The sequence below is a fragment of the Choloepus didactylus genome, chromosome 19 (assembly GCF_015220235.1).
Source record: "Choloepus didactylus isolate mChoDid1 chromosome 19, mChoDid1.pri, whole genome shotgun sequence".
Lineage (NCBI taxonomy): Eukaryota > Metazoa > Chordata > Mammalia > Pilosa > Megalonychidae > Choloepus > Choloepus didactylus.
The window spans coordinates 42,219,053-42,280,335 of record NC_051325.1 but is presented as its reverse complement, the minus strand read 5'-3'; the positions used below and the strand labels follow the sequence as shown (position 1 = coordinate 42,280,335).

At 44.0% G+C, this 61,283-nt stretch overlaps 1 protein-coding gene across 1 annotated transcript; it reads left to right on the top strand.

Moving 5' to 3' along the window:
• The first annotated feature begins 5,259 nt into the window (after positions 1-5,259).
• Positions 5,260-36,590, top strand: LOC119516101 (lipopolysaccharide-binding protein-like). The gene is made up of 15 exons (XM_037812287.1): positions 5,260-5,512; positions 6,176-6,290; positions 6,837-6,965; positions 7,372-7,527; positions 9,500-9,563; positions 12,076-12,139; positions 13,145-13,236; positions 14,725-14,901; positions 16,055-16,264; positions 17,115-17,285; positions 22,608-22,675; positions 33,449-33,494; positions 34,376-34,439; positions 35,317-35,393; positions 36,189-36,590. Exons 1-15 carry the CDS (start codon positions 5,359-5,361, stop codon positions 36,219-36,221), a joined length of 1,620 nt encoding a protein of 539 aa, XP_037668215.1. The 5' UTR covers positions 5,260-5,358; the 3' UTR covers positions 36,222-36,590.
• Positions 36,591-61,283: the final 24,693 nt, after the last annotated feature.

Genomic DNA, 61,283 nt, shown 5'->3' with positions numbered 1-61,283 from the left:
ATGGAAACCTGAATGGCTGTGTAGTTCAGGGAATGGAGTTGACTGGGAGGCCGCCCCATTGTCTTGAGGGGCCAGGAAACTTAAACCTCGGTCAAACCTCCGTCCTGGGTTTCGGCACCAAATGTTAGGTTCAGAGCCATTCAAGAATCCACACAAATGCAGCAAGTCATGGTTTAAGTAGAGAATTTAAGGTTTATTAGAGGAAGAAAGCAGAAGAAAGCAGGTGGGAGCCATCGGAAAAGAAAGAAAGGAAAAAATGGCTCCGGCCCTCTATCTGAGAGCAGCATTTTTAAAGGAAAAACCCATGTGGGGAGGGAAGGGTGTTGGGGGAGAAGGGTCCTGCTGAGTCTGTTCTGGGCCTCGATTGGGTGGGTGTCTGTCAACTTCTAGGCTGATAGGTTGTTAGGATTCTAGCCCATTATTCTTCTCAGAAAAGCAGCTACATTATCAATCTAGGGAGAGCAGGCTTTTTCAGTTGTTTGTCCTACAGAAATATCTGATCTTGCTTTTACCCGCCTTTTGGGGTTGGGGTGCCACTGTGTCTGAAACAGCCTTAAACAGCCTTCATTCTTTAGTTTATGGGGCACCTGTTTTCTGTGAGATAACCTGCGGGGCCTCTGGGTTAGAAACTCCTTCTACATGTTAGTTCCTTTCTTTCTGGGATCTAACAGTTCCCCCTTTCATCTGCTTGGCAAATAGAGTGAGGGGTGATCACCTTAATCTATGCCAGTCAGACTCAAATTTTTCCTAAATTCTTTCCCCAATTCTTTTATTTCTCCATTATTCCAATAAACAAAGGTTTCCATAGAATTTTTCAGGGATAAGGAATAGATACTTCTGTCCACTATTAAGGCTTAGCCGGAGTTACAAAGAATAAAGACATAATGTAGGAGTCCCAAAAGAGAAGTCTGTTGCTTTTTTGACTCCGGGGGATTGTGGGAGGTGAAGGAGAGCAGAGAAGCAGGTAACAAAGGGATAATTGGGTCCAAATTTCCCTTCTCTATACTTTGGCTTGGAATAGGGCAGGTGGATTAGTGGGAACATTGAGGACAAGGCTCTGGAATGAGATCACCTCTTGGGCTGTCCCTGCCCCCATCCTATAGTGTAGCCATGGCAACTGGACTGCTTGGTATCATTGGGCAGGGGGAAGCCTTGGAATTTGACACCCTCAAGCTTCCTTGGGATCCTGAGTGTCTAATCAGACCCAGAGGTGGCTGAGGGTCTGATTGGAGAGCTTGCTAGAAGAGGCCACAATACTAGGGTGAGGTAACTGGCCTGTCCTTGTTTCAAAGCCAGCATGTGCCACAGTGAATTGCTGGCACTTGGCAAATGTTTATTGAATAAATAAGTTGGGCTGTATCTTCTTTTGTGTGTGTCATATGAGTGTCCCCAGTTCTCCAGACATCAGCAGTCTCCCTTCCCTTGAATATCCACAGACTATCAACCACTGCCCTGTAGGAAATCCATTTGAATCCCAAGTAAATGCTGATGTATTCCAGTAAATCCACCCTGCTGCCTGTTTTGCTCTGAATAGCTCAGCTGCACCAGGCTTTGGGGTTGGCTATGGCCACTTCTTAATCTCTTCTCCCAGCTGCTATTCTTTTTCTAGGCCATTTTGCTCCAGACATCCTTAAGATCAGCTAGGACTGGCTCCTGCAGACTCCAAACTCAGTCCTGGGTTTGATTCTGACTTGGAAAGAAGTCAGGACCACAACCTGAGATGGCCATCAGCATGTCCTCTAGCTCCTCCAGGCAGGTTTCCTCTCATGTGTTCAGCTGGGAGAATGTGACAATTTTCTGGAAGCTAATAATCTTCCATTTTCTTTGATGATCTATCAAGGAGCCTCACAACCCAGCTGGGGCATTAAGGATGAGTCCCCAAGGCTTCTGGGAAGGTGTTGCTGGTCTATGGAGGATAAAAAACGAGAGAGGACAGGGAGGGAGGGAAATTGGTGGGAAGAAAAAGAAGGAAAGAGGAAAAAATATTACAACTTAACTCAACTTTAGAATTCTCATTTCTAAAAAGTTCATTGGCGATGCTGACACTGCTGATTAGGGAACTACACTTCGAAAACAATCAACCTCAATGAAAACCAGCTTGGAGACAGTGCACCCCAACCTGACACACTGTTCTGCTGTTCACAAGGGGTAGGCAATTCTGCTACCTACAAAGAATCTTTTCAGCCAGCAGCCAAGTACATCTGTTTGTTCATACAATAGCATGACGTCCAACAAATCCCTAAGGAAGCTAATGAGCAATGAGGATCTAGTTCTCGGTTGTCTGTCAAGATAGACATCCATGCTTGTTAGTGAGCTTGTTCCCTCTGCCAGGCTCTGTGGCCAGAATAAAGCACTTTGTCATGTAGCTGGTAAGGGCCTTCCTTCATGGTATTGGGCCAGAAAGCCTAACCAAGGCATGTTTTCTTGAATAGCACATATTTACATCCCATTAAATAGGGAGGGCAGTAGATGGTCTTTCTACTCTCAGAATCCCATTTACTTCCACCTTGATGATGTGGAGGACAGAAGGGGATGCCTACATTGTGCAAAGGCTGGGATGTGACGGCCGCTGCTCCCGTTCACCCATTTTATCAGTATTTGGTCAGCCATGACCACAGTCTGACCCTAAACGGAATGCTGTAAGTGGGACCAGGGGACATTGATGCAGTGCATCTCGGACCTGTTTCACGGCTAGGCCTGTATACTGAATCAGGCAGGGTGTACGGTGAGGGCTCAAGAAATATTAGCTGTGTTTATTATGCGTATAATTTTAAAAATATCCTAATCATAGTCTGGGATAGAATTCACAGCCTCCTTCTGGGAGGAAATTAGCATTCCTGATAAATGCTTAAGCAATCTGCTGATAAACTTTTACAAGATTAAGACCTCTTAATCAGCTGCCCCATCACTCAACTGGTTAGCAGACATTTTTTGTCTTCTATCCAGTTTAATAATGAGTATCCAACCATTCTCTTTTTCTGTGAAATGTCTAACAAGAGAAAACTGTTGTCTTGGTTTTGTGGCAAGCTTGAAATAAAATTTTGGCACATCCTTATGACTAATTCATCTGAAAAAAAAATTGAAACAGCCATTATGGTGATAGGACATTAAAAAAAGAGCTAACATCAATTAAGGGCTTGCTCTTGCTGGGTGCTATATGAAAGACTGCATAGCTCCGCTCACAGATTCTTCATCAGGAATTGGGTTGGAAGAGTTCCATTTTACTTAGAAGATGCTCAGAGAGGTGAAGTGACTTGCTCAAGATCACACAACCAGTAAGCAGCAGACTGGGGTTTTGAACCCAGATCTGCCTGAGTCCTGAACTGGATCTAGCAACATCTACACTCTTCTGCCTCTGCCAAAGGAATTGTTTGAGGAGATGGAGAGTGGGAGAGTCCCTGAGAGAGGGACAGGTATAGCGTTGTGAGGGTGCAGAGGAGGGAGAGGGTCCTCCTGTGTGGGGGCTTGAGAAGAAGCCGTGGAGGAAGAGCTGGCCCTGGGAAGAGGGGCTGGGGGAGGCACACATGAAAACAGTGAAGGGCATGCCTGGAGAAGCCCCTGGATGGTCAGAGGCAGAGCCAAGAAGCCAAGCGTGTTTAGAGGAGGTCGCGGATGCTAGAGCTGCAGCATTGGTCCCCGATCCTTTTAATAGGGAGAATTCTACTTTCTCCTTGAGTGTTGTGGACCCTATGAGCTGCTAGTTGGACTTCCATGACTTGGGATTCAGAGAGCACATCCCAGTTCCATCACTTACTAGCTGTGTGACCTTGGGCAAGTCACTTCACCTCTCTGGGGTCAAGGTTTCCTCATATGAAAAATGCAAGTAATTTGAAACCCTCATGTATTGCTGGTGGGAAAGTACAATGGTGAAGCCACTGGAAAACAGTGGCAGTTCCTCAAAAATTTCAGCATAGAATTGCCATATGACCCAGCAATTCCACTCCTAGGTATTTATACAAAAGAACTGAAAATGGGTCCTCAACCAAATGTTTGTATGGAAATGTTCATAGTCGTCCTATTAACAATAGCCCAAAACTGGAAACAATACAAATGTCTATCAATAGATAAATGGATACACAAATTGTGGTATATCAATACAATGGAATAGTATTCAGCCATAAAATGAAATGAAATATTGATACATGCGGCAACATGTGTGAAACTTGAAAACATGCTAAGTGAGAGAAGCCAGACACAAAGGCGCCATGCCTGGAATTGACAAATCCACAGAACCAGAAAGTAGATTAGCAGTTTTTGGGTTGAGATGGGGGGAATGGCAGGTGGTTAAAGAATTCAAGAGAAAAATTTAAAACATGATAAAATAAAAGAAAAAGATTGTTCTGGCTATTGCGTGGAAACTACTCAGCAATAAAAGGGAATGAAGCACTGATAACACACAACAATGTGGATGACTCTCAAAAACAGAATGCTGCATGAAAGAAGCCAGTCACAAAAGAATACATACTGTATGATTCCACTTAAAAGAAGTGATAGAACAGACAGAAGAATCTATGATAACAAAAAGCAGATCAGTGGTTGTCTGGAGCAGATGTCTAGGGAGAGTGGCTGTGAAGAGGCACAAGAGTACTTTTTTGGGGTGACAGAAATGTTCTTTATCTTGATTACAGGGTAGTTACACAGGTGAATACATGTGCCAAGATTCATTGAACTGTACACTTGTAATGTGTACATTTCACTGCACATAATTTATACCTGAATAAAGTTGAGTAAAAACAGATGTAGACAAGAGAAAATGTGAAAGTGTCTGGAGCCTAGAGTTGTGGAATACATCCACTGTATTTGTGTCCAGACTTGAGATGGTCTTGCAAGGCGACTAAAGAAGGGGGAAACATTCTGGGCAGGGGAAGAGGGGCAGACAAATATGGGAATTCGTGTGACGTAAGAGGAGGATAGCGGATTCCTGCAGAGCTAGAGTGCAGGGCTCAGGCAGGCTGGGGTAGTGGCAGATCTGGCTGGAGGGGTCCACTGTAGGCAAGGCGGGCGGCCTGTGCTGCCAGGCTGAGTGACCGGATTTCGGAGTCAGATAAGGGGGGACGAATGGAGGGTGTCCAGGTAGAGAGAGGACTTGGAGGTGAGGGAAGCTCCTCTGGCCTCCCTGGAGAGGAGAGCTTGGAGGAGGAAGAGATTAGAGGCCTGGCACCAGTTCTGCTATACTCAGGCCAGAAATAAACCTCAAACAGTTTCACAAATCACTTTCTCCCCATCACGAGTTGCTGGAAACTGGGCTGCCCCAAAGCCTCCAAAGTGTGTCCCTCCCAGCTGGACCAGTTCCTCATCTGACCCCTGGTGTTGTAAGCACCCCAGCCTCTGCTCTCACCTACAGAGAGATTCAGACTGATGTTCCCCAGGAAAGAGCTGAGGATCAGGGTGATGTCCAGACTCTACCGTGTGGTGATGGCTCTCTTGCTGCTTGCAGAGGTCTCCAGCTTTGGAGAAGAAACTTCTAATCCTGGGATTGTGGCCAGGATCACCAGAGAAGGCCTAGAATATGGTAAGGGGGCTTGGTTGTTCCTTCTGGTGCCCCTGTTGCCCAGCAGACTGGAGTGGTAACAAGGACAAGGGCTCCATGATTGGGGTTCTGCCTCTGCCTGGCTTAGAAACCTTGGGTGTGTCACTCTCTGGGCTTCTGTTTCCCCCTGTGGAGAATGGGAAGGTAAGGATGGGGCTAGATCAGCATGTTTCCCATTCGAATTGCTGGGACCCATGTTAATATACAGATTCTTGGAATCCATCCCTAAACTGACTGGAATTTGGTCTGAATATCTGTATTGTTAACATATGGCCTAGGCAATACTGAAAAACCCTAGTGTTTGACCAAAACTGCAGTAAGTGATTCTTCAAAAGCCTTGTCATTGCTTGCAAAATCCTGTTGAATAAATTAATAACAATGATTGCCATTTATTTAGCACTTTGAGTTCATGAACTAATTTAATTCCTCAGGCTCAAGTTGGAGCCATTATTATCCCCATTTTATGGATAAGGAATCTGAGGCTCTGAGTTGTTAGGAAACTTGCTTGAGATTACAACTAGAGTAAGTGGCAAATCCAGGATTCAATCCCAGTCCATATGATTCCAAAGCCTGTTCACCCGACTGTTATGCTAAGCTGCATTCCCCTAAATGAGCTAACTCAAAGTACCTTCTCTTTATTGCCAGCCCACCGTCATGGAGTTGCCACCCTGAAGAATGAGCGTTCCAACATCAAGTTGCCTGATTTTTCAGGACTATTCTCTTTCAGTTGGCTTGGAGAAGTGAGCTATGACTTCCACAGGTGAGGTCTCTGTTCTCCAGCACAGGGACAAGGAGGAAGGATGGGGGCCTAGGGTTGTGAAGGAGTGTGATCAAGAGTTGGGATGGGGTCATCTCTCTAAAGACAGAGGCATCACGGTCAGCTTGTCTGGGGCTTCTGGAAAGTGCTATATATTTGCTGGATCAGCAGGACAGAAGGGATACCCTTAGAAACCATTTGCCAGTACATTGGTCCTGCAGAGACTCTAGTCCTGGATTTTTGCTCTCCCAGGATCACCGGATACTCTCCCAGGGTCAAGCGAGCGGGGTGGACAGGAGGAGCTACAGGGGCAGAGGTGACAAAGGAGAGAGGAAAGTCCTTGGTCTTGGAAGGTTGGGGTAGACCTGAAGGAGGTAGAGCCTGAGCAGACCTTGAAGGAAGTGGATGAGATGATCTGATTGTCCTTTGTGGTTTAGATCAATAAATTTGAAAGCAGAGTGAGAAATTGCAGGGAACTCCATGAACTCATTCAGCGGACTGATGTGCCCCTGGTTTGCCTGGAGTTGACAGTCAGCCTTCCTTCCCCAGCCTGAAGATCCATCACTTTGTGGTCCAGCACTCAGAATTGGAACTACTCCCGCAGCGGGGTGTGGGAGCTTTTCTGTTCAATGACTACGTGTCTCTCAGTGGGATGTGGAAGGTGAAAAAGGCTTTCATGTGAGTAGTACTTGTGTTAGAACATCTGTCAGCCTTGGGCAAGAGCGTGTCCTCCCACCCTCCACTTCCATTCCTGGGTTCTCAAAGTCCAGTGTATTATGGTAAGTGGGTCTGACTATCTCTAACACTTTCATCACCTGTAAACGGAGTTAATAATAGCTTACTTCAATAGATGCATTATGGATTAAATAAAATAACTGAAATAAGGCATTCAATAGTGTACCTGAAACACAGAGAGTACTCAAACATTGGCTGCTTCTACTGTGATAAACTGAGGCTCAGGGAGGATACACAGATAGCTAGTGGGGACTTCGGAGTCAGACCTGGGTTGGGGTGTTCTTTTGGATCCTCTTCCTGGGGCTGCCCCTGATTATACAGCCCTTTGCTTCTCATTTCTCCCAACCAGGTCTCTGGCGGGCTCCTTTGATTTGAGTGTCGATGGCATTATCATGTCGGTTTCTTTGAACTTGGGCAAGGACCACTTTGGACGACCCACTGCCTCTGTGGGCCACTGCAGCAGCTCCATTGGCCGGGTCAGCATTGATATTTCTGGAAACCTAAGGTAAGTGTACATTTGTGGAGATTTTCAGAACTGCCTCAGCGTCCAGCCAAGCCAGATGCACCTGATAAGGCATAAGAGTGAGATTTTAGGTCCTTCCAAGTAGGTGATGTCAGTGGAATGGAGAGAAGGAACGTGTCCAGGCATGTTTAGGAGTTTGGGTTGGATTGAGGAACAAGAGGAGGAAGGAGTCCAAGAAGCCTTTATGTAGTCCTTGACCCATGGAAAATCTCTTACTGCTTCAAGCTTTTGAACTTGCCTCAGTACAATGGGTGTAGGAGAGGCCAGATCAACACTCCATCCAAGCTTTGGTCTCTATGGCAACAGCCAGGGAGCAACCATCTGTTTGAGACTGGGAGCTGGGCACCAGGCACCAAGGTCCAGCCAGGATGTGGGTCTTAGGCTTGCTCAGGGGACAGTCCTGATGCTTTCTGCAGAATCCCAGGAAATGCTTATGTCTGGTTCTGTCACATTAATTTCTTCAGCACAAAATTAGGGAAGGAATCATAAGCATAGAAAAATCCAATTAACTTACGAGCTGAAAATCAAAAAAAAATCCCAACCTTAAGCATGTGTCTAATCAAATTTCAAAAGCAAACCTACATAGCTGAGCATTCAGTCAGCACTGAATGGTAAAGAAGACTTCATGGGAGAAAAAATTTTTCAACAAAAATAATTCAACCGACTTAGTGCCCTTATTTCCCCACAACCTCTAACCCTCCCCACAGGCGGGAAGGCCCATTCTGGGTCATGTTCCCGTGGAGTGGTGGCTGAAGTGGGTTAGTCTCACATCAAAAACTCCGTGAGGTTAGAAGGCAAGGCTGCCGTGTCACCGCTGTCCCCTCAGTGCCTGTCACATAGCAGCATGCTCTATGCTGTATCAGCTCCCTAGCTTTTTTCACTTAATGACGTATTTAAAAGTAATTCCACATCAAAACACAGGACCTTCCTTTTCAAAATACTCCACTATATGAAGACATTACAATATATACAAGAAGCCCTCCGTTCATGGACTTTTAGTTTAGTTTTTATTTTTCTAGTCTCTTTTCTCTAGTCTTCTGAGCGTACAAATAATGCTACAAAGGCTAACCCTGTGTGTAACATCATTTTGTAGTTGGATGAATGTATTGCAGGTTACGTGTTTTGAATGGAATTGCTGTCAGAGAGCATATGCATTTTGTATTTTTATCTATATATCAATGAATTGCCCTCCAAGAAGGTTTGAGGTCAAAACTTTGCCCCTTCCCAAGATTTTTGACCTCTAAATTTATCCATGTCCTTTAAATTACAAATAGGAAAGTACTATTTAGATGAGATGTTTAAGCATTAAGGGACTTGATTGGCTCACATGACTATTAAGTCCATGGTTGGATACAAAGCTATCACTGGATCCACCAGTGTCACCAGGAATCTCTCTATCTTTTGGTTCTGCCTTTTATCTCTGTTAGCTTTATTCTCAGGTAGGGACCCCCATCCCTAGAGTGGCAAAGATGGTCTCCAGGAGCCCAGGCTGAAAATCTCAGCAAAAGAGGAAAGTGGTTCCCAACAGCTACAGAAAACACCCTGAGAAAAGCTGTGTTGATCACATGCCCATCCCTAGACCCATCAATTGGGATGATGGTTGGCTGGGCTATGGTCTGGTACCCACCCTTAGACCTAGGGGGACGGGTGGGGTGGCCTCACTTAACCATGAGAACTGAAAATGGGGAAGGAGTGGGTTTCCAAAGAAGGAAGGAAAAGGATGCTAGAGAAGTGAAATCCAGATATACAAAGAAAAGGCCCCTTCCTCAACTAGCCTACTCCCACTTACATTTCTGATTTGGAGAATACCATGACTCACCCTCCAGGGATTAAATTCAGCAGGCTGGGTCCCTTCTTAGAGGATGGGGAAAGGACAGATCCATGGCCAGCCCTCCTCACCTGAAATAAGTTAATCATTAAGTGTAACTTTACCCCCTTTGCTTTTTTTCTCTAGCTGGATGCTGAACCTCTTCCAAGAAAGAATTGAAAAGAACTTGAAAAATATGTTGGAACAAAAGGTAAACAAATAGATAAGCAGATTTGAAGTTAGCACACCATTGGCATCTACATGATTGATGTTTAGAAACAGCCTTTTCTTTTAAGTACATTGCCATTTGAATGTGCTTAGCAAAACCTTCTCATTTGTGGTGCAAAACAAATTTCAAGGCATTCCCAAGTTCCTATAGGCTAAATTAGCATTTGGAATCGATGGAATGTTACTTGACTATGTAATAGCAGATAAAATTGGAGAGATATGGAGTAGAAATGAGTTTGGATCCCACCCTCACAGCATTCACAAAAGTAAACTCCAGATGGTCTAAGGATTTAAATGACAAAACAAATCTTAAAAACTTTATGGAGAAAATTTAGTATATCTTGCATACCTTGAGCATAGGAAAATATTTCTTGAATAGGACATGCTAAACAAAAATGCTAACCACACTGCGAATGGCAGTGGAGACGGCCCTCAGTGTCACTCACCTCAGGAAAAGCCTTGAGGGTGGAGGAAAAGGGGGTCCTCATCCATTTCTCTTATATCTCTGGGCAAGGTGATGTGCCGCTGAGGCCTGTCTCCTCTTCAGCACAGTGAGACAACGGCCCTGACCTTGAAGTGTAGGTGAGGACCAGTTAGATAACTGCACTGAGTACCTGGTGCACAGGGTCTGCTCAGAACAGTCACCATTATCGCAGTTTCAGAGCCATTTCTCAGGTGGGTTTTGCCCCCCTGGAATCTTCCTGCCAAGATCACAAGCCCCACAGTCAGTTTGAAACTCTGTTTCAATCCCAGCTCTGCCACTGTGCTGGCTGTGCAGCTTTGGGTGACTGGCTTACCTCTCTGAGTCGCAGGATTCTCATCTGCAAAATAAGAATAATCATAGCACCCCCCTCGCGGCTGATGTGAGGACTGAATGATGTCACATCCATGGACGCTCACTAGTGCCTGGCACAGAGTAGGAGCCGGGTGAATGGGGCGAGGTTATTTTAATTGCCATCTGTGATCATCAATACCCCTGTGGGGCAGGCTGAGGCCAGGGGTGGGTTGTGGTCTCTGCCCTACAAATACAGGAGTGGGGGGTCACAGAAATCTGCATTCCATGGAACTGGGGGTGGGGAAGCCTGACCCTGAAGGGACAGTTCCAGGGGGTGTGGTCATTGGTTTCAGGCTCCACGGGATGATGGACAAAGCTCTCACTGGCTGTGCAGGAGAGGAGCCCTGGCCGTGGGATTTGGGTGTGGACGGGTGCTGGCCCCAGGGAGGACACACACTCCAAGCCCGGGGGCCCTGGCTGCCTGGACAGCGCTGGCCTCACGTGGCTCCAGGAGAGTCCGGTCAGTGCCTGTGACAGAGGGGCTCCTGCCTGCCTGGAGTGTGGACTAAGGCAGTGGATCCCAAAGTGGGGAAACTTCCCTCAAAATGAGGTTTGATATTAAGTGATGTGAAACCTTGGTATTAAATTATGCAGAAAACAGAATAAACAAGTGATTCCCTTAGCAGTCCTCTTTCTCCTCCTCCTTATGTCAAGGGAAAGTCTGAGTTTGAGACTAATGTGTCCTGAGCACTTCCCTTTGTAACAGAAAGCTGGCGGTAACTATCCAGGCAACAGCATCTAGCGACACATCCTCAGCGTTTCCTCAATTCCCCTGTTATATCCTGTGCATGTCAAGGGATACCAGTTCCCCATTGGCGAGAGTGTATAAAGTTTCCCAGATTTTCTTAAACCCATGTAATTGTTAGAGGCTGTTGGTGTAAAGTGAATATGGACTAAATAACTACAGGAGTGAAGCGGGAAAAGCAGAATCCTGAGGGTGGTGTAGGAATAGGTGAAGTTGGGAAACCACAGGACTAGGGGCTTCCGGGACCTCACCCACCCGGAACCCCAGGCCCCACCCAGGAGGAAGCTGGCGGCAGGCTGAGGAGTGGGCTTCCCGGGCTGACCTCGGGGCTGACCTCCCGCCTGGCTTTGCTTCGGGGCCCTCTGGTGGCCTCAGTCAGTACTGCCCGCAGACCAGGCCATACTCCTCGTCAGGCCCCTCTTCCTCCCTGGTGGCCTTGGCCAGGTAATGGCCGTGATCTCAGGCCTCTCTGAGCAGGAAAAGGAGGCAAAGGGGCTGGGGAATGGGCTGGTGGAGCCTAGAGTCAGGAGCTGCCTCCTGCCCCGGAAGCCCCTCCACGTTCTCCCCTCTGCTCTCTAAGAAACACCTATACGTGCTGTACCATGTGCCACGTTACCTGCTGAGACACAGAACTGAGGACCATGAGAAGAGCAGACCCGAGGGCAGTGTTGCCTGTACCAGCATCTGCTTTGAACGTGTGTGCCCCAAATTCTGGGGACTTAAGCTAGGCCTACCTGTGTGAGGCCAGCCCTGACGCGCCAGTGACCAGGTTCCCTTCCCCCTTCTCTCCACCCCTCCACACAGGCCTACAGGGCAGGGCTATGACCCACAGGGTCTGCAGGTGGGAGTGGGGAAAGGGGTGCCTTGCCAAGGAAAGAGAAGGAGCTCACCTGTGTTCTCACCCACTTTTGACAGATCTGCAACGTGGTCAGGAAGGCAGTAACCTCACGCCTGCAGCCCTATCTTCAGACTCTGCCAGGTTTGGAGCCCCTCACTTCCCTGCATGTCATCAAATGCCATGGTGCCCAGTATCCCAGGACCATCTTGCCTCCAGGGTCCTGGGAACCTTCCCCATCAGATATCTCTCCATCCTACAGAGTTGGAAATGGGGCAGCCACCTCCTTGGAGTCTGCTCTATGGGGGTGGTGGAGGTAGGGTTGTAGATGAGGGGATGAGAGGTTGCGATTCTGAAACCTGCCAGGAGAATGAGAAGGTGGGCTGAGGATTACAAAACATGATGGAATCTAGAGTTGGCCATGGTCTGGTTGCTTTGACCAAACCAGCATGCTCGGAACTCCCCGTGTAGGGTTAGGAGACCTCCCAAGCCTGCCCTCTGGCTGCCACCAAAACTTTTCCATCTTTACATCAGGTCAGGTCAGCCTGCCTTCTTGCTACTCATCAAAGGCCCTTCTGCTTCTCAGAATACTCAGCCCAACTGGGGGCAACAAGGCCTTGTATGGTCCAGTCTGATCCCCCACCCTGCCTTTGGCTTCATCTTGCATCCCTCCTTCACTTGTCCTTTGTGCTCCAGCCATGCTGGCACCTAGTAGTTCCTTTAAGATGCCATGCTCCATGTCCTCCAGGATCTCATAGCATGCTATTCTCTCTGCCAGGAATTCCCTTCCCCTACATCTACCCTCTTCACCCAGTTAACATCTATTCCTCCTTCAGTGGTTGGCCCAAGCAACACCTCCTCCAGGAAGCCTTCCATAACTACCTGTCTAGGTCAGGTACCCCCCGTCCAATCCTCTGTTGCATTGCTGCTCAATAATATTTCAGTAATTGAATGAATGCATGAATGAATAAACGAATGGAGCAATCTCTCTCCATGACCGAAGGCACCATTGATCAACCCCAGCCCCATTTTTATTCTCCAAAGACTCTAATCCATGTGAATGGAGCTCCCTGTAATTGTGCAGTGCACAACCTGTCCAACTGTGTTAAGCTATCCTGTTCATAACCCTGCATCTTTCCTGTTCCGCAGTCACCTGGATGATTGATGAGGTTGCTGGCATTGACTACAGGCTGGTAGGAGCCCCCTTAGTATCCTCCCAAAGCCTGGACATGCTCTTTAAGGTGAGAGACAGTGGGGAAAGGGCTTTGGAGCTGACGGCTGGCAGGAAATCAGCTCTGGCTCACGGAGTTAACTTCTCTCCTTCCTCTTCAGTTCATCTGCCTGTCAGTCCACATCCCTGACCCATGCCCTCAGTGGGCAGACCTGGTACTAGGCAATGTCAAGCAAAACCTATGACTGGGTCTCTCATCCAACATGGTAAATCTGTCTGGAGACCAGAAGTCCCAAGTTCAAATCCTGGCACCACCAATTTTGTGCCGTGGGACCTTGGGAGAGTTACCTAACTTCTCTGAGCCTCTGTTAAATTGGAATAATAATCATAAGCTTACCTCATAAGGTTGGGAATGAAGTGAAATGATGTGCATAAAGAGCTCGGCAGCGGCCTGGCACGTGTTAAATGTGGAAGGTGGCACTGTTGGTGCTGCTCCCCTCACCCCTTGTTGTAGGCTAATCCCCAGAACCTGGGACTATGTGACCTTATATGGCAAAAGGGACTTTGCATGTGAGGGCAACATAAGGATCCTGAGGCGGAGAGATGATCCTGTATTACCTGGAGGGCCCCTGTAATCACAGGAGTCCTTAGAAGAGGGAGGCAGGAGATCAGAGGGACAGAAGACAGTGAGATGACAGAAGCCAGAGCAGGAAGGGAGCAAGTGAGTGGAGTCAGGAAAGGGCCACGAGCCAAGGGGTGCAGGTGGCCTCTAGAAGCTGGGAAAGGCAAGAAAGCAGAATCTTGGGTAGAGTCACCAGAAAGGAATGGAGCTCTGCCAGCACCTTGATTTTAGAATTCTGGCATCTGGAACTGTAAGAGAATAAACATGTGTTGTTTAAGCCATTAAGTTTGTGGTAATTTATTACAGCAGCAGAAGGAAACTAATACACCCCTCTTCATTCCTGTCATCTCCACAGCTCCCCTGTGTGCTGAGCCAGGCCTCAGAGTCACCCTCACACACTCCGCAATTTTATTTCACCTTTGCTTATGTGCTTCTTATTATGTGCCAGATACCATTCTAAGTGTGTGTACAAATATTGATGCATTTAAATTTCATGCCACCCCTGTGAAGTAGGAACTATTAGCATCGTCCCCATTTTACAGGTGAGGAAGTTGAGGCAGAAGAAAGCTGGTGACTTGCCCCAGGTCACACCGCTGGTCAGATCCAGGATTCAAACCCAGGCCTTTGAGCCACAGAGCCCCTTCTGTGCCACCAGGCTATGCTTCCTTTGCCACTTCCTGGGGTCTGTGGGAACACAGGACTCACTTCCCCACCCCAAAGGGAAGATGTGATAACAGGGATTCCAGGCACTTGTATGCCCCAGATGGTACAGGGAGGGAGGGAATCTTGCAGCCTGGCCCCACATTCTGGAGAGGAGCTGCCTCCCAGGTCACTACCCCAGGCCCAGAGGCCTCTCCCCAGGAGGCTTTGGGTGCTTCTGCCTGATGCTCCCTCTAGCAGGAACCTTGCCTGACTGATATGTCCTTCTGTCTCCAGGGTGAATTCTTTAACCGAAGACAGCGCTCCCCCATCCCCTTTGAGGCCCCAGCCATCATGCTCCCCCAGAAACATGACCGCATGATCTACTTTGCGGTCTCTGAGTATGTCTTCAACACAGCCAGCTGGGTTTACTGCCAGAATAAGCGCATGAACTTCATCATCCGAAATGAGCATGTGAGTAGGCGTGGGGTGGAGCTGGGGACCTTGGGAGAAAGCTGCAGTGGGACTGCAGACCTGCAGTGGCTGCCGGAGGGAGCAGAAAGCATGTGGAATTTGGAGGCTGCCAAACATAGTTTCAAATTCAAGTTGTACCTCAGTTTCCTCATCTGTGCATGTGGATCCTACTAGTGCCTAGTCCCCTGGGATTACATGAGCTATTGTCAATAATGAGCTTGGTGTCTGACACATAATACATACAGCTACTTTTAGGAGTATTTTTAAAAGTAAGGCAGACTGTGGTGTGTCATATCAGGTCCTCTGAGAAACAGATGCCAAGAGCATTAGTCTTGCAAGGGATTGATTAGGGAAACGGCTGTGAAGCGAGAGAGGAAGATCAAGTTGAGGGGCAGATCTCAGGCCTTGGTGCAGGTCTGACACCTGTGAAGAGAGAGAGGGAAGGAAGGAGGATGGGCTGGGAGGACCCTCAGGCTGCACAGCTCTGAGAAAGTCTCAGCCAAGCTGATGGGGACAAGCAGAGCCCAGACTTCTTATGACAGGAGACCCAAGCCGGGCAGAAATTGTCAGCTCTGCAGGTCCTGCCTCGCTCAGCCACGGGCTGAGAGCTGCCTGGGGGAGTGTGGCCTACATGTGAATGGTGAGCAGGTCTGACATTAGGCAGCTGGGGCATCACCTCAGTGCCCTCCTTGTAGCTGATCCCCATGAAGGGCAATCTGAGCAGTGCCCCTCCACGGCCACCATGCAGGGTAACTGTATAGGAGCAGGCCAGGCAAAGAGGGCAGGTGCGGAAAGAGAGGTCAAGGAAGGGGAATGTGGATGGGTATAGACAGGGTTTGCCTGGCAGAAGGGTCAGCAAGTGATGGGGGGGTGGAGAATGGACCCCATGGGAGACGGCTAGAAAAGCTGGTTGGAAAGTGGGGGCATACTGGGAAGGACATCACATGCCAGAATGTGGTGTTTATAGACTCCATCTGGCCCTTTGAGGGAGAGCCCCCCAGAAATAGCAAATAACAATAATGGACATTTATTAAGCATTTACTATGTGCCGGGCACTGTCCTTAGCACATTGGTATTTATATACATAATATATTACCTCCTCTAATCCTCAAACACCTGAGAGCTAAATGCTATTCTTGTCTCTGTTTTACAGTTAATGAACCTAACAAAGCTGTCCAACCATCAGTCGGCTAAAAAATGGCGGAAGCAGCACTCGAACCCAAGCTGTCTGTCTCAGGCAAACGCACCTCTAACTACTACCCTGTCCTGCTTCTCAAACAGCTTCCTGCTTCTGTTGCTGCAGTTTCCCCTGAACTCTCCAATGAGCCTGCACACCAGCTCATTCCGGGTCCTGATTCCTAAGGTGAGTCCTCTCTCTCCTCATCACGAGGGAGAAGACAAGCTCTTAGCCCAATCTGGAGACTGGATTTGGACACCAGTGTGCTGTGCTATTAGAACAATGGGTAAAAATAAAAATTCTGAAACTAAATTTTGTTCACATTCCCATTGTTCTCTGACTTCTTTTGGCACAAAGACACGGGATCTGGATTCAGACCGCCTGGGTTTGAATCCTGAATAAGCTATTATCTAGCTTATCGCTATCAATCTCACTGGCCCTCAGTTTCCTTGTTGCCAAATGGGACAATCGTACTATCCCATTGGTCTGCTGGAGAAGCAAGTGGGACATTAAAGCCTTAACCAGTGCAAATGTACAAGGGTCCCTCCAGGGCACAAAAGGGAGCACCCTGAGCAGGCTAATAATTGGGAGCCAAGGCAACAAGTATTGATATTTGTTTGATATTTATTAGAAGCATCGTTGAAAATTGGTGGGGCTGGAGTGGAGCAGAACATTCAGGCTTCTCTCTCCTGACCCAGGCAATTCAGCTCTGGCCCCAAACTTGCTCACCAGTCAACACTAGCTGGCCTCATAGAGGGCAGTCTGGTGACCACCTGTTGCTATTTGAGCATGCCCTTTTGGGATGTCTCACTACCCCAGATATTTTCTCAGAGTCTCCTCTTCCAAGCATAACAGTGCTGTCTTGCAAAAAAATTCTAGAAAATTAGTTACTTTCATTCTGTGATATTTCTAGTGCTGATTTAGGGCCTTTAGAGATGGGAGCCTTGGGTACTGTCCACCTGGCTTTCCCCAATACAGCTTATGGCCCCTCTGGTTGTCTCCTGCCCTCCCCTGATTCTCTGCCTTCTCTCTCCAGCTGGCCAGGTTGTACCCCAATATGGAAATGGAGCTTGAGGTATCACCCGAATCTGCGCCCTTCTTGATACTCACCCCTGGAAATGTGACCATAATGGCAGTAGTGGATATACAGGCTTTCGCTCTCCTGCCAAAATCCTCTGACCGCATGCCACTCTTCCAACTCAGGGGGGTAAGTCTGGTCCTGGCCAGGGCAGCAAAGGGTCAGCATGTCGTGGGAGTAAGCCCCTCCCTCAGTGTGGTGATGTTGGCCTCAGCTGAAAGGTCAGGGACTACATGCTGATAGAGGCTGGGAGCTATTTATTTCTACCATTGGCATCAGTAGGGATGGTTCATCAACTCATACACTGTCAAGATTGCAAGAAACCTTAAAAGTCTTTCATTCCACCTGAGATGAAGATTTTACTTTTATCACTCAATTATGTTTGTTGTAAAAATTTTAAAGCATAACCTTACTTACATTGCTATAAAGGAAAATCATTAAATTACCTTTTTAAAGAGGGTGTAAAATTTCAAGAAGTCTTAAGATGGCAATGTTAGGTTGGAGTTGTTCAGGAATCCACACAACGCAGCAAGTCAAAGTTTAAGTATAAAGTTTAAGATTTATTAGAGAAAGAAAGCAGGTGGGAGCCAGTGAAAAGAAAGAAAGAAAGATAATGGCTCCTTCTCTGTATCTGAGAGCGGCATTTTTTAACAAAAAAAAAAGGAACCCACGTTGGGAAGGGTGTCTGCTGTGATGTTCTGTGCCTCAACTGGGTAAGTGCTTATCAAGTTTTGGGCTGATTGGTTGCTAGAATTCTGAGACAATATTCTTTTTAGGAAAGCAGCTGCGTTACCTAGCTAGGGAGAGCAGGCCTTTTTGGTTGTTCATCTTATGGACGTATCTGATCTTGCCTCACCTGCCTTTGAGGCATCACTGTGGCTGGAACAGCCTTGAACAGCTCTAAACAGCCTTCATTCTTTAGTTTATGGGGCACCTGTTTTCTGTGAGATAAGCTGTGGGGTCCCTGGGTTAGAAATTCCTTCTACATGTTAGTTTCTTCTTCTGGGATCTAACAGGCAATATTCCCCCAAATTGATCTATACATTACATGCAAATCCCTAAAAAAATTCCAGGTGACTTTTTTGAATGATTTAACAAGATGATCCTAAAATTCATAGGGAAATGCAGGGTTCCTGGAATAGCTGAAACAATCCTCAAACAGAAAAGCAAAGTTGGAGGACTAACCCTTTTCTATTTCAAAACTTTCTACAAAGCCACAGTAATCAAGACAGTGTGATATTGGCACAAAGATAGACATATGGGTCAGTGAAATAGAACTGAGAGTCCAGAAATAAACTCTCACATGTATGTTCAGTTGCTTTTTGACAAAAGTGCCAATAAGTTGTGCTGGGGCAACTAGAAAGCCACATGCAATAGAATGAAATTGGATCCTTTCTGTTCACCACATAAAAAATTAACTCCAAATGGACCACAGACCTCAATCTAAGAGTTAGACCTGCAAAACTTTTAGAAGAAAGCAGTGCAATAAATCTTCATGACCATGGATTATATATGTCACCAGTAGCCCAAGCAACAACAACAAAAAAAGAATTGATAACTTGGCCTTCACCAACAGTGTAAACTTTTGTATTTTAAAAGATACCTCAAGAAAGTGAGAAAACAACCCATTTAATATCTGATAAGGGATCATAAAGATGTTAGAATTATCTGAAAAATGTTTCAAAGTATCCATTATAAAAATGTTCCATGATCAATTACAAACATGCTTGAAGCAAATGAATAATTATAAAGTCTCCCCCCCCCCCCAAAAAAAATAGAAGCTGTAAGGAAGCACTAAAAGGAATAATAAAAAACTCAGTGGATGGATTCCACAGTAGAAAGGAAAGGACAGAGGAAAGAATCAGTGAACTAGAAGATAGGACAATGGAAATTACTCAACATGAGCAACAGAGAAAAACAGGGAGGGGAAAAAGGAACAGCCTCAGAGACCTGTGGGACTATAACAAAAGAGCTAATATCATTGTCATCAGAGTCTCAGAGGAGAAGAGAAAGGGCACAGGGCTGAAAAAAGTACTCAGCATATAATGGCTGAAAACTTCCCACATTTGGTAATGGGCATAAATCTACAGATTCAAGAACTGAGTGAGCTGCAAATAGGATAAGACCAATGAAAGCAATGCAAAGACACATCACAATTACATTTCTGAAAAACAAGGACAAAGAAAGAAAAAATCTTGAGAGCAGCTGGAGAAAAACGACACTTTACCCATAGAGGAAAAACAATTCCAGTGGCAGCAGCTTTCTCAGAAACTGCAGAGGCCTGAAGAAAATGGCACAATATTTTTCAAGTGCTGAAAGAAAAGATCTATCAGCTCAAAATCCAGTACCCAGTGAAAATATCCTCCAGAATGATGGGGATATTGAGACATACTCAGAGAAGAAAAACTAAGAAAATTTGTCATCAGTAGATGTATCTTAAAAGAATGGCTAATGGATGTTCTCTAAATAGAAAGGAAATGATAAATGAAGGAACTTTGGAATAGCAGGAAAAAAAGAAAGAACATGTTAAGCAAAACTATGGTAAATACACTAGGTTTCTCTTCTCCTCTAGAGTTTTCTAAATTATGTTTCATTTTTTTTTGAAGCAAAAATCGTAACACTGTCTTACATGGTTTTAAATGTATACAGAGGAAATATTTAAAACAATTATTTTATAAATGAGGAGGGTAAAGGTACATAATGGGAGATAGGATGATGACCCCAGTAGACTGGTTGGGCTTATATAATATAATACCTAGAGCAAACACTAAAAAAGTTACACTAAGAGATATACTAAAAAAACACTATAGACAAATCAAAATGGAGTTCTAAAAAATGTTCAAGTAACTCACAGGAAGTTAGGGAAAAAACAGACAGGACAAACAGAAGACAAATATGAATTGGTAAACCTGAGGCTTAACATAACAATAATTGCACCAAATGTAAATGGTCTCAAAACACCAGTTAAAAGACAGAGATTGGCAGAGTGGAGTAAAAAATGTTACTGTGCCTACAAGAAGCTCATATCAAATGTAACATATGGGTAGGTTAAAAGTAAAAGAACAAAAAAAGATATATCATGCAAACATTAATCAAAGGAAAGGAGTTGCTATATTAATATCAGATAAAGTAGACTACAAAGCACATATAATTACTAGAGGCAGAGAGGGACCTTATATAATGATAAAAGGATCAGTCCACATATTACTAAATCTAAATATGTATGCATGAAAACAACAGAGCTGCAAAATATATGAAGCAAACACTGAAAAAACTTTAAGAGGAAGTAGATAAATTCACTATACTGGGAGACTTCAACACCTCTCTCTCAACAATTTATAGAGCTAGACAGAAAGTCAGCAAGATTTAAAAGAACTGAACAACACAACCAACAGGATCTAATGGACATTCATAGGACACCCCATCCACAGCAGCAGAAGATACACTGTTTTCAAGTGCCTGAAGAGTATATATCAAGATAGACTATATTCTGGACCATAAAAATCCTCAATAAAGTTAAGGACTTGAAATCATACAGAGTTTGTTCCCTGACCATAATGGAATAAAACTGGAAATGAATAACAAAAAGATAACAGGAAAAGCTCCAAACACTTGTAAACTAAAAAACATATTTTTAAATAATCCATCACTCAAAGGGGAAATCTCAAGAGAAATTAAAAAATACATAGAACAGAATGAAAAGGAAAGTATGACATATTAAAATACGTAGGACACAGCAAAAGAAGTGCTGAGAGGAAAAATTATAGCACCAAAATGCATATATTAAAAAGAGAAAAGTTCTCAAATCAATAATCTAAGCTACCAGCTCAAGAACTAGAAAACCCAAAACTGTGTCAACTGGGGAATAGATAAACAAAACATGGTATATCCATACAATGGAATATAATTCAGCAATAAAAAGGAATGAAATACAGATACATGCTTCAACATGGATGAACCTTTAAAACATTATGCTTAGTGAAAGAAGCCAGTTATGAAAAGCCACATATTGTATGAAATGGCCATAATAAGCAAATTAATAGAGATAGGAAGTAGATTCATGGTTGCCTAGGGCTGGGGGTTTGGGGAGAATGGGGATGAATGCTAATAGATTCAGGGTTTCTTTTAGGGTGGACGAAATACTCCGAAATTGATTGTGGTGATGATTGAACAACTCTGAATATATCAAAAACTTTGTACAATGAATGGTTGAATTATATGGTACATAAATTATAGCTTGATAAAGCTATATTAAAAAAGCAAAAAAATATAAAGACCTCAAAATACCTAGTCATTATCAGCCGTATGTAGTTAGGGTAGGCTAACTGCTTTAATAAATCACCTCCAAGTTTTAATAATCTTTCCCTTTAGAAGTTTATTTCTTACTCACATAAAGTCCAATCTAGTGTTCCTGATTGGCAGATGGCCTTCCACATGGTCATTTAGGGACATAGTCTCCTTCATTCTGTACCTCCTACCTCCTGTAGGGCTTTGGAATCTCGTCCATACAGCCAATAGATTGGAAAATGACTTTAGGCTCACACATGTGTTTCATGGACCATGACTGGAAATGGCGCACATCACTTATGCCCACATTCCATTGACCAGAACCAAGTCACATGACAACACCTAACTGCAAGGGAGGCTGGGAAATGTAGTCCCACTGGGTGCCCGGTGAATAAAGGAAATGGGTCTTAATAAGCACACTGCAGTCTGCCATAGAACCTTCCTCATCTATCCTCAGTTTTTCTTGGTCACTGCTCAAATCAATCCTGAACTTGTCCAGCATTGAGCAGAAGCCAGTCTTCTGACCTTTGGATGGGACACAATAGTGTTCCCTTTTACCTTCTGCCAGTCTCTGTGGCATAATTTAGTTTTGAAGTGGAGTTGTTCAGTGATGCTGCCACAAACACTCTCCCAGGTGTTACAAGTAAGTTCTTGCCTACTGGAAAGAGGAAATGGGCTCAGGTAGAACATCTGATTATCATAGTTGGTACAGGGTTATGAGGAGCCTCCAGAGGTTGCCTCGTTCAACTCCACCCATTGATAGACCTGCCATCACCCTCAAAGACAATTATCAGTTGGTGGAGTCTTTAAATTCCCCCAGGGCTCCAGAGTCTCTCTGAATCTCCTTGGTAATGGCTGCTCCAAAGCTTATTCATGCTAATAGGCAGAAGGTATATCTATACAAATGCTCTGTATTTTCAGTTTGACCTTATTTCCCTTCTTGATGCATCCATCAAGATGGAGATTTCTGAAACCTTGGCTCCACCTTTCTTAAAGTCAGCTGTGCAGTCACTCATGTCCTGTGCCCAGTCCATTATCTTTGGGTAGTTGCTTTCAAATTTCCCACATCTGGCTGTGCTTTCCATTTCTGGAAATTTGTCTCTGGAGCCAACAGGATATCTGAATTGCCGGAGGCACCTGAGTCATCTTCTTTTGCTTTCCTAGAGAACCAACATCTCCATCACCATTGATGTGAGCTCCAGCAGAATCTTTGGTTCTATGACCACAGGAAGGTAAGATGCCATGGGAGAGGCAGGAGTGAGGGTAGATGGGAACATCCCAACAGTGGCTCAAGCATCGGGATGGACCTTGGAAACCAAGATCCCTACCGGAACCAGCTCATCCTGTAATCTGAGCAACCCTCTGGGAAAGGCATGTTGACAGCACCTCAGAATCCGGGAAAAGTCTCCAGGTATCAGAGGTCTATCACTTTGGGCTCTTCACTTCCCACACTCAGGCATCAGTGGAGGGACTGGAATTTCAACAGAGGAGGCACTTGGGGGAGATACCCAGGCTGGGGGAGTTGGCATTGAAGCCATGTTTGCAAAGACTGCATATAAGATGGAGAAGCACTGTCAGTTGTACAAATCAAAACCTGGAGAGGTTAAGGGAAACCCCAGGCCACTCCTTACTGACTCCACTGCCCAAATACCCAATCAATAAGCAGGTATTTATTTAATCAGTAAGTCGATGGGGGAAAGAGTTTGGGCTTTGGAGCAAGACTGTCCCGCATTTGAATCCCAGCCATCCTCTGCACTTGATTTTGCCCTTGCCCAAGTTTCTTTGTCTTAACTTTAGTTCCCCCATTTGTGAAATGGATGAGTACGGTCCCTAACTAAAAAACAATGATTGCTGGGGGTAATAAAGCAATCAATGTCTGTAAAGAGCTTGACACATGGCTTGACACATGGTAAGTGCCCAGAGTACTAGCGGCTATTGCTGCGCTCCTACAGGCTTAGAGGCCCTGTGTTGCGCACTGTGGGTGTGTGGTGGGGGAAGGATGTAAAGGGTTCAGAGATTCATCGTCCTCAAGAAACTCACAGTTGGGGAGCAGAGGCTATGTCCTTACCCTGGGGACCAGCGATGTCTTTGCTGAGCCCTCCCTGCCACCTTGTCTCATCCCCTCTGCTTCTGACTCCCGCTGAGATACATACACAAGGGGTTCATCAGATGGACTAATTCCTGGCCTCTGGGTGAGAAGCCTGCTGGCTGATAGAACGCCCTGATCCCATTAAAATGAAGATCTCTTTTGTCTTTTTTTTTTTTTTTTAATCTTCATTTTATTGAGATATATTCATATACCACGCAGTCATACAAAACAAATCGTACTTTCGATTGTTCACAGTACCATTACATAGTTGTACATTCATCACCTAAATCAATCCCTGACACCTTCATTAGCACACACACAAAAATAACAAGAATAATAATTAGAGTGAAAAAGAGCAATTGAAGTAAAAAAGAACACTGGGTACCTTTGTCTGTTTGTTTCCTTCCCCTATTTTTCTACTCATCCATCCATAAACTAGACAAAGTGGAGTGTGGTCCTTATGGCTTTCCCAATCCCATTGTCACCCCTCATAAGCTACATTTTTATACAACTGTCTTCGAGATTCATGGGTTCTGGGTTGTAGTTTGATAGTTTCAGGTATCCACCACCAGCTACCCCAATTCTTTAGAACCTAAAAAGGGTTGTCTAAAGTGTGCGTAAGAGTGCCCACCAGAGTGACCTCTCGGCTCCTTTTGGAATCTCTCTGCTACTGAAGCTTATTTCATTTCCTTTCACATTCCCCTTTTGGTCAAGAAGATGTTCTCTGTCCCACGATGCCAGGTCTACATTCCTCCCCGGGAGTCATATTCCACGTTGCCAGGGAGATTCACTCCCCTGGGTGTCTGATCCCACGTAGGGGGGAGGGCAGTGATTTCACCTGCCAAGTTGGCTTAGCTAGAGAGAGAGGGTCACATCTGAGCAACAAAGAGGCATTCAGGAGACTCTTAGGCACAAATATAGGGAGGTCTAGCCTCTCCTTTGCAGCAACCGTCTTCCCAAGGGTAAAACTTATGGTAGAGGGCTCAACCCATCAAAACACCAGTCCCCTATGTCTGTGGTGATGTTAGCAACCATCGAGGTGGGGTAGGCGAATACCCCTGCATTCTCCACAGGCTCCTCAAGGGGGCACTACATCTTTTTTTCCTTGTTTTTCTTTTTTTTTTTTTAACTTTCCCTTCTTTTTTAAATCAACTGTATGAAAAAAAAAGTTAAAAAGAAAACAAACATACAATAAAAGAACATTTCAAAGAGACCATAACAAGGGAGTAAGAAAAAGACAACTAACCTAAGATAACTGCTTAACTTCCAACATGTTCCTACTTTACCCCAAGAAAGTTACCTAATATAACAACATTTCTGTGAACTTGTTCCTACTATATCTATCAGAAATTAACAGACCATAGTCATTCCTGGGCATCCCCAGAACGTTAAATAGCTTATCTGTTCTTCTTGGATTATTGTTCCCCCTTCCTTAATTGCTCTCTACTGCTAGTTCCCCTACATTCTACATTATAAACCATTTGTTTTACATTTTTCAAAGTTCACATTAGTGGTAGCATATAATATTTCTCTTTTTGTGCCTGGCTTATTTCGCTCACCATTATGTCTTCAAGGTTCATCCATGTTGTCATATGTTTCACCAGATCGTTCCTTCTTACTGCCGCGTAGTACTCCATCGTGTGTATATACCACATTTTATTTATCCACTCATCTGTTGAAGGACATTTGGGTTGTTTCCATCTCTTGGCAATTGTGAATAATGCTGCTATGAACATTGGCGTGCAGATATCTGTTCGTGTCACTGCTTTCCGACCTTCTGGGTATATACCGAGAAGTGCAATCGCTGGATTGAATGGTAACTCTATATCTAGTTTTCTAAGGAACTGCCAGACTGACTTCCAGAGTGGCTGAACCATTATACAGTCCCACCAACAATGAATAAGAGTTCCAATTTCTCCACATCCCCTCCAGCATTTGTAGTTTCCTGTTTGTTTAATGGCAGCCATTCTAATCGGTGTTAGATGGTATCTCATTGTGGTCTTAATTTGCATCTCTCTAATAGCTAGTGAAGCTGAACATTTTTTCATGTGTTTCTTGGCCATTTGTATTTCCTCTTCAGAGAACTGTCTTTTCATATCTTTTGCCCATTTTATAATTGGGCTATCTGTACTATTGTCATTGAGTTGTATGATTTCTTTATATATGCAAGATATCAGTCTTTTGTCAGATACATGGTTTCCAAAAATTTTTTCCCATTGAGTTGGCTGCCTCTTTACCTTTTTGAGAAACTCCTTTGAGGTGCAGAAACTTCTAAGCTTGAGGAGTTCCCATTTATCTATTTTTTCTTTTGTTGCTTGTGCTTTGGGTGTAAAGTCTAGGAAGTGGCCGCCTAATACAAGGTCTTGAAGATGTTTTCCTACATTATCTTCTAGGAGTTTTATGGTACTTTCTTTTATATTGAGATCTTTGGTCCATTTTGAGTTAATTTTTGTGTAGGGGGTGAGGTAGGGGTCCTCTTTCATTCTTTTGGATATGGATATCCAACTCTCCCAGCCCCATTTGTTGAAAAGACCATTATGACTCAGTTCAGTGACTTTGGGGGCCTTATCAAAGATCAGTCGGCCATAGATCTGAGGGTCTATCTCTGAATTCTCAATTCGATTCCATTGATCTATATGTCTATCTTTGTGCCAGTACCATGCTGTTTTGGCAACTGTGGCTTTATAATAAGCTTCAAAGTCAGGGAGTGTAAGTCCTCCCACTTCGTTTTTCTTTTTTAGAGTGTCTTTAGCAATTCGAGGCATCTTACCTTTCCAAATAAATTTGATAACTAGCTTTTCCAAGTCTGCAAAGTAGGTTGTTGGAATTTTGATTGGGATTGCATTGAATCTGTAGATGAGTTTGGGTAGAATTGACATCTTAATGACATTTAGTCTTCCTATCCATGAACATGGAATATTTTTCCATCTTTTAAGGTCCCCTTCTATTTCTTTTAGTAGAGTTATGTAGTTTTCTTTGTATAGGTCTTTTACATCTTTGGTTAAGTTTATTCCTAGGTACTTGATTTTTTTAGTTGCTATTGAAAATGGTATCTTTTTCTTGAGTGTCTCTTCAGTTTGTTCATTTCTAGCATATAGAAACATTACTGACTTATGTGCATTAATCTTGTATCCTGCTACTTTGCTAAATTTGTTTATTAGCTCTAGTAGCTGTATCGTCGATTTCTCAGGGTTTTCTAGATATAAGATCATATCATCTGCAAACAATGACAGTTTTACTTCTTCTTTTCCAATTTGGATGCCTTTTATTTCTTTGTCTTGCGGATTGCCCTGGCTAGCACTTCCAGCACAATGTTGAATAACAGTGGTGACAGCGGGCATCCTTGTCTTGTTCCTGATCTTAGAGGGAAGGCTTTCAGTCTCTCACCATTGAGTACTATGCTGGCTGTGGGTTTTTCATATATGCTCTTTATCATGTTGAGGAAGTTTCCTTCAATTCCTACCTTTTGAAGTGTTTTTATCAAAAAGGGATGTTGGATTTTGTCAAATGCTTTTTCAGCATCTATTGAGATGATCAATTGATTTTTCCCTTTTGACTTGTTAATGTGTTGTAATACATTGATTGATTTTCTTATGTTGAAACATCCTTGCATGCCTGGAATGAACCCCACTTGGTCATGGTGTATGATTTTTTTTAATGTGTCTTTGGATTCGATTTGCAAGTATTTTGTTGAGGATTTTTGCATCTATATTCATTAGGGAGATTGGCCGGTAGTTTTCCTTTTTTGTAGCATCTTTGCCTGGTTTTGGTATTAGATTGATGTTAGCTTCATAAAATGAGTTAGGTAGTGTTCCATTTTCTTCAATGTTTTGAAAGAGTTTGAGTAAGATTGGTGTCAGTTCTTTCTGGAAAGTTTGGTAGAATTCCCCTGTGAAGCCATCTGGCCCTGGGCATTTATTTGTGGGAAGATTTTTGATGACTGATTGGATCTCTTTGCTTGTGATGGGTTGGTTGAGGTCTTCTATTTCTTCTCTGGTCAGTCTAGGTTGTTCATATGTTTCCAGGAAATTGTCCAATTCCTCTACATTATCCAGTTTGTTGCCATACAGTTGTTCATAATATCCTCTTATAATTTTTTTAATTTCTTCAGGATCTGCAGTTATGTCACCTTTTTCATTCATTATTTTGTTTATATGGGTCTTCTCTCTTTTTGATTTTGTCAGTCTAGCTAGGGGCTTGTCAATCTTGTTGATCTTCTCAAAGAACCAACTTTTGGTGATATTTATCCTCTCTATTGTTTTTTTGTTCTCTATGTCATTTATTTCTGCTTTAATCCTTGTTATTTCTTTTCTTCTACTTGGTTTAGGATTGGTTTGCTGTTCATTTTCTGGCTTCTTCAGTTGATCCATTAGTTCTCTGATTTTGGCTCTTTCTTCCTTTTTAATATATGCGTTTAGTGCTATAAATTTCCCCCTTAGCACTGCTTTTGCTGCATCCCATAGGTTTTGGTATGTTGTGTTCTCATTTTCATTCGTCTCTATATATTTAGCAATTTCTCTTTCTATTTCTTCTTTAACCCACTGATTGTTTAGGAGTGTGTTGTTTAACCTCCAGGCATTTGTGAATTTTCTAAGTCTCTGATGGTTATTGACTTCTAATTGTATTCCATTGTGGTCAGAGAATGTGCTTTGAATAATTTCAATCTTTTTAAATTTATTGAGGCTTGTTTTATGTCCCAGCATATGATCTATTCTGGAGAAAGTTCCGTGAGCACTAGAAAAGTATGTGTATCCTGGTGATTTGGGATGTAATGTCCTGTAGATGTCTGTTAAATCTAATTCATTTATCAGATTGTTTAGGTTTTCAATTTCCTTATTGGTCTTCTGTCTGGTTGATCTATCTATAGGAGAGAGTGATGTGTTGAAGTCTCCCACAATTATTGTGGAAACATCAATTGCTTCCTTTAGTTTTGCCAGTGTTTCTCTCATGTATTTTGTGGCACCTTGGTTGGGTGCATAGACATTTACGATTGTTATTTCTTCTTGTTGAATTGCCCCTTTTATTAGTATTTAGTGGCCTTCTTTGTCTCTCAAAACATCCCTGCATTTGAAGTCTATTTTATCTGAGATTAATATTGCTACACCTGCTTTCTTTTGGCTGTAGCTTGCATGAAATACTTTTTTCCATCCTTTCACTTTCAGTTTCTTTGTGTCCCTGTGTCTAAGATGAGTCTCTTGTATGCAACATATTGATGGTTCATTTTTTTTGATCCATTCTGCGAATCTGTATCTTTTAATTGGGGAGTTTAATCCATTTACATTCAACGTTATAACTGTGAAGGCATTTCTTGAATCAGCCATCTTATCCTTTGGTTTATGTTTGTCATATTTTTCCCCTCTCTCTATTAATATCCTTTATTGTATCCATACCGAATCTCTTTAGTACTGAACCTTTCTCCAAGTTTCTCTGTCCTTTCTTTATTTCTCTGTCTGTAGGGATCCCTTTAGTATCTCCAGTAGGGCAGGTCTCTTGTTAGCAAATTCTCTCAGCATTTCTTTGTCTGTGAAAAATTTAAGCTCTCTCTCAAATTTGAAGGAGAGTTTTGCTGGATAAAGTATTTTTGGCTGGAAATTTTTCTCACTCAGAATTTTAAATATATCGTGCCACTGCCTTCTCGCCTCCATGGTGGCCGCTGAGTAGTCACTACTTAGTCTTATGCTGTTTCCTTTGTATGTGGTGAATTGCTTTTCTCTTGCTGCTTTCAGAACTTGCTCCTTCTCTTCTGTGTTTGACAGTGTGATCAGTATATGTCTTGGAGTGAGTTTATTTGGATTTATTCTATTTGGAGTTCGCTGAGCATTTATGATTTGTGTATTTATGTTGTTTAGAAGATTTGGGAAGTTTTCCCCAACAATTTCTTTGAATACTCTTCCTAGACCTTTACCCTTTTCTTCCCCTTCTGAGACACCAATGAGTCTTATATTCGGACGTTTCATATTATCTATCATATCCCTGAGGTCCATTTCGATTTTTTCAATTTTTTTCCCCATTCTTTCTTTTATGCTTTCATTTTCCTTTCTGTCATCTTCCAGGTCACTGATTCGTTGTTCAACTTCCTCTAGTCTTGTACTATGAGTGTCCAGAATCTTTTTAATTTGGTCAACAGTTTCTTTAATTTCCATAAGATCATCCATTTTTTTATTTAGTCTTGCAATGTCTTCTTTATGCTCTTCTAGGGTCTTCTTGATTTCCTTTGTATCCCGTACTATGGTCTCATTGTTCATCTTTAGTTCTTTGAGTAGCTGCTCTAGGTGCTGTGTCTCTTCTGATCTTTTGATTTGGGTGCTTGGGCTTGGGTTATCCATATCGTCTGTTTTCTTCATATGCTTTATAATTTTCTGTTGTTTTTGGCCTCGTGGCATTTGCTGAACTTGATAGGGTTCTTTTAGGATTTGTAGACCAATTGAAGTCCTTATCTCTAATTTATCAGATCTACAGCTTCGTGGAGTACACTTTCTCTAACTAACCAGCGGGTGGCGTCCACGAGCCACCTGTTCTCCACAAGCCAGTTCTCCCCTGCTTAGCCTTTTTGGTGAGTGAGGGAGTGAGTCTTGTGGGGTCCAATTGGTGTACCAAGCTTGCATGTGTAGTTGGTGTTGCCTGCCCTGTATATGGGGTGTGTTTCTGGGCAGTCAGGGAGGGGGAGTGGCCCTAACAATCAAATCTCCCTGGTGATCCTAGAATTTTAAAGCTGCTGCAATAGTCTAATCCTTCAGTTCAGTCCTGCCACAGTTTGTCTCTGCCACTGACCCACAAGTCCGTGGTATTGGCGTATGGCTCCTGAGACTTGCAAGTGGGCCCCTCTTCCAGGCTGTGCACCCCGGGTCCTCTGTTGAGGGATGACTGTGCTATGTCACAGGTGAGTGCCCCCCAGGGCAGTTCTGGGCTGCTGGGCTGTGTAGGGAGGCTCCGAGTCTGCTGAAATGATGGCTGAATGGGGCTTTGTTAATTCACACTGCTCCACCTTCCCAACTCTGGGACAATCAGCTGAGGTTGCAGGGAAGGCTAATGTCCACGCCCAGTTTTGTGGTGTGTGCCTGTTATTTGAAGCGCTTTGGTCACACTGGGTTGTCTGGGGCGCAATGTCTTCTTTATGCTCTTCTAGGGTCTTCTTGATCTCCTTTGTATCCCGTACTATGGTCTCATTGTTCATCTTTAGTTCTTTGAGTAGCTGCTCTAGGTGCTGTGTCTCTTCTAATCTTTTGATTTGGGTGCTTGGGTTGGGTTATCCATATCGTCTGGTTTTTTCATATGCTTTATAATTTTCTGTTGTCTTTGGCCTCTTGGCATTTGCTGAACTTGATAGGGTTCTTTTAGGATTTGTAGACCAATTGAAGTCCTTATCTCTAATTTATCAGATCTAAAGCTTCGTGGAGTACACTTTCTCTAACTAACCAGCAGGTGGAGTCCACGAGCCACCTGTTCTCCACAAGCCAGTTCTCCCCTGCTTAGTCTTTTTGGTGAGTGGGGGAGTGAGTCTTGTGGGGTCCAATTGGTGTACCAAGCTTGCATGTGTAGTTGGTGTTGCCTGCCCTGTATATGGGGCGTGTTTCTGGGCAGTCAAGGAGGGGGGGGTGGCTCTAACAATCAAATCTCCCTGGTGATCCTAGAGTTTTAAAGCTGCTGCAATAGTCTAATCCTTCAGTTCAGTCCTGCCACAGTTTGTCTCTGCCACTGACCCACAAGTCCTTGGTATTGGCGTATGGCTCCTGAGACTTGCAAGTGGGCCCCTCTTCCAGGCCGTCCACCCCGGGTCCTCTGTTGAGGGATGACTGTGCTATGTCACAGGTGAGTGCTGTCTCCTCAGGGCGGTTCTGGGCTGCTGGGCTGTGTATGGAGGCTCCGAGTCTGCTGAAATGATGGCTGAATGGGGCTTTGTTAATTCACACTGCTCCACCTTCCCAACTCTGGGACAATCAGCTGAGGGTGCAGGGAAGGCTAATGTCCACACCCAGTTTTGTGGTGTGTGCCTGTTATTTGAAGTGCTTCCGTCACACTGGGTTGTCTGGGGCAGCTCTGGGCTGTGGGGCTGGCGATGGGCAGGAGTGTTTCCTGTCCACCAGAATGATGGCTGTGAGTGGACACCCCCCTTTTCTTGGGAAGTTGTGGTGTTTAGTGAATTTTCTCAGCCACTGGATTATTGCCTTTTGTCTCAGAGCTCTCTTAGTTCTGCTCTTGTCTTGACCTGCCCAAATTGCAAGTCTTTGAAGCTTTCTGTATTGGGCTTCTTAGAGTAATTGTTTTAGAAAAAGAAAAAAGGGTTAAAGAAAAAGGGCCCTCCTCAGAGATCTAATGAGTTATTGAAATGCTAAGAGACAAAGCAATTAGGGCCATTAAGGAAAGGTCCACAGGCAGAGATATCAGCTTTTCTTTGGGATTTGCATATGAGCCTCAGGGCCTGAGCTCTGCCCTTCCCCTTTCTATGTTCACCAGAACTCCAAAAATCCTCCGCTTTTATTTTGGAGTTTTTCGTGTTGTTTTTTTCTATACCTGTCTCCTCTCTGCTGGGCTGGCTGCTCTCAGATTCTCTGGTGTCTGGTCCCAGTCTATCTATGGTTGGAGTTTGGATCAGTAGAATGAGTTTCTGATAAGGGCTGCCACTGCAGTTCTCCCTTCTCCTTCCCGGAGCTGACAGCCCCTCCTCCCACGGGACTGAGCCTGGCAGGGAGGGGTGTGGGTCCCCTGGCCACAAAAACTTACAGATTTCGCTGATCTCAGCAGTTCGACGTTTTCATGAGTGTTGTATGAAGTATGCCCAAAGTCAGATTGCTCTGTGGTGTCCAGTCCACGCAGTTCCTGGCTTTCTACCTACTTTCCTGGAGGAGTAACTAAAACATACAGCTCACCAGTCTGCCATCTTGCCCAGCCTCCCTGCTTTGTGTTTAAAAAGACAAGATAATGGTTTGCATTTGGGGCAGTGTGGAGGACTGACAGGGAGCTGTTTTGGGACAGATGGATTCCTGGAGGACTCTGGAGTCTGAATTTATGCATAAACCTGGTTTGGGGTCTCTGCAGTGTTGGGGAGGACAGCCAAGGGCTTAGACTGGGGGGAGACATAAAGTGATGAGACCTTTGATGAGGATTTGAGAGGATCTTATGCAATGACTTCACCAAGGAAACATGCAAACTAGTGTCCCTGAAGAGCAGGAAACAAAGAGATCTGTCCAAGGTAATCCGAAGTTCCTGAACAAGGGAACCCGGGCAGCAGGCCAGAAGAAAGCCTGTCAGGAGGGGGATCAGTGGGCAAACTGGGGTTCAGCTTCTATAGCGACAGCGATCCAGGTACCCTGAGGAGCTCCGCCTTCCTTCACCCCAGGGGGCGCCAAGTGCTTCCCGCATCATTTGTAAGGCCTCCTTTCTGTTTTTGTTGTCTATTTCCAAATTACAAATATGATACATCGTCATTGCAAAAGAAGAAATTTGGAAAGTACAAAAGTGTGAAAAAGTAAACTAAATCACCCATAAATTTGCCACCTAGAGACTACCTTTTTTTAAAATACATTTTTTACTGTGAAATTTAACATATATACAGAACAGTGGTAACTTTTGAAGTACAATTTAACAAGTGAGTCTACCTTTCTTAACAGTTTTATGTGTTTCATACAGTCTTTTAAAAATGTTTTTTACATAATTGGAGTCAGTGCATGCATTTTTATGTTTCACTTTTCCACATAATACAACACAATTTTTTCTTCAAAGTATTAAAAATGCTCAGTAAACATTATTTTTAAAATGCTACTTCTTAAAGTCTTAAACCCACAAGCCACAGATTGCAGAGAACCTTTGGGTTCCCAGCCCCCAGAAATGACCTTGACCCCAAGCAGCACAGGGTTTACAGTGAGAAAGTACCAGCCATGGCAGGGCGTGACCTGTGATTCTCTTTTTCTCTACACAGTACGCTGAAACTGGAACTGAAACAATCCAATGTCGGTGTCTTCAATGTGAGTTATTTTTCTCAGGATTTCTTGAGTGTGTTCTCCAAGCAGGTCTTCATGGGCTCTAGGAGAAGCAGCCAGGTCCCAGAAAGAGACGCACTGCAGTCTCAGAGGAAACAGGACACCCACATCTGAGCGTTAACTATACACAAGGGTCTCTGTCTGGGGGAGCAAATGGGTGACTGGACATGGCCATTAAGGCCATGATTTGAGAAGTAAGCTCAACCTGGGCTCTTATACCACCTCTGCCACTTTCTTGCTGTGTGACCTTGGGAAAGTCACTTAGCCTCTCTGAGCCTCAGTTTCCTAGTCTGTGAAATGGGAATAATAATAGTATCTATCTCAAATGGGTGTTAAATATGAGTAAAAAAGACACCTTCACAAAGTATGTCACACCTAGTAAGCCCTCAGTGGAGATTCACCATTTTAACAGTGGTGCCTGGGTGCACTCTCCCTCGTGCAAACCCCTAGGGGTTTCAAAATGGAGAATTTTTGATATGTTACATGATGCATGCAACATATGTTGTCTAACACTCCTTGCAGAACCCAGTGCAGCATTCTGTAATCTAACTTCTGCAATAAAATTTATGAATATTCACATAAAGTGGAATAAAGAAACAACAAATAGCCTTGTGACAGTTCCTGTCAGGTTTGCCACAAAATGGGCCTCATGCATTTATGGAAAACTAATTATTAGAGATTTTGAGGTTTTGGGATTGTAAATAAGGGGCTTTTCATCTGTAGCTGTGGTAGTCAAGGTCAACCTCTATTTTGTAAACTAATGACATGTCATTTCCAGAGGTGGGAGCCAGGTGCTCCTCCCTTTGGCTCCTGTTTTTACTCGTGTCTTATTTGATCCCTGTGTTCTGATGTCCTCTCTGCTCCAGGTGCAGTTGATGGAAACCATCTTCAATTACTATGCACAGCACACCATATACCCCTCTCTCAATGGTAAGGAACAGCTGCTACTGGTTGCTCCATGCAAAGGCTGGATTTTACCCTGCTGTGGGCTTCGTGGTTCATTCATTCATTCATGCATCATTCAACAAGTTGAGCCTCTCTTCAGTCCTGGCTGGGGTACTAGCAAGGTTGATCCTTGCCCCACGGAGTGCACACTCACGTTTTGTTGGGAGGGCCGACGTGTAACAGGCAGTGACAGCCCAGTGTGCTGAGTGATGGAAGGAACCCCGGGGACTGCGGGAGCTAGGAGGAAGCACTGAGCATGGACTTAGAGGTCAGGCAAAGCTTCCAGGAGAGGTGAGTCCAAGCTGAGGCCTGGGGGTAAGGAGTCAGGCCAAGGGAAGTGGAGTGTTCCGGGCAGCACGTGGATGGCACCTGGAGGTTGCACGCCTGGTTGCTGGGTGACCATGATGGAGGCAGCGCTGGGGACAATGACCACCCAAGAACCCAGCAGACCTCCTGCCATCCCAGGGCCTCTTGAGCCTGACTGTCGCTCTACCTTTTACAACAAAGAGATAACAGCATTGCAATTGTTGTGGAAAAGAGAAAGTTGTGGAGGTGGTGGTCCTCAGGGATGAATCCCCTGATACAAACATGACATGCCCCAGCCCTGGCCACTGCGGGTACTGGGTGAGGGCTGGCTCTCAGACAGGCTGACAGAGTCCCAAGGTGCTGTCCACCTCAGTCCACACCTGAAGAGGCTGCATTTCTGGAGCCTTTACCTCAAGTCCAAACCAGCCATGGATCCAGTTGCCTATAGCATTTTGGAGTGCCCCACTTTCTCTGAGCATTTGCAAATGCAATACTATATCTGCACACGTCCCCATTTTCCCTTTCCAATCCTCTCTCTCTGCTTTTTATCTTCCAGCAAAGCTTGAGGAGGGTTTCCCACTCCCTCTGCCAAGGGACATCTACCTCAACAGTTTGGTGCTCCAAATTCACAAGGTCAGTTGGAAGTGGGGTCTGGGCAGGAACTCAAAGTCTTGCTGGGAGGGCTGCTTCAGGGGCTGGTGGGTACTAGGGGGAACCCCTGACTGCCACGTGCATCCTGAACCCAATTTTTATAGAAAATAATCTATTTTTGTGTTAAATTTTTGAGTATCAGTGTCAAGTTTTGATTAACTGGAATTGGCTTTATTTGTAATTGTTCAGTTCCCAATAATCAGTTCAAAAACAACGTCTGAGCATCTACAATATGCAAGGCATTTTAGCCATGTGCGAAGGAAGGGGACTGAGCAAGAGTCAGATTAGATGCACCACTTCTGGGGTGATGAGGAGCCACATGAGTGAGTCCAGAATCTCCTTGGAAGTGTGATGATCTCCACTGGGCCACAAGCCAGCCCTCCTGCCCACAGCAGTGAGGGATGGTTTTTGATAAGACTCAACCTGGCCTTTCATGTCCAGAATCCATGTCGTCTAGGGACAAGGGAGTAGCCTCAGGCCACAACCAGGTGTGCATTGTTCTCCTGGGAGAGAAAATTCTGGAAGAACTAAGTGACATTTATGAATGTCTTCCAGAAAGCAGCAGCTTGGGAAATGCAGGTAAATTACTAGGGGCAAGCAGCTGATAGGGACAGTATTTTATGGGGTCCTCCAACTCTAAGGACTTGGTTTCTATGCTGATCTGGCTTTCAGTTAGAGTGAGAACTTGGCTCTCCCAGTAAAGGCCCATTTTCCAAGAAGCTCCTGTGCAGCTCAGAAAATGATCTTTCTTGTCTGTCCTTTTTGCTTTCCTGCCAGAACTTCTTGCTCTTTGGGGCCAACATTGATTAGGCGGAAGATGGAAGAGGAGCAACTGTGGCTGGAGGAGTGAACGACCCCACAGCTGGACCTGCCCTGCCCTTGTGGAGGCACCGAGGCCGCAGCCATATTGCCTCCTTCCCCCGAGCTCCCTTTGTCCCCATGTAAACTGGTCACCAGAGATCCTACGGTACCTGAAGACACACCTGACGACGGCCCACCTCCCCACCCTTCCTCCTCTCCCTCCTTGTCCTGCCCATGTCCTTACATGTTCTCTTTGCAGCTGTCCTCAGTGTCACTTTGGGGAACTCAACCCCAACTCCTTACCAGGCGGCCACTAGAACAAACCTTGGTAAAGGAAAAAGCATGAACAGTGGTCAATCCCTACACCGCCCAAAGCTTCCTGCTCAACATTAAACATGTTGGACGACTTAGTTGTACCTTTTGATGTCCTGGTCAAGGGAGCAAGAGTCAGAGAGATGTGGGCTCCCATTTTTGTTTTTCATTTCTTGGAAGATAGTATTTATTGAGATGGGACCACGAGACTATCCAGCCTCTATACAGGTTACACACTTATTCAGCATACTTTGATTTCAATTTTCTGATGATTTTCCTGCATTAGCTTCTGCCTCTGGGCTTGGTGTTAGGGGATTGAAAGGAGATTCAGCAAAACATGTGGTCTCTGCCTTCATGAAGCTTGCAGTCAAAATCAGAGGCCTGCAAACTTTTTCCATAATCCAGTGTTGAGTTTTGTCTGATCCCTGTGATGCTGGAAAAGAGTGTGGATTAAGAAATCCCATCCCGTTTGTGATACCGACCAAGTTGGCCTTAATTTCCCCTTCACTTGATTAAACGTTAGACAGGCTTCTCCTTGTCTGTAGGCCCCTGACCTTGGCCCTTTCAGAATCCAGATGTTCTACCTGGAGGAGCTCCACGTAATTGACACATCCAGGTGCTTACTTCCCCTTCGGCACTTTTCCACTCACTCACTCCAGGCCCTAAAAGCTCTCCTGCCCTTCAGCAGAGCTGAGCCCTCTGTCTCTCCCTGTTGTGCTGGCCTTCTGGTCTCTCTCCCTTTTCCCTATTGTATATAGTTTTGACTAAACTTATCCTTGCCTGTTTAACATCATCAGGTGAAATGTCTTCTTCGACATGGTAGGTAGGCTTTGCAGCCCGTGTGGTCTCTGTCAGCTGCTGAGCTCTGCCATTGCATCAGAAAACAGCTGTAGAAAGTAAATGAGTGTGACTCTGTTCCAATAACACTTTATTTGCAGAAACAGGCACCAGGCCCAATTTGACCCATGGGTCATACTTTACCAATCCCTGGTCATAGGGCAAAAAGTAATTAGCAATGGCCTGGCACCTAGTAAGTGTTCCATAAAAAGGTGAGGTGTTAAAATTTTAATGTGGAATTCAATTTATGGTGGCATTTTGTCATTCTTTATATTCTCAGACAGTAGACAGTAAAGATCAATTGCTGTTGTGTGTGTATGGGAGGATGTTTGTGAAAAAACATTTTTTCTACAATGGGTGTTATAACTGGGAAGCACTGGATCCCCTGCACAAGAACATCCTGTAAGCATGTGGCTCACCCAGACTCACTGAATCAGTACTTCTGAGAGTGCGGCCTGGGGATCTTCTAGGTTACCAGCATCCTAGACAACCAGTTATCTAGAATCTTCCCTCTAGCCGAACCATTCCAAGATGCGACCGGTAGATGTCGCTGCAGTCTGCACTTGTCACCATAGCTTCCCTGTATCTGGAAAGAGCCCACTGTGGCGCTTCCGGTGAGTTCAAGTCAACATCTGCCGGGAAGCTTGGTGGTTGGCGCTGCCTCCCTCCTCGTCTTCCCTCCCTGGAAGGGGGTTTTCACCACTGCACCCCTCCTGTCCCTTCCCAGTGACTGCACTGGATGCCTGCCCCAGGGCCTCCCAGGGATCAGAATTCACTTGGGGGTTCCTAAACCAGAAGACAAGACACCCCTTGGGGTGAGAGTCACCCCCCAAAACCTGACCAGTTTTCTGAAGAGCAAGCCAAGAACTGTTAAAATAATAGCAGTTATAATACCTACAGCTAGCATTTACCAGGAGCTTGCTGTGTGCCAGACACTGTGACAAGCACTTCCCATTCACTTTCTCATTTGACATTTGCAACAACCCTTGGGGAGGGTATTGTGATAGGGAAGGTCACTGCCCAAGGTCACTCAGCAAGCCAGTGTCACCACCTCCATTTCCATTTGGTTGGAACTTGTACTTGAGGTTAGAGGAGGGCTGGGGAACACTAGAGTCTGCACCGCAGGCAGGCAGGCATGTGCTCTGAGCTCCAGGAGGGGAAAGGAGAGGATGGCCTTCCCTGCAGAGTCAGGGGAGAGCTGTCGGGGTGACTGGGAGGGAGCTGCGAGAAACAGATGCTTAGGACAGCCCCCTTGTAAAGGGGGGGCTCAAATGGTCAGGGAGGCAGAAACAGCTTGGTCACAGTACATGGGGGGCCTTTGGGACTGCTGCCTAGTAGTCTCTGAGAGGCTGGAGGGACTGGGGGGCTCTGAAGACTTGGGGGACATTGTGGGACATTCGACCTGATCTGTGTAATGCCCATTCTAGAGAAATCATACTTGTTGAATTTGTTGCCACTTATTTAATTTGTTTCTAATAGATTGCATTGGAGGAGTTTTTCGGGGAAAGGAGGAGGAGGACAGTGTGAAATGAGCCTGGAGAAGTGGGTAGGTGGGAATGTTCACCAATGGGTGTGGCCAACAGACACAGCCTAGAAAACAGGGAAACTTGGAGTTCCGGAAGGCATCCTTATCACTATATATTGCTGCTGAGGCAGACACTGCCGGTTGCCTATGCAAGATCTAGTTTCATCTTCCTATTACTAGAACTCCAGTTCAGTTGATCTGGCCACATGCACAGCTATAGAGCTGCATGTCCCAGTAACACTTGCAGCTAGTCGCAGCCAATGAGTTCTAGTCCAACACTGCTGGTTGGGCATATTAGTCCGGAACAAATCAGGAGAGAGAAACCACATGGTTATTGGAAGAACCAAGTTTAATATAAAGAATTTTTAACTGTAACAGGGAATTGGAGTAATGAGGGATTGGCTTGTAAGAGGTAAAGAGAACTCTGGAGTATAGAAGAGTAGCAGAGATAAGGAACAGCCACTGCTCTTAGGGCGTCAGTGTCCGAGGAAGAGCCGCCCTCCACCATCCCTCTCCCCAGGGCTGAGATCCAGACTTTGTCGGAGAGGACTCGGCTGCGATTCACTCCCTGGCAGAGAATTCACTGTGATGCCACACTAGTGGAACTTGCTGGAAATCTGTCCTCTAGAACTTGGTGGAAAACTGTTCTCTCTGGAGGCACTCTCCTACAAAACCACTGGAGATGGGGGTGCTGGGGAAAGCTGCTGGCCACCAGATATTGCTGACTGCTGTGTACTGCAGGAACTGGATGCTGGGGGAGCTGCCTGCCCTGCAGGAGCCTGCTTAGTGAGCACACCAGAACCAGGAAGGGACGGATTCCTGGGAAAACCCTTTAAAAGGGAATAGACTTGGCTAGTTTGTCTCATTTGCTCTTTGATCTTCCCTTTCTTCCTGCCTGGAAAATGGTCATGATGGCTGAAGCCAGAGCATCGTCTTGTGAGCATGAGAAAGTGACATTCTCAGGATGATGGAGAGGAAAGCTGGAAGGAACCTTGGTACCTGATGTCCTTGTGGTGCTGCCCTATTAGCCCTGGATTGCTTTTCTTCATACTCCTCATTTTGAGAGAAAAACAAACCCCTATCATGACTGAGATGCTGCTATTTGAGTTTTTAGGTTCCTTGCAGTTGAATTTAATTCCTAGCTGATACAATAATGTTTAACCTGAGGCATGTTTTTCATGCAATCACTTCAGAAATGAACAGAAAGCTTCCAACAATATACAAAATCGTTCTTTCTACTTTGCACACATTGACTTTCTCAGGTGACTGAGAAGCAGTGACTATTTTTAAAAAGAGTAAGTGTTTCTGAGCATTTACTTACCTAATATTTTTAAAACTTTTATTGAGTCTAACATGCATACAAAAATGCATAAATCATATGTTGTGCAGCTGTAAGAATTTTCACAAAGTGATCATAAATACGTAACTACCCAGATCAAATAAAACACAACATTCCTTGCACCCTGGAAGCCCCTCTTATTCTCCTTTCCAGTCACCCCTCCTGCAAGGAAAACCACTATCCTGACTTAGATTAGTGACAAAGATGGATTTTGCCTGTTTTTGATCTTGACATAAATGCCATCATTCAGCATGTGGTCTTTCATGTCTGGCTTCTTTCTCTCAACATTATGCTTGTAAGATTCATCTATGTGGTTTCCCTGAGAAGACTCAGGCCAGGCTCAGGCCCTGAGCAGCAACTGGAGGGCAATTGTGTGTGAGATGTACAGACATTGCCTGCCACATGCATGCCTGGAGGGAACTGAGCTGGAAGATGCTCTGGGTGCAGATGTGCATGGCCAGGTTGAATAGCTGATAGCCTATCACATTCACCAGGAGGCCTGCCACTCTAACACAGCAGAGCCCAGGTCCTGGGGACCAAAAGGACAACTGGGATGCTCTGGACAATAGCTATCATTTGGAGTCACAAATCTCTTGAATTCTCAAGAGATCATTGTAACAATCCTGAATATTTTAACAATCAAGAATTCATAATAATCTCTTCTTTTCAGAGGTCTCGTGAATCAATAGTCTTCAACTTTATGTGGAAAAGGTTTAAAGTCTATCCTTAATCCCTCTTGCTATGCCATGTTTATTTTGCAACTGTCCCATGCAAACCTATCATCAAGTCCCCTAGAATTATATCTCCTAAATAAAAGAATGTGAGCCTGGACTTGCTGCCATTGTCTTGTCATCCCAATGTCTAAGAGTGGAGCCATCACAGAGGAGGTGGGAGCCAAGGAAAAAGAGAAACTGAACCCTAAAGACTTAATCTGAGGCTCTGACCCAGTGGAACTTGAAGTCTGACCCACTCCTGGACTTGTCAGTGACATGAACCATAAAATTCTCTCTCCCTCTTTTTTCCTTGCCGTAGCCAATGTGGTTGATTTTCTGTGCCTTGTGCTTGGGAGCTGGTCCTGACTGGCACACGGGGTGATGAGACCAAGTGAGCAGTAGAAAGAGCAAAGACATAAATTTCAAGGAGCCCAAACCTGGTTCCCACTGACTATTCGGACTTTTGCAATTCACTCCTCATCTCTAGATCTAAAAGGTGTCTAAAGCCAGGACACCTTTTCCATGGCTAAAATCTATGAATTTTATTAAAATGTTAAATTTTTTATAGGAGTTTCCTTGATTGAAAGCAGCTGTAAAGAGGGGTTGTAAATGTCTCTGGGTATTGCAGTGAGTACCTGTCTGCCTAGCATCCTTTCCTGGAAATGGCAGTTTGTTTTCGCTTTGGAGACCTGTTTTTCCTCCGTTCCATGTGATCCCAGTGGGACTGCCAGTCAAGGACCTCCTCCCAGGCTCATCCCAAAGGGGATGGTGCTCTAAGTTAGGCAATCAGGCTGTCTCGATTGAGGACCTATGAGGATAGAAAATGGAGCTGAGATGTCCCCAGTGGTGGGCTCTAATGGGATTGTCCACAACTGCCCCTAAACTCCTGCTCTTGAGGTCCTTGGAACCACCTGCCCTTCCTTTCCCCAGGCTCGGTTGTGCAGTTCTTCCTTCCACAGCTTCCCCTGTTTTGGCTCAAGATAATCAGGTTAGTGTCTGTGGCTTAAACTCATAAAACTCTGCACTCTCAATATTTCTGAGTATTGAATCCCACATAATTAAAAACTTGAATAATTCTAAGCTAATCCTGAAAAAGTTTGGTCAGAATTTCTACTTACAGCTGAAATGGCACTGCCATACGGTAACTACACAAACACAATTCACCTCTGCTCACCAGCTTTGCCAACATATGATCCTTGATAACCTTATGCGTTGGAGTGAATTTGCATTATTTTGTATTTTGTATGTATAGTTTTACTCAGTCGTTCTGTATAATACAATTACAAATGTGCACAATTCATAGTCATGTAAAATGCAACAGATCACATAAGGCATATGGGAAATGCTCAGTAAATGCTGCTAAATGAAACAACAAATCAATGAATCCTGATAAGAGTCAGCAAACTATGACCCTTGGGCCAAATACAACCAGCCATCTGTGTTTGCAAATAAAGTTTTATTGGAACACAGCCACACCCATTTGTTTACATATTGCCTGTGCCTGTTTTTGTTCTACAACAGCAGAGTTGAGTAGTTGAGACAGAGACCACGTGGTCCACAAAACCTAAAATGTTTACTCTCTGGCCCTCTACAGAAAAAGTTTGCCAATCCCTGCTCTAGGGAACTGAGCCAGGTAGTCTAGACATTTTAGGATCTGTCTTCTGAATTTAGATGATTCCAACTCGAGATGGACCAGCCTTTTAAGTCATATTCTCTATACTGTCTAGTGTATAGGATATAGAGAGCTATACTGTAGAGTGATGTTTTATACATTTTTTGTGTGTGTGCCTGTAATATCTTACAAAAAAAAAAAATCCCACAAAAGCCTGTACACACACAACAGAAATTTAAGATGCTTAAATGAAAGAAGAGGAAGTTTAAAGCACAGACTCCCTGATGTTGCCCAAGAAAATGAAAGGAACAATATTAAATATCATTAACTCATTAGTCCTGGGTGCAGCTCACCCTGGGGCCGGGTGGCATTGTCCCTGTGAGATGCAGCTGGGGCCATCTCTGTCCTTGTGACTTGTGTTCTGAAGCCACCGTGCTCTCCCTCAATCACTTAGCACGCACACTTCCTGTCCTGGGCAGCAGGCACACCAGCCTTCTGCTGAACCCTGGGTTCACAAGGACCTCTGAGGTGGCCCCTGGGATCTGCAAAGTTGATAGCTTTTATTTCAAGCCAGACAATTCTAAACATAGTCTCTCAATTTAGTGAAAATCCAGCCATCAGCTTTCATGGGCTGTGGCAATGGATAGACAGAAGCAATTGATATTGATGGGCGTGAGGAGGAAAAGTATTGGCAAAATGACAGAGCAAATTATAGAAGAATATATCATCTACAACGAATCTGGCAGATTTGAACACATTGGCAAGGCTGTCTTCTAGGCACACAGAGATATTTGCAACAAGTCGAAGGCCGGCCCCAAGTCCCTCCCACTGACCCAGACCTCAAGCAAGTGCAGGTATCTTAAGAGTAAGGGACAGGGCCCTGAGGGGCCTACCCAACATCTTTAGTTGGAAGGACGAGGCTTTGGGGCAGGGTGCACCCACGAGAATTAGGGAAGGTCACACACTGGGCCTGTCTTCAAGCCCAGGACGGTGGAACTTGGGCTGAAAGAAGGACCCACACTTCTTTTCTCTGAGCGAGACTTCTAACCCAAACCAACAACCTAGGGGCAACATGTGGGGAGAGGAGAGATGGGGAAGGCACACAGCCAGCTGAGCAGAGATAAATAAACTGAATCACACCAGAAAAAGGGCAGCCCAAGGCTTTCCCACAAGTCGCAGTCACAAAAGGGATTCAGAGGATCTGCATCAAAGGACTGATCGGGTTGGTGTAAGAGATAATATAGGATTCTGTATCCTGCAAATAGAGAATATACCTTTTATTGAAGCACCTGTGAAAGTGTTTATAAAAATTAACCAAAGCTATAAAGAAAATATCAACACATTTCCCCCCAAAAGAAACAGTATAAACCTCTGTGCTGGTTTGAGTGTATTGTGTCCCCCAAATGCCATTATCTTTGTAGTCTTGTGTGGGGCAGAAGTTTTGGTGCTGGTTAGATTTGCTTGGAGTGTGCCCCACCCAGCTGTGGGAAATAATTTTGATGAGATGTTCCCATGGAGGTGTGGCCCCACCCATTCGGGGTGGGCCTTGATTGGTGGAGCTATATAAATGAGCTGACTCAAAGAGAAAAGAGAGTGCAGCTGGGAGTGATGTTTTGAAGAGGAGCAAGCTTGCTAGAGAGGAACGTCCTGGGAGAAAGCCGTTTTGAGGCCGGAGCTTTGGAGCAGATGCCAGCTGCCTTCCTAGCTAACAGAGGTTTTCCGGAGGCTATTGGCCATCCTCAGGTGAAGGTGTCCGGTTGCTGATCCGGACGCCATTGGCCATCCTCAGGTGAAGGTGCCCGGTTGCTGATGTGTTACCTTGGACGCTTTGTGGCCTTAAGACTGTAACTGTATAGCCAAATAAACCCCCGTTTTATAAAAGCCTATCCATCTCTGGTGTTTTGCATTCTGCAGCATTAGCAAACTAAGACAACCTCCTTGACCAACAAGTAATAAAACCAGAAATTAATAATAAAAGTAGAAATGAGACAAAAAGCCAACACATGGAACATTTAAATTTTCCTCCTAAACACCACTTGAGAGCAAAAAGAAGTCAAAATTGCAAGTTCAAACCAGATTGAACAAAAACGAAAACATTGCATTTCAAAAGCAATGAGATCCAGCTAAAACTATGTTGAAAGGAAAATTTAACCATTAACCCTTATATTGCAGAAAATATAGGAGAAAAATAATGATAAATGAAGCATTTAACCCAGGAAGAATAGAATATAAGCAACAAAATAAATCCAAGGAGAGAAGAACAGAATGAAGGCAAGCAGAAATTAATGAATCAGAAAACAAAACAAAGATAGTACTGATAAATTTAAGAACTGATTAATTGTGGAAAACCCTACACTAAACTAGATAAGCAATGAGGTATCTAATCAAGGGGAAAAAAAGACGGTAAAAGCACAATCAGGAATGAGAAAAGGAAAGATAATAGTGTTATAGGGGATATTTTAATATGTATTTTTTAATTACATAAATAATGCATGGGTATATGTGCATTATAGACAAAAGTCAAATAATAAGAAATAAATAGAGCCAATGACTTAAAGCCCTCTTTCAAGTCCAGCCCTTCCTCCAGAGTAACCATCAACCAGGCCCACCCTGACATCTGTGAGATCCAGAACAAGAGTCAAACTGGGGCCCCATGTCTACATATTTTCTTGCTAAATCAAGTTAACAAACATTTCCATAAAAATGTTCGATCCTCCTCCCTCCATGATGACCTGGAACACCAGGTTTGGGTTTAGAATTCCCCGACTCTCCAGAACTCCTTGCCAGAATGTAAGAGCAAAGCCGCACTTCTTTTCCCACATCCAGCCCTGTCCATGCCACTGTGGCCTCTCGTGTCTGCACAGAGCCTCCAACCTGCACATCACCCTCCTCCACCCCCTCCAGCAGCCACCCCTTGGTTAGCCGTCAGGCTCGGCGGTGGTCACCACATTGGTAGGCTCCACCCTGGGGAGCACGTGCCTGGGGTGAGGCCCTCACGGGCTCCAGAAGGAATTCCAGCACCCTAAGTACATGAAGCCTGGCCCAGAAGGAGGGCACAGGCTCCGGGGGCCACGTCCCCATGGAGCGTGGTGCATCCAGAGGGAAGCTGGAGCAGAACCCCCTACAGCACGAAGTACAAGACAGGACCCCTTCTGGCTAGGGTCTAAGGGTGATACTGCTGCCCACTGGTTATTACAGAGTAGCTTTTCAGATCATTTATATCTAAAAGTCAGAGTCTAACACCAAAATAAAAAATTATTTTAAAAAATGGCTTCTCTCTGTATTTTTCTGAGACTTAATGTTTTTCTCCCAATTTGTCTTGTAGATCTTTCCATGTCAACATATATAGATCTACTTTATTCTCTTGAACTGTTGCATGATATAATACAGTATAGATAGGGAAGAAAATAATTATAAAGGCATATTTAACATGATTCAATATTTATGAACTTGAAAGTTGGCATGATTTAAAACTAAAGTAAGCTACAAAAAAAACACAAATTTGCCAAAATCGATTCAAGAAGAAATAGAAAACCTAAACAGACAATTAACTAAGGAAATTAAGGAAGTTGTCCAAGAGACTATGTAGTTTCTTTTAAGTCCATAAGTGACAGATAATTCCAAAGTTCATCAAATTCTGCTACAGCATGAAGAATTAAAGAAAACTGTCCAGTTATTTTTATGAAGATACCAATACCAATACTTGATAAGGTAGCAAAAAATTCACAAGACTAATTTCATCAAAGAATACTGAAGCAAAACTCCTAAATAAAATATTAACAAATGGAATATAGTAATATATTTAAAGGATTAACTATAACTAAATGGTGGAAAGTCAATGCACAAAAATGAGTTATATTTCTACATATTAGCAATGAACGATTGGAAACCAAAATTAAAGACATAATACTATTTACAATAGCATCAAAAGAAAAAAAATATTTAGGCACAAAACATGCATAGGATCTGTATGCTGAAAAGTATGAAGTGCTGCTGAAAGAAATCAAGGGAGACATGAGTGAATGGAGGTACACAGTGTGCTAAGGGATTGGAAGACTGAACATAGCAAAGAAGACAGTTCTCAAATCTATTAAGAGGTTTGACATAAATCTTATCAAACTCCCAGAAGGATTTTTGTAGATATAGACAAGCTGATTCTAAAATTTAGATGGAAAGGCAAAAGAACTAAAATAGTTTAAAATATTTTGAATATAAAGCTTAAAGTTGGAAGAATTCCCATTGCCTGATTTTAAGACTTATCGTTAAAGAAATGCAAATTAAAGCCATGATGAGTTGCCATCACGTACCTGCTAGAATGGCTAAAGTGAAAAATACTGACAATATCAAGTGCAGACAAATATACCTTTTTGTATAGCCCTGATACTTAGGACCATGGTAATGTTTCACATACTCAGCAAACAAATATATAAAGTCAACCAGGGGAGGCGGGGCAAGATGGCAGACTGGTGAGCTGTATGTTTTAGTTACTCCTCCAGGAAAGTAGGTAAAAAGCCAGGAACTGCGTGGACTGGACACCACAGAGCAATCTGTCTTTGGGCATACTTCATACAACACTCACGAAAACGTGGAACTGCTGAGATCAGCGAAATCTGTAAGTTTTTGCGGCCAGGGGACCCGCGCCCCTCCCTGCCAGGCTCAGTCCCGGGGGAGGAGGGGCTGTCAGCTCCAGGAAGGAGAAGGGAGAATTGCAGTGGCTGCTCTTATCGGAAACTCATTCTACTGATTCAAACTCCAACCATAGATAGACTGAGACCAGACACCAGAGACTCTGAGAGCAGCCAGCCCAGCAGAGAGGAGACAGGCATAGAAAAAAACAACACGAAAAACTCCAAAATAAAAGCAGAGGATTTTTGGAGTTCTGGTGAACACAGAAAGGGGAAGGGCGGAGATCAGGCCTTGAGGCGCATATGCAAATCCCCAAGCGAGGCTGATCTCTCTGCCCTGTGCACCTTTCCTTAATGGCCCTGGTTGCTTTGTCTATTAGCATTTCAATAACCCATTAGATCTCTGAGGAGGGCCGTTTTTTTTTGTTTTTTTTTTTTTTTAAATCCTTTTTGCTTTTTCTAAAACAATTACTCTAAGAAGCTCAATACAGAAAGCTTCAAAGAATTGAAATTTGGGCACGTCAAGTCAAGACCAGAACTAAGAGAGCTCTGAGACAAAAGGCAATAATCCAGTGGCTGAGAAAATTCACTAAACAGCACAACTTCCCAAGAAAAGGGGGGTGTCCTCTCACAGCCACCATCCTGGTGGACAGGAAACACTCCTGCCCATCGCCAGCCCCATAGCCCAGAGCTGCCCCAGACAACCCAGTGTGACGGAAGTGCTTCAAATAACAGGCACACACCACAAAACTGGGCGTGGACATTAGCCTTCCCTGCAACCTCAGCTGAATGTCCCAGAGCTGGGAAGGGGGAGCAGTGTGAATTAACAGAGCCCCATTCAGCCATCATTTGAGCAGACTGGGAGCCTCCCAACACAGCCCAGCAGCCCAGAACTGCCCTGGGGGGACGGCACTCACCTGTGACATAGCACAGTCATCCCTCAACAGAGGACCCGGGGTGCACAGCCTGGAAGAGGGGCCCACTTGCAAGTCTCAGGAGCCATACGCCAATACCAAAGACTTGTGGGTCAGTGGCAGAGACAAACTGTGGCAGGACTGAACTGAAGGATTAGACTATTGCAGTAGCTTTAAAACTCTAGGATCACCAGGGAGATTTGATTGTTAGGGCCACCCCCCCTCCCCAACTGCCCAGAAACACGCCCCACATACAGGGCAGGCAACACCAACTACACACACAAGCTTGGTACACCAATTGGGCCCCACAAGACTCACTCCCCCACTCACCAAAAAGGCTAAGCAGGGGAGATCTGGCTTGTGGAGAACAGGTGGCTCGTGGACGCCACCTGCTGGTTAGTTAAAGAAAGTGTACTCCACGAAGCTATAGATCTGATAAATTAGAGATAAGGACTTCAACTGGTCTACAAACCCTAAAAGAACCCTATCAAGGTCAGCAAATGCCACGAGGCCAAAAACAACAGAAAATTATAAAGCATATGAAAAAACCAGACGATATGGATAACCCAAGCCCAAGCACCCAAATCAAAAGACCAGAAGAGACACACCTAGAGCAGCTACTCAAAGAACTAAAGATGAACAATGAGACCATAGTACGGGATATGAAAGAAATCAAGAAGACCCTAGAAGAGCATAAAGAAGACATTGCAAGACTAAATAAAAAAATGGATGATCTTATGGAAATTAAAGAAACTGTTGACCAAATTAAAAAGATTCTGGACACTCATAGTACAAGACTAGAGGAAGTTGAACAACGAATCAGTGACCTGGAAGATGACAGAATGGAAAATGAAAGCATAAAAGAAAGAATGGGGAAAAAAATTGAAAAACTCGAAATGGACCTCAGGGATATGATAGATAATATGAAACGTCCGAATATAAGACTCATTGGTGTCCCAGAAGGGGAAGAAAAGGGTAAAGGTCTAGGAAGAGTATTCAAAGAAATTGTTGGGGAAAACTTCCCAAATCTGCTAAACAACATAAATACACAAATCATAAATGCTCAGCGAACTCCAAATAGAATAAATCCAAAAAAAACCCACTCCGAGACATATACTGATCACACTGTCAAACATAGAAGAGAAGGAGCAAGTTCTGAAAGCAGCAAGAGAAAAGCAATTCACCACATACAAAGGAAACAGCATAAGACTAAGTAGTGACTACTCAGCAGCCACCATGGAGGCGAGAAGGCAGTGGCACGATATATTTAAAATTCTGAGTGAGAGGAATTTCCAGCCAAGAATACTTTATCCAGCAAAGCTCTCCTTCAAATTTAGAGGGAGAGCTTAAATTTTTCACAGACAAAGAAATGCTGAGAGAATTTGCTAACAAGAGACCTGCCCTACTGGAGATACTAAAGAGAGCCCTACAGACAGAGAAACAAAGACAGGACAGAGAGACTTGGAGAAAGGTTCAGTACTAAAGAGATTCGGTATGGGTACAATAAAGGATATTAATAGAGAGAGGGAAAAATATGGCAAACATAATCCAAAGGATAAGAGGGCTGATTCAAGAAATGCCTTCACGGTTTTAACGTTGAATGTAAATGGATTAAACTCCCCAATTAAAAGATATAGATTCGCAGAATGGATCAAAAAAAATGAACCATCAATATGTTGCATACAAGAGACTCATCTTAGACACAGGGACACAAAGAAACTGAAAGTGAAAGGATGGAAAAAAATATTTCATGCAAGCTACAGCCAAAAGAAAGCAGGTGTAGCAATATTAATCTCAGATAAAATAGACTTCAAATGCAGGGATGTTTTGAGAGACAAAGAAGGCCACTACATACTAATAAAAGGGGCAATTCAGCAAGAAGAAATAACAATCGTAAATGTCTATGCACCCAATCAAGGTGCCACAAAATACATGAGAGAAACATTGGCAAAACTAAAGGAAGCAATTGATGTTTCCCCAATAATTGTGGGAGACTTCAACACATCACTCTCTCCTATAGATAGATCAACCAGACAGAAGACCAATAAGGAAATTGAAAACCTAAACAATCTGATAAATGAATTAGATTTAACAGACATCTACAGGACATTACATCCCAAATCACCAGGATACACATACTTTTCTAGTGCTCACGGAACTTTCTCCAGAATAGATCATATGCTGGGACATAAAACAAGCCTCAATAAATTTAAAAAGATTGAAATTATTCAAAGCACATTCTCTGACCACAATGGAATACAATTAGAAGTCAATAACCATCAGAGACTTAGAAAATTCACAAATACCTGGAGGTTAAACAACACACTCCTAAACAATCAGTGGGTTAAAGAAGAAATAGCAAGAGAAATTGCTAAATATATAGAGACGAATGAAAATGAGAACACAACATACCAAAACCTATGGGATGCAGCAAAAGCAGTGCTAAGGGGGAAATTTATAGCACTAAATGCATATATTAAAAAGGAAGAAAGAGCCAAAATCAAAGAACTAATGGATCAACTGAAGAAGCTAGAAAATGAACAGCAAACCAATCCTAAACCAAGTACAAGAAAAGAAATAACAAGGATTAAAGCAGAAATAAATGACATAGAGAACAAAAAAACAATAGAAAGGATAAATATCACCAAAAGTTGGTTCTTTGAGAAGATCAACAAGATTGACAAGCCCCTAGCTAGACTGACAAAATCAAAAAGAGAGAAGACCCATATAAACAAAATAATGAATGAAAAAGGTGACATAACTGCAGATCCTGAAGAAATTAAAAAAATTATAAGAGGATATTATGAACAACTGTATGGCAACAAACTGGATAATGTAGAAGAAATGGACAATTTCCTGGAAACATATGAACAACCTAGACTGACCAGAGAAGAAATAGAAGACCTCAACCAACCCATCACAAGCAAAGAGATCCAATCAGTCATCAAAAATCTTCCCACAAATAAATGCCCAGGGCCAGATGGCTTCACAGGGGAATTCTACCAAACTTTCCAGAAAGAACTGACACCAATCTTACTCAAACTCTTTCAAAACATTGAAGAAAATGGAACACTACCTAACTCATTTTATGAAGCTAACATCAATCTAATACCAAAACCAGGCAAAGATGTTACAAAAAAGGAAAACTACCGGCCAATCTCCCTAATGAATATAGATGCAAAAATCCTCAACAAAATACTTGCAAATCGAATCCAAAGACACATTAAAAAAATCATACACCATGACCAAGTGGGGTTCATTCCAGGCATGCAAGGATGGTTCAACATAAGAAAAACAATCAATGTATTACAACACATTAAAAACTCGAAAGGGAAAAATCAATTGATCATCTCAATAGATGCTGAAAAAGCATTTGACAAAATCCAACATCCCTTTTTGATAAAAACACTTCAAAAGGTAGGAATTGAAGGAAACTTCCTCAACATGATAAAGAGCATATATGAAAAACCCACAGCCAGCATAGTACTCAATGGTGAGAGACTGAAAGCCTTCCCTCTAAGATCAGGAACAAGACAAGGATGCCCGCTGTCACCACTGTTATTCAACATTGTGCTGGAAGTGCTAGCCAGGGCAATCCGGCAAGACAAAGAAATAAAAGGCATCCAAATTGGAAAAGAAGAAGTAAAACTGTCATTGTTTGCAGATGATATGATCTTATATCTAGAAAACCCTGAGAAATCAACGATACACCTACTAGAGCTAATAAACAAATTTAGCAAAGTAGCGGGATACAAGATTAATGCACATAAGTCAGTAATGTTTCTATATGCTAGAAATGAACAAACTGAAGAGACACTCAAGAAAAAGATACCATTTTCAATAGCAACTAAAAAAATCAAGTACCTAGGAATAAACTTAACCAAAGATGTAAAAGACCTATACAAAGAAAACTACATAACTCTACTAAAAGAAATAGAAGGGGACCTTAAAAGATGGAAAAATATTCCATGTTCATGGATAGGAAGGCTAAATGTCATTAAGATGTCAATTCTACCCAAACTCATCTACAGATTCAATGCAATCCCAATCAAAATTCCAACAACCTACTTTGCAGACTTGGAAAAGCTAGTTATCAAATTTATTTGGAAAGGGAAGATGCCTCGAATTGCTAAAGACACTCTAAAAAAGAAAAACGAAGTGGGAGGACTTACACTCCCTGACTTTGAAGCTTATTATAAAGCCACAGTTGCCAAAACAGCATGGTACTGGCACAAAGATAGACATATAGATCAATGGAATCGAATTGAGAATTCAGAGATAGACCCTCAGATCTATGGCCGACTGATCTTTGATAAGGCCCCCAAAGTCACCGAACTGAGCCATAATGGTCTTTTCAACAAATGGGGCTGGGAGAGTTGGATATCCATATCCAAAAGAATGAAAGAGGACCCCTACCTCACCCCCTACACAAAAATTAACTCAAATTGGACCAAAGATCTCAATATAAAAGAAAGTACCATAAAACTCCTAGAAGATAATGTAGGAAAACATCTTCAAGACCTTGTATTAGGAGGCCACTTCCTAGACTTTACACCCAAAGCACAAGCAACAAAAGAGAAAATAGATAAATGGGAACTCCTCAAGCTTAGAAGTTTCTGCACCTCAAAGGAATTTCTCAAAAAGGTAAAGAGGCAGCCAACTCAATGGGAAAAAATTTTTGGAAACCATGTATCTGACAAAAGACTGATATCTTGCATATACAAAGAAATCCTACAACTCAATGACAATAGTACAGACAGCCCAATTATAAAATGGGCAAAAGATATGAAAAGACAGTTCTCTGAAGAGGAAATACAAATGGCCAAGAAACACATGAAAAAATGTTCAGCTTCACTAGCTATTAGAGAGATGCAAATTAAGACCACAATGAGATACCATCTAACACCGGTTAGAATGGCTGCCATTAAACAAACAGGAAACTACAAATGCTGGAGGGGATGTGGAGAAATTGGAACTCTTATTCATTGTTGGTGGGACTGTATAATGGTTCAGCCACTCTGAAAGTCAGTCTGGCAGTTCCTTAGAAAACTAGATATAGAGTTACCATTCGATCCAGCGATTGCACTTCTCGGTATATACCCGGAAGATCGGAAAGCAGTGACACGAACAGATATCTGCACGCCAATGTTCATAGCAGCATTATTCACAATTGCCAAGAGATGGAAACAACCCAAATGTCCTTCAACAGATGAGTGGATAAATAAAATGTGGTATATACACACGATGGAATACTACGCGGCAGTAAGAAGGAACGATCTCGTGAAACATATGACAACATGGATGAACCTTGAAGACATAATGCTGAGCGAAATAAGCCAGGCACAAAAAGAGAAATATTATATGCTACCACTAATGTGAACTTTGAAAAATGTAAAACAAATGGTTTATAATGTAGAATGTAGGGGAACTAGCAGTAGAGAGCAATTAAGGAAGGGGGAACAATAATCCAAGAAGAACAGATAAGCTATTTAACGTTCTGGGGATGCCCAGAAATGACTATGGTCTGTTAATTTCTGATGGATGTAGTAGGAACAAGTTCACTGAAATGTTGCTATACTATGTAACTTTCTTGGGGTAAAGTAGGAACATGTTGGAAGTTAAGCAGTTATCTTAGGTTAGTTGTCTTTTTCTTACTCCCTTGCTATGGTCTCTTTGAAATGTTCTTTTATTGTATGTTTGTTTTCTTTTTAACTTTTTTTTTCATACAGTTGATTTAAAAAAGAAGGGAAAGTTAAAAAAAAAAAAGAAAGAAAAAAGACAAACAAGGAAAAAAAAAAAAAAAGATGTAGTGCCCCCTTGAGGAGCCTGTGGAGAATGCAGGGGTATTCGCCTACCCCACCTCCATGGTTGCTAACATGACCACAGACATAGGGGACTGGTGGTTTGATGGGTTGAGCCCTCTACCATAAGTTTTACCCTTGGGAAGACGGTTGCTGCAAAGGAGAGGCTAGGCCTCCCTGTATTTGTGCCTAAGAGTCTCCTCCTGAATGCCTCTTTGTTGCTCAGATGTGGCCCTCTCTCTCTGGCTAAGCCAACTTGAAAGGTGAAATCACTGCCCTCCCCCCTACGTGGGATCAGACACCCAGGGAAGTGAATCTCCCTGGCAACGTGGAATATGACTCCCGGGGAGGAATGTAGACCCGGCATCGTGGGATGGAGAACATCTTCTTGACCAAAAGGGGGATGTGAAAGGAAATGAAATAAGCTTCAGTGGCAGAGAGATTCCAAAACGAGCCGAGAGATCACTCTGGTGGGCACTCTTACGCACACTTTAGACAACCTTTTTTAGGTTCTAAAGAATTGGGGTAGCTGGTGGTGGATACCTGAAACTATTAAACTACAACCCAGAACCCATGAATCTCGAAGACAGTTGTATAAAAATGTAGCTTATGAGGGGTTACAGTGGGATTGGGAATGCCATAAGGACCAAACTCCACTTTGTCTAGTTTATGGATGGATGTGTAGAAAAGTAGGGGAAGCAAACAAACAGACAAAGGTACCTAGTGTTCTTTTTTACTTCAATTGCTCTTTTTCACTCTAATTATTATTCTTGTTATTTTTGTGTGTGTGCTAATGAAGGTGTCAGGGATTGATTTAGGTGATGAATGTACAACTATGTAATGGTACTGTAAACAATCGAAAGTACAATTTGTTTTGTATGACTGCGTGGTATGTGAATATATCTCAATAAAATGATGATTAAAAAAAAATAAAAAAAATAAAAAAAAAATAAAGTCAACCAGGATATGCGGTAGAAACCCTGAATGGACAATAAGCCGTGGCAAATGAACCTGTGTTACAAACGTGTAAGACAACTTCAGCGAAGGGTGTGGGGAATAAAAGAACTAACCTAAGTAACTCTGGGAAACAGTATTTTGACCAGTTATTAAAAGGCTAAGGACAAAAAGAATCATGTACAGCTCTTTGCTGCATCTACTGCAAGAGTGAAAACCGTCCTCAGCAACCAGGCTGGCAACACCCCAGAAAATGTCAATGTCACGCTGAAGGGGATGCACAGATATCATGAAGGGTCTCAGAGGAGCCCTGCAGAGGGACTGCAATCACATCAGTGTAGGACAAAGTGTCCTTGGAAAGAAAAAGAAGAGGCGTCCGGTGGACAAATGGTGGGGACGTAGAGAGGAACTGGCTGTGGTTCACACTCTCTGTGGTCATGTGCAGAACATGACCAAGGGTGTGATCCTCGGCTTCCATTACAAGATGAGGTCTGGGTGGGCTCACTTCCCCATCAACGTTGTCCTCTCCTTGGGTGCCTGTTCTTCTACCACCTTTTAGATGTTGGGGACTCTCCTCCTTTTGGGTTGCCCTTAGTCCTCCTCTCACTGTGTACTCCCTCTCTAAAGGACCTCAGCCAAGCCCAAGCTCTCCTGAAATGGGAGGTTGTCAAAGTTTTTTTGTGTGTGGAGCCCCCTCCCATAAGGAAATTCACCAAAATGCTGACCACGGTAAAGTTCTTCTCCTCCTGCTAGGCCTCATGTCCCTGCAGTCCTGGACCACCCTCCAAAGGGCACAGTGGTTTCCACCCTCCCAACTTAACACTCCATGACATCAACATGCAGAGTGCCCTCTGGAGCCCCAGGAGACAGCTTAGAGCCATCAGAAAGGGCAGCAGAGATCCTTTGGGGGCTTTTGACCCTAACAGGAGTGACATGAAGTGATGTGCAGGGGCATTGAGCTTGTGCAGCCCAGGCAGAGGCGAGGGGAGGGAGATCAGCACCAGCCGCCCGTGACTCGGAGGAGCTATGCAATAAGGGCCCAGGGCAGCCCATAACTGGGGAAAAGATTGGAGCATTAGGTGAGTGACAAGAGACTTCTCATCAAACCACCAGGTACATATTAAGTGTACAGCTCAGTACTGCAGTGAGCCGTGGGTGATGCAAAAGCTTGTTAAATGTTTCCTGCATTCAAGGACATTATAATCTAATTAGGGAGGTTAGTCATAAAAATCAGAAGTTAGGTAAAATATTTAAATAGCAATTCACAATACTGCATGATCAGCTGCCAAATGAACTGTCAAGCCAATAACAAGCTTTAGTAGGAATTCTGCAAAAGGAGAGATTATTTGATTATTTATGGTGTTGATAGGTACATATTTTCTTGCTGGGAAAAAGGAAGGGTTAACTGATCAAGGCAAAGTAGGAGGGCTCTGGACAGGATGCAGGGGAGAAGCCTGATATCCATTGGCATTTTTATAAATAATAATTTATAAGCAATAATAGTAGCTCCCATTTATTGAGCATTTACTACAGACTCAGTAATTTACACACTTTAGTTCATTTAAATCTTTCAACAGTCTCATGGGATGCTGTTGATACCTTCTGAACGGATGAAAACCAACACTAGGTCCTGTAATCAATAAATCCCCAAATCTCGTGACTAAATTTGATAGAGATTTATTTCTGCTCTTATAAAGTCCAAATGACAGCTGGGGGTGGGTTCCAACACAGTTGCTCAGGGGCACGGGCTGATGGAGGCATTGCCATCTCCAGCACATCTATCCCAAGGAGAGGCAGAGAGGCAGAGAGAGGGGCCCAACAGAAAGAGAACATGGCCACACCTCATTGCAAGGAAAACATAGTCCAGCTGTGTGCCCAGGAAGAAAGAGAAATGGTTTGGTTTGGTGAGTAGCAAGTTAGATTCCTCCACATTTGCTTCTTTTTCAGTGAGAAAACTCAGGTTCAGAGAGTTCCAGGGTCATGCAGTGAAGTCAAGAGACACCAGCTATATATAGTCCATAGAGCAGAAGATAAATGTGTGAATATGTGATCTAAAATTAAACACTTACCAAGGTTCTCCAAAAATATTGAGTCACATAATTATTTTGAAAGCAGGAGGATGAGTGGGGGCAGGTTAATGTGCTAAAGCCTCATGAAGTCAGAAAAAATTTTAAAAGTAGTATATCAAAAAAAGGGAGACAGAAGCATTATTTGAGATTTGGAGGTACCTATCAAAAGCTCTAAGAGCAGAAACACTTAAGGTGTTAAAAGTGGTTCCCTTGGAGACTTTTATTTTTTTAGAGTAAGTGCCTCAATTACTTTGATTTACATCCTTAAAAATTTATTTTTAAAAAGTAATATTTGCTCATGTAAAAAAAAATCTAAACAGTACAAAATGGTACCTGGAGGAAATTTACAATTGCCCAACTTGATCAACACTGCACTGTCATTCTCCAGCAGTAACCTCTGTTTCCAGGATCTTGGAAAACCTACTAGAAATTTCCTCTACACATATAAGCATGGATGTATGGATTAATAGCATTTTAAATAAAAGGAGAAACTACTGTACCTCCTCTTCTGCAGCTTACTCTTTCTACTTAATGCCTTTCACATCTTTACATGTCTGTACATGTAGGGGAACTCATTCTTAACAGCGACAGAGTGTTCTTTGCACAATGCCCCATAATTTATCGACCAATCCACCACCGAGGGACACACAGGCTGCTTTCAGCTCTTGTTTTGTTGTGTTTTACTACTGTTTTGCTACTGAAAACAATGCAAAAATAAACAGCCTATTCAAGCTCGTGTCTTGGTATACTTGGATGAGTCAATATGGAAAATGCAGCTTTGTTTATTGTGAACCTAAGTAATCAAAGGCACTATAAATACAGATAGACTCTTCTTATGCATACTTTTTGAAGTATAACATATATACAGAAAAATGTACAGATGGATGGATTTCACATTGTGAACTCACCCAGGTAACCGGCACACGGATCAGGAGTCAGAACATCACCCCAGGCCCTGGAGGCCTCTCATTTCCTTTTCTAGCTGCTCCTACCCCCTCTCAGCATGACCACGCTCCTGAATTTAATCTACATTAAATTAAATTAATGTAGCATTACCTGGGCCTGGTTTTGAACTCTGTAGAAATGGGATCGCCCAGCAAGCACCTCCTGTGGCAGGCTTCCATCGCTCAGCATTCTGTTGGCAGGATTCACCCACCGGGATGCATGAATTTGTAGTTCACTTATGCTTATCGCTGTTTGGTATCCCACTGTGTGAAGATTCCACTGTTCATTTATCCATCTACCGTGGATGGACGTTTGGGTGGTTTCCAGTTTGGGGCTCTGAGGAAGGGTGCTCTGTGAACATTCTGCTATGTGTCTTTTGTTGAACACATGTGGGCATTTCTGTCGGGTGAGGTCCGAGGAGTGGAATTGCTGGATCATGGGGCACGAGCGTGTGACTTTAACAGATACTGAGATACGGCCAAACAAACAGCCGAAAGGGTGGTACCGATTTACGCTCTTACCAGTGGGATGAAGGTTCTAGTGATTCCATGTTCTTTCAAATACTTCGATTTCATCCAGCTTTTTCATTTTAGCCATTCATATTGAGTTTAAAAACGATTCTGCACAGGAAGAGTTCTTAGAGACCCACTCCTGATTGAACCGCGGGTCCTAGAAAGCTGGCAGGGTGGCAGGTAGGGCTGGAGGAAGGCTGTGCGTGACTGGGCTTGGGGGATGCAGATGGTGGTTCTGGGGACCTGTCAGCACTGTCCTAGCAAGGCCCAAGTCCTCACCCCAGATGAGACAGTGGAATGTGGGAGCACCCTTTTTAAATAACCCACCGGTTCCTGGGATTTCTGCTTGTTCGCCTGTACTAAGAGCCCCTTGAGATCACTCCAGATGGGAGGAAAGCCTTCTCTCAGGGAAAAGAAGAGAACGTAGCTCTGGATTCTTTAGTGGCCCCAGGTGAGACATCGTTCTCTTCCAGCCCACAAAGCAGCCATCTGCTCTGCCATGTTTTACCACCAGCTTTCCTCTGTGGGCCGGGAGTAGGCCCAGGTTGGTGTGCCATGGAGGGATTTATGCACCAAACTCCGGAAGAAATCCTCAGAGGCCGTTACATTTGCCAGGCGCAGGAGCCAGGTGTAGCCCCCCAAACCCAGTCGGCCCAAGGGGGCGTGCAGCCCGCAGTTAGGGACGGTACAGCCTCTCAAAGATGTCTGGACTGGGGACAGAAACACAGGAGTCACTGCAACCATGGACCATCCTCAAAGCTCTGGGAAGCAGAATTCTCCTTCTGGTGGAGGGCCAAGAAAGAAAAGAGGGTCCCGGACTGAGCTCAAGGGACTGCGACATTAGAGGCTCGGGCAGGACGTTCACGTTCACGTTCTCCTGCAGGCAGGAGCAGAGAGAAGTCCCGAGAAGCCAACAAGCAGCCTAGGGGGCCTGGCCAGAGGAGGCCAGCAGGTATTTTATCATGTGAGGAGTCGGTGTTGGGTGATGTGGTTCTCCAGCGGGGAACTTGAATTCTCCAACCACAGCCTTCTGATGCTTCTCCCTAACCACAGCAAACAAGACTCCACTGACACGTCCCACAAGCAAAGAGAACTGCATCGCTAGGGAGGAAACCCAACCCTCCTCCAGTGTCTGTGACCCGACTTCAGTCTGAGAGGCGATTCTAAACCCTGTTTAGAGATTCTATTAGTTCTCAAGTTCAAAGGGACCCCAACCGATCAACTGCTACCGCCATCTGGTGGTGGTGGTAGGGAGGGCACATTGACGCCCTGTGGCTCTGGCGCACGGTTTCCTAGGTGGACGACTGGCAACTTCTGATTCCACACCTGGCGCTATTTGGTGGAAATTTTTTCCGTCTTGCTTTTACAAAATTATTTAAATAAAATTTTGTCTTAGAATAGTTTTAGATTTACAGAAAAGTTGCAAAGATAGGACAGAGTTCCCATACACCCTATACCCACCTGTCCCTAAATTAGCATTTTGTATTAGTATCACATTTGTTACAACTAATGAATCAATATTGCTACACTATTATTAACTAAACTTCATACTTTATTCAGATTTTAATATTTTTTCCCCTAATCTCCCATTTATTTTCCAGGACCCCACATTACGTTTAGTTGTCATGTCTCCTTTGGCACCTCTGAGCTGTGACAATTTTTCACTGACTTGCCCTTTTTTCCCTTCTTTTGAGGACCATGACATTTTTGAGAGCTCTGGTCAGGTGTTTTGTAGAATGTCCTTCAAGTTGGAGTTGTCTGACGTTTTTCTCATGATTAGAAGGCAGATGTGGGTTTTTGGGGGGAGGACCGCAGAGGTCAAGTGCCGTTCTCATCATAGCATGTCAGAAGGACATGTGACAATATGAAAGATCGCTGAGGACGTTGGTCTGATCACCTGGCTGAGGTAGTGTTTGTCAGGTTCCTCTAGTGTAAAGTCACTTGTCCCTCCTTTCCTGCTGTACAGTGCTCTTTGGGAGCCAGTCAGTAAGCACAGCCCACACTAAGGGGTGGCAGTTGTGCTCCACCTCCTTACGGGGCAAGCAGCTACATAAGTTATTTAGATTTCTTCAGTATGGGAGACTGGTCTCTTCTCCCTGGAAGGGGACTTTTCCTTGAGACCTTGGTCCAGCAATGCTATAAACCTGACCACCTAAACCAGGCAGCTGAACTGCTTCCTGCTTCTACTTAGCTTTGGGGCAATTTTCAATCCATTTTCCTTCCTGGGACCAGACAACTGTGAATGATGGGGACCAACAACTAAGAGTGTTAGAGGGGAAAGACTGGGCCAAGTCTGATCTAAGGGCTAAATCCATTAAGGTGACAAATATTTGCTGTCTATCTACTATGTGCCAGGCTCTGTTCTGGGGGATTTCTGGGTTGCATAACTGTGAGAATGAGGTTAAGTTTAGCTTTCACACAGGACAGGTGTGCCTTGCAGGGTGGGGCAGTTAAGGAATTGGTAGAAGGTTAAAAAGACAAACTGTAATCCATAGTCAGTCCCCCTGCTTATCCGCCCACTATCTACTATCCTTGCAAGGTGGAGACTCGGAATAGAGGTTCCCAAAATAGCCTCATAACCTGTTACCAAACTAGTCCGGACTGGCTCTAAAGAGGCCTGGGCATAACCATTATAGTCAGGGGTGGAGATTTGTTCCAACAGTTCCTAATGTTGTAAATTTGTGCGGAAAAGGTATTTCAAATGTTTCCAATTTGGGCGGGATGCATGTTTCAAATTTGCGAGGGCTAGTTAGGCTTGTTGAATAGAATGTAGCCTCTGAAGTATCCAGCTGCGGTCGCAGTTGATTCGTCTGGGGGAGGGTGGCGGCCGGTTGCTAAATCCTAGGCTCCCAGGATTGCTCCGAGGGTACCGGCGGCGGGGGCTCTTTCCCGGAGGCGAGGGCGAGGCGGGGG

Excerpts from the sequence above, each read along its gene's own strand:
- LOC119516101 (XM_037812287.1), top strand. The coding sequence starts at position 5,359 with ATGTTCCCCAGGAAAGAGCTGAGGATCAGGGTGATGTCCAGACTCTAC. Across the intron at positions 14,902-16,054 it reads TCATCATCCGAAATGAGCAT|TTAATGAACCTAACAAAGCT; the intron begins GTGAGTAGGCGT and ends TCTGTTTTACAG. Across the intron at positions 17,286-22,607 it reads CACTCTTCCAACTCAGGGGG|AGAACCAACATCTCCATCAC; the intron begins GTAAGTCTGGTC and ends TTGCTTTCCTAG.